Genomic DNA, 72,089 nt, shown 5'->3' with positions numbered 1-72,089 from the left:
TGTCCCCCTCCTAAATTTTATGCCGCCGATGTCCCCTTATAATACACATGCACACATATAAACTATAATCCCTAAAATTCAGATTTTAATCCACTTCCATTTTAAAGCTTTGCAGCTACAAACAAAGATGCATTTCCATCGATATTTTTCATTTACCTCGCCTTTTTTGCCATGACAATTGAGCTAATGTGTTACAGGAAGAATCTTACACGTATGCCCCAGTTTCAAACTAGTTCGGGTTGATCTATGTGCTACTTAATTTAATTGGTGTGAAAGGGCAGAATCCAATCGTGGCATACCCTTTCAAATCTATTCCCTTTATTGCATCTTTGTAATAGTAAAGCCTTCAATTCATCACTATCATGTTTTCGGGGTCATTCAGAAAGTTCTGCTTCAATCATCATATCATTTCGTTTACTACCCTTCTGATATTTGCCATGATTAAATGCACACATTTTAGCACATGTCTTCCTGGTATTGGGTATTGGTATTGATGAAGCAGCTATCTACTGCTGATATTGGTATTGATGAAGCAGCTATCTACTGCTGATATTGGTATTGATGAAGCATCTATCTACTGCTGATGTTGGTATTGATGAAGCAGCTATCTACTGCTGATATTGGTATTGATGAAGCAGCTATCTACTGCTGATGTTGGTATTGATGAAGCAGCTATCTACTGCTGATATTGGTATTGATGAAGCAGCTATTTACTGCTGATATTGGTATTGATGAAGCAGCTATCTACTGCTGATGTTGGTATTGATGAAGCAGCTATCTACTGCTGATATTGGTATTGATGAAGCAGCTATTTACTGCTGATGTTCATATTGATGAAGTATAGCTATCTACTGCTGATGTTGGTATTGATGAAGTAGCTATCTACTGCTGATGTTGGTATTGATGAAATAGCTACCGCTGATATTGGTATTGATGAATTGGCTATCTACTGCTAATATTGGTATTGATGAAGCAGCTATCTACTGCTGATATTGGAATTGATGAAGTAGTTACCTACCGCTGATATTGGTATTGATGAAGTAGTCAACTATATAATACTGCTGATATTAATATTGATGAAGTAGCTATCTACTGCTGATATTGGTATTGATGAAGTAGCTACCTACCGCTGATATTGGTATTGATGAAGCAGTCAACTATACTGCTAATATTGGTATTGATGAAGTAGCTATCTACCGCTGATATTGGTATTGATGAAGTAGCTATCTACCGCTGATATTGGTATTGATGAAGTAGCTATCTACTGCTGATATTGGTATTGATGAAGTAGATATCTACTGCTGATATTGGTATTGATGAAGCAGTCAACTGTACCGCTGATATTGGTATTGACGAAGTAGTTACATACCGCTGATATTGGTATTGATGAAGTAGCTACCTACCGCTGATATTGATATTGATGAAGTAGTTAAGTTATCTACCGCTGATATTGGTATTGATGAAGTAGATATCTACGGCTGATATTGGTATTGATGAAGTAGTTATCTACCGCTAATATTGGTATTGATGAAGTAGCTATCTACTGCTGATATTGGTATTGATGAAGTAGATATCTACTGCTGATATTGGTATTGATGAAGCAGTCAAATGTACCGCTGATATTGGTATTGACGAAGTAGCTACCTACCGCTGATACTGGTGTTGATGAAGCAGCTACCTACCGCTGATATTGATATTGATGAAGTAGCTATCTACTGCTGATATTGGTATTGATGAAGTAGTTATCTACGGCTGTTGGTATTGATGAAATAGATATCTACCGCTGATATTGGTATTGATGAAGTAGATATATGCGGCTGATATTGGTATTGATGAAGTAGATATATGCGGCTGATATTGGTATTGATGAAGTAGATATATGCGGCTGATATTGGTATTGATGAAGTAGTTATCTACCGCTGATACTGGTATTGATGAAGTAGATATCTACGGCTGATATTGGTATTGATGAAGTAGATATCTACGGCTGATATTGGTATTGATGAAGTAGATATCTACGGCTGATACTGGTATTGATAAAGCAGCTATCTACTGCTGATATTGGTATTGATGAAGAAGCTATATACTGCTGATATTGGTATTGATGAAGTAGCTACCTACCGCTGATACTGGTATTGATGAAGTAGCTATACCTACTGCTGATATTGGTATTGATGAGGTAGCTATCTACTGCTGATATTGGTATTGAGGAAGTAGCTACCTACTGTTGATATTGATGGAGCAGCTATCTACTGCTGATATTGGTTTTGATAAAGTGGTTATCTACTGCTGATATTGGTATTGATGAGGTAGCTATACCTACTGCTGATATTGGTATTGGTATTGATGAGATAGCTATCTACTGCTGATATTGAGGAAGTAGCTACCTACTGTTGATATTGATGGAGCAGCTATCTACTGCTGATATTGGTTTTGATGAAGTAGCTAACTACTGCTGATATTGGTATTGATGAAGAAGATATATACTGCTGATATTGGTATTGATGAAGTAGCTACCTACCGCTGATACTGGTATTGATGAAGTAGCTATACCTACTGCTGATATTGGTATTGATGAGGTAGCTATCTACTGCTGATATTGGTATTGAGGAAGTAGCTACCTACTGTTGATATTGATGGAACAGCTATCTACTGCTGATATTGGTTTTGATAAAGTGGTTATCTACTGCTGATATTGGTATTGATGAGGTAGCTATCTACTGCTGATATTGCTATTGATGAAGTAGCTATCTACTGCTGATATTGGTATTGATGAAGTAGTTATCTACCGCTGATATTGGTATTGATGAAGTGGCTATCTACTGCTGATATTGGTATTGATGAAGTAGCTAACTACTGCTGATATTGGTATTGATTAAGTAGCTACCTACCGCTGATACTGGTATTGATGAAGTAGCTACCTACTGCTGATATTGGTATTGATGAGGTAGCTATCTACTGCTGATATTGGTATTGGGGAAGTAGTTACTTATATTGCTGATATTGATATTGATGGAGCAGCTATCTACTGCTGATATTGGTTTTGATGAAGTATAGGGTGCACAACTTATAAGTTCCCCCCTATATATTTTTTAAAATAAATCGAAAACTATTTGACAAAATGCAAACCTGTAAAATGATACGGGTAGCCTTATTTGTTTTACAGATGTGGACCAAATTTTAGCGGCACACGTCATTGCGTTCAGTCACAATGGTTCATTATGTAAAAAAAGGAGACCGATTTAAACAGTGTTAAAAGTTGCATCTGAGTCCATAGGACTCAATTCTCAAACAATACAGAAGGCCAGGGATATTCAAGTGTTTGTAAAAGAAAACTTAATCTTTGGTATTCTTCTTCTTCTTGAAAAGCAAAGCAAGTGTTTTATTCTTTTTTTTTTAATGATAAATGTCTGAGATGGAAGGGATATGTACTGCAGTGAGAATAGACCACATCGCCAGTAGTTTATCACATGTGAAAAGTCACATTTTAATAATGCCGCGTTTGCCCGAATTTCTTCGCGGTAGAGCAATAGGTTTGCTGGATGAAAATGTACCGGTGAAAGAAATTGCTCGTCGTATGGGAGTTGCGCCTAATGCAATTCGAAAATTGAGAACAAAATTTCAGGTGATAGGAGAGGTGAAAAATCAGCCGAGAGCACCTCGTCGACGTGTCACGACTGTTCGTCAGGACATGTCTATAGTGAATCTGGCTGAAACCCGTCGAAAAATGTCTGGTAAGTTATTGCGTTTCAATAAATTATGTCGTGCTCGTTTCCCAAACAAATTTGACTTACACATTACGATTTTCATAAGTTGTATCTGAAATTGTCTTTCACCACGTTATCTCTTTACAAACACATGGACAGGCCTAACATCTGTATTGTTTGACAATTGACTCCTATGGACTCAGGTGCAACTTTTAAAAATCCCTCTTTTTTTACATAATGAACCATTGTAACCAAGGTTACTCATAACTTTTTACAATTTTACATTTCGTTAAATAATTTTTGATTTATTTCAAAAATCATTAGGGGGAACTTGTGCACTGTATAGCTATCTACTGCTGATATTGGTATTGATGAAGCAGTTATCTACCGCTGATATTGGTAGATACCTATCGCTGATACTGGTATTGATGAAGTATCTATCTACTGCTGTTGATGAAGTAGCTATCTACTGCTGATATTGGTATTGATGAAGTATCTATCTACTGCTGATATTGGTATTGATGAGGTAGCTATCTACTGTTGATATTGATATTGATGAAGTAGCTGAAGTAACTACCGCTGATTTTGGTGTTGATGACGTGGCTATCTACCGCTTATATTGGTGTTGATAAAGTAGCCAACTATCGCTGATATTGATGTTGATGAAGTGGCTATCTACCGCTGATATTGATGTTGATGAAGTACCCAGCAAACACAAAACGTTTTCGACATCATTCGCGAAAGGTTATAAAAGGTTGTCAGAAAACGTTTAAATGTCGGGTTATATAAAGGGTACATTAATGGTATAAAACGTTTTCATAACATTAAATAACATTTGTTGGTAATTTACTGCACAGCAAACACAAAAATGTTGGGTTATATAAAGGGTATAAAAACGTTTTAATAACATTCCAAAAACATTTTTGCTGAACCATGAAATGGTATCAGCCTATATGAGTAAATGTTACTAGCTTACTAGCTTACTTACTAGCTTACTGACTAACCATTTGGTCTGAAATGGACATATCTCTAAATGCCACAAAGGTATGACCCCATGAGTGGTGTCATATGAAAGAGGAACACATAAAGAATATAATAAAAATATTTCCAAACGTCAGAGGTCATCCAGGGGTCAGAGGGGTCAAAAAAGGTCATTTTAACCGAAAATGCTCCGATTGAGCTTAAATTTAAATGCAATGATCCTTATGATATTGTAAACATTTAAAGAATATTTTAAAATTCATTTAAGGTCATTAAGGGGTCATAAAGGGGTCAAAGGTCAAGTTTTTCAAAATGCTCCAATTGAGCTGAAATTTATATGCAATGATCCTTATGACATTCTAAACATTTTAAAAACATTTTAAAATTCATTTAAGGTCATTAAGGGGCAATAAAGGGGTCAAATGTCAAGTTTTCAAAATGCTTCAATTGAGCTGAAATTCAAATGCAATGATGACAGTGGTATAGGCCTACCACAATATACTGCCGAAGCCACATGGTTCAGCTATGGTGCGGTTATCGCTCTAGTTGAAAACTTGGTACAAATCATTCTAAACAGAATGTTATTTTGGGGTTGAAAAATATTTTACAAAAATGTTTGCCCAAAATATTTACAATAACGTTTTTAAAATGTTTTCACGACCTTTATATAACCCGACATTTAAATGTTATTAAAACGTTTTGTAAAAACCTTTTAAGAACATTTCTGTGTTTGCTGGGTGCAAATATGTTAACATAATGTTATTTAAGTGTTGACAAAATATTTGGCCAAAAATGTTTGCAAAAATAGTTTACAATGACATTTCGAAAACATTTTAAAAATATTGTTGTTGTGTGTTTTCATACAAAACGTTTTAAAACGATTTCAAGACCTTTATATAACCCGACATTTAACCCAAAATATAACTTATTTAAAACGTTTTAAAAACGTTTTTGTGTTTGCTGGGTAGCTATCTTATGCTGTTGTTTAATCTGATTTCAATACCCTTCTGCATTCATTTATTATATAGGCGTAATAATAGGAAAGTCAAGATTCGGTGTATCGTTAATGGAGAAATACACATTATTAAAAAGGCAGCAAAGCAATCATAGTTACTGTTACTTATAAAGGGTTATTCAAGAAAATAGATGCACACCCTCAAAAGGAGTTATATATTTCCGAAATTTTTGTTCGGTCGTGACTGTTGTAAATCCTTTTAACATGTTTTAATAGTTGAAAATAAGAAGACCTTACTTTGAGAGCTCCTTTTGGACATTTCCGTAATTTTCCTACATTTAATTGGATTTCCAAGCTTTTTCAAATGAATGACATTGGCAACTGGAATTCCAGTCGTTTTCAGAAAACAGACTTGGAAATCCGGACATTTCTTTGATTTAAAAGTTACTCTTCTATAGGGAGTTTGCACTTATTTTCTGGATAACCTTAATAGCTTTTGGGTAAATACATCCGTATGCCTATCCGTACGAAATTGTTTTTGTTTCTGAGGGCATTTTGAAAAATGGGCTATTCCAGTTGAAATCCACACACTCCCTATGGAATACATGGCCTTAATCTTCCACACAGGGAGTGTGAATTTAAATGGAGAGGGAATAGGTGACTCCATTTGAAATATATACACCCCCTGTCAGTAGGAGATTAAGGTCAAGTTTTCCATACGAAGTGTATGGATTTCATCTGGAATTATAGTCCAATGCGTCAACATAACCCGCTCTGAATATACGAAATGCCAATGCATAACCATGGCGAAGTTTCTAGGGGGTCTTATTTACAGAGTTATATAGGACTTGATGCATAACTTTTTGATTGACCCTCATTTAGGATCAGCAATGAACAGCATGAATTCCCTAAGCATGTTGATCGAATGGTTTCTAAATTTAGCTATTTTTAATAAAACTTCAAAGAAGGTTCAATGGGCTATTCCATATAAAATCCTCACTCCCCCTGCGGATGATTTTGGAAATATTTTCCACAGGGGGAGTATGAATTTTCAAATGGAATGAACACATTAGAAAGCTCGGTTTGAATTTCATACACCCTTTGAGGAAAGAACCAACCCGAAAATTCCATAAAGAGCGGGTGAGTTTCAAATAGAGTTGGTTAATGTGCGAATTCCATTTGCAATTCATACTCCCCTGTGGAAAATATTCCCAAAATCTTTCACAGGGGTAGTACGGATTTTAAATGGAATACACCAATATAGCTTTGTTATGACGCATATTCCTATATCTTAACATAGACTCAGCTCCGTATTACATGACCCTACCATTTCAATAACAAACACGTGTTTTGTATATAAACATGATAAATAACAACACGTTTAATATGTAGAGATTAAATAGGAAAATTCTAGACAAAACCAATATTTTGTTGTGGCCGTAAAGGTATCATGAGTTCAAATTTGACAAAACGTGTTCGCGATGTTAGGAGGTTAGCAAGCGCCTCGGGGACCCATACAAGAAACATTGCGGGCTCTTTTAGCATCTCCTTTTTCATCCCCTTATTTCGTTTTTGGTTTTCCTCTGAACCCTCGGGGCCCATGCTAGTCTCGGTCCCAGCCGATTTGTGCTCCTTCGTCACTAAACAAACCAGTCCCAGCCGATTTGTGCTCCTTCGTCACTAAACAAACCGTCTGGCGACAACCTCATAGTACGTCTTTTCTGATTGGCTGAACATCAACGCCATAAATACTGGCGTTAAATTGTGCTGTCAATCAACGCTGGGCTTCGGCGCATGCAGTGGTTGAATGGACAGCTATGTGGTTACATAAATCCACACAATGTACGTGAGTACGCGCTGCAAGTCATGAAAGGCGATATCGGACGATCGGCGCCTCAGTGGCTGCTATTAGCTAGCGTACATTTTTCGTTTGCGGTATCTACAAAGACTACAAATAGTGGAGCCTATGATGTTTAGTGTCACTTACACAAGTCACGTCTTATAGCCAATTGAAAACAGTTTTATTTGGAAATCCATTAACCAATCAGCGATTGTCATTTCAGGGTTGTCGCCAGACGGTTTGTTTAGTGACAGAGGAACACAAACCGGCTGGGACTGAGACAAGGCCCATGCATGGACTTCGTCGACCCTGTCTACATGTACCTTCTTGCTACGACCCTGCTTGGGGGTGGGGGAGGAGGTTGATTGCCCCTCTCCCACCCAGATGACTCTTCTTACTGGGCACAGTTTGATTTACAGGGCAGAAAAGCCAATCATAGTGCACTTACGTCCACGGCGAATTCACCGTGACCTTTCCAGCCATAAACCCGCTTATTGAACATGTTGAAGATTAAACCGATATATGCAGTACTAAACCATTATATAGTAATCTATTGTCCAATGCAAATTTATTACCACCTGATAATATTGATCCAATGAGCGACCGAATTGTCCGCTACGGACGACTAATCCAATCGATAATGACTCTATTGACATGTACGAACAGAGCCCCACTGACCGAGTTTTGGGATATTTTTCACTGGTTTGCAGCTGTTTGCTGTCATTTACTCATCAAGGCGGAGTACCGTTATTATAAGGACTATGCCAATTATTTAAAGATTGACATGTAGAGAATAAGCCATAATTGATTGACAGAAAGTACTAAATTTGTACCTATGACGGTTTTATGACGCCAATCTTCAAAATACGATCAAAAAATGGCTGCCCGGTGAAGTAAAATGTGCATTGGAATAACACGGCGAGTTTGGATAGATGGTAGGATTTCTTTTTAATAAAAATGTATGTTATTAAAGCTTGTACCGGATTGAAGATTCAGATATTTGGAAAAGAATAAGTAATTGAAACAGAGAGAAAGTACTAAAATCATAGCTTTTATACTTTTTGATATATGATACTAACTAGTTCATCCCCAATAGCTACGATACAGCGCTACCAGTAGGGTTCAATTGCCTATTGTGAGTGTCCCTGTGTTGTGTGCATACATGTAGTTAACAATAACTGCATGATGTAATTATTTGAATTATTATTTGATGTTATTAGAGAGTTGTGCAAAGAAACTGGGTCACTCAGTCAGACAGTCACACCCTAATCACCCACTTTAACTAAATTCCACCAGAATGTTCGGTATAACATAGGCCTATACGTCTAATAATTATGTTGATTGATTGATTGTTTGTATGATTGATTGATTGATTTTATTCGGAGGTGACCTATTTAAAAGAAAAACACTTTCATTTCAAATTCCGATATAGCATAATTCTAATAATGATTGATCTTATTTGGAGGACCTGTTTGAGAAGAAAAAAAAAAACATGCATGTCAAATTCTGATATAGCATAATAATTTGTTAGATTGATTGATTGATTTTATTTGCACATATAATATATAAAAATACAAAAATTACAATATTGTACCGAATTTATTATATACAAGGTAAATAGACAACGATCTATAAAGATACCACAAGCCCGGAGGCGGTTTTAAATTTAAATAATATTACAACTGCATGAAAAACAAAGAAAAGCATGTTGTTAAAACTAGGATCACCTAAAAATAAAAACTGATCGCAAATAAGAAATTGAATTGTAACTGAATGAATTAGGAAAATACTGGTAAAGACAATGCACTTTTGACTATCTATTGCTGATATTGGTATTGATGAAGCAGCTATCTATTGCTGATATTGGTATTGATGAAGCAGCTATCTACTGCTGATATTGGTATTGTTGAAGTAGCTATCTGCTGCTGATATTGGTATTGATGAAATAGCTATATCTTTGATATTGGTATTGATGAAGTAGCTATCTACTGCTGATATTAGTATTGATGAAGCAGCTTTCTACGGCTGATATTGGTATTGATGAAGTAGATATCTACTGCTGATATTGATGAAGTAGCTATCTATATACTTCTGATATTGGTATTGATGAAGCAGCTATCTACTGCTGATATTGGTATTGATGAAGCAGCTTTCTACGGCTGATATTGGTATTGATGAAGTAGCTATCTACGGCTGATCTACTGTTGATATTGGTATTGATGAAATAGCTACATCTGTTGTTGATATGGGTATTGATGAAGTAGTTATCTACTACTGATATTGGTGTTGATGAAGCAGCTATCTACTGCTGATATTGGTATTGATGAAGCAGCTATTTACTACTGATATTGGTGTTGATGAAGCAGCTATCTACTGCTGATATTGGTATTGATGAAGCAGCTATCTACTGCTGATATTGGTATTGATGAAGCAGCTATCTACTGCTGATATTGGTATTGATGAAATAGCTATATATCTTTGATATTGGTATTGATGAAGTAGATATCTACTGCTGATATTAGTTTTGATGAAGTGCTACATCTGTTGTTGATATTGGTATTGATGGAGTATCTATTATCAACTGCTGATATTGGTGTTGATGAAGTAGATATGTTGATCTAAAATGGTATTGATGAAGTAGCTTTAACTTTGATATTGGTATTGATGAAGTAGTTACATCTACTGCTGATATTGGCATTGATGAAATAGCTATATATTTGATATTGGTATTGATGAAGTAGCTATATTATACTTTTGCCATGAAATAACTGCATCAGTCCTCTATTTCATCCGTAAATGGTGCAGATTATCTTTCCAATAATATAAATTCAATTATGATGCATAATTGCGTGCATGCATGGGGTATATGGTAATATTTTGATGAAAAAAACGCATAGGCCTAACGTGGTCGCTGAACTTAATATTTAAATATTATTGATGTATTGTTTTGTCGACAAATGTAAATTCTACTCGACAGCAGCCATATACTTCATCAACACAAATATCAACAATAGATGTACCCAGTAAACACAAAAACGTTTTAAAAACGTTTTAAATAAGTTATATTTTGGCTTTTGGTTTAGGTAAAAACGTTTTAATAACATTAAAATGTCGGGTTATATAAAGGTCATGATAACGTTTTAAAACGTTTTGTATGAAAACACACTATAACAATATTTTTTCATGTTTTCAAAAAATGTTATTGTAATCTATTTTTGCAAACATTTTTGCCAAATATTTTGTCAATACTTAAATAACATTATGTTAAAATATTTGAATTCAGCAAGCAACGAAATGTTTTTAAAATGTTTTTTTCAAAACCTTTTTATAACATTTAAATGTCGGGTTATATAAAGGTCATTGAAACGTTTTTAAAACGTTATTGCAAATATTTTGGGCAAACATTTTTCGCAAAATATTTTTTCAACCCCAAAATAACATTCTGTTTGGAATGTTTTGTATCAAGTGTTCAAGAATGTTTTTGTAATGCTATTAAAACGTTTTTATACCCTTTGTATAACCCGACATTTAAACATTTTCTGTAAAACATTTTTGTTTGCTGAGCAGTAGATTATCAAAAATGTTTTTTAAGGTTATGAAAACGTTTTATACTCTTAATATACCCTTTATATAACCCGACATTTAAACGTTTTCTGACAACCTTTTATAACCTTTTGCGAATGATGTCGAAAACGTTTTGTGTTTGCTGGGTAGCTTCTTCATCAATACCAATATCAGCAGTAGATAACTACTTCAACAACACCAATATCAGTAGTAGATAGCAACTTCATCAACACCAATATCAGTAGTAGATAGCTACTTCTTCAATACCCATATCAGTATAGATAGCTACTTCATTCATACAAATATCAGATATCGGATGAAATAGAGGACTGATGCAGTAATGCAGTTTCATGGCAAATAATGGCGATGTTAAGCATATCTTAAGCATTTCTCAAACAAAATTTTAATGATTAGGTTTTGTCGACAATTGATCCATGCTTGTCGACAATCGGGAAAATTGCTTTGTCGACAATATTGTCGACAACCAGCCTGGCCGACACCAGCCCTAATGAAGTAGGTATAGTACTTCTGATATTGGTGTTGATGAAGTAGCTACACATCATGCAGTTATTGTTAACTACATGTATGCACACAACACAGGGGCACTCACATAGGTAATTGACTTGTAGTGCTGTACTGTGGGTATAGGAGATGAACTAGTTAGCGTCATATATCAAAAAGTATAAAAGCTCTGATTTTAGTACTTGCTCTATGTTTCAATTACTTATTCTTTTCAAAATATCTGAATTTTAATCCGGTACAAGCTTTAATAACGGGTGAGCATGCATTTGTATGAGAAAGGAAATCTACCATCTTATCCAAACTCCCGTGTTAATCCAATGCACATTTTACTTCACCGGGCCGCCCTGGCTTGGTCGCGTTTGGAAGAGGAGTGCCACCAAACCGCAATAGGTACAAATTTAGTACTTTCTGTCAATCAAGTATGGTTTATTTTCTACATGTCAATCTTTAAATTATTAGCATAGTCCTTATAATAACGGTGGAGCGCCTTGATGAGTAAATGATAGCAAACCAGTGAAAAATCCCCAAAACTCAGTCAGTGGAGCTCCACCCGTACATGTCAATAGCGTCATTATCGATTGGATTAGTCGACCGTAGCGGACAATTCGATCGCTCATTGGATTAATATTATCACGTGGTAAGAAATGTGCATTGGACAAATCGATTACTATAATGGTTTAGTACTGCATATTTCGGTTTAATCTTCACTAAGCGGGTTTATGGCTGACAAGGTCACGGTGAATTTGCCGTGGACAAAACTGCACTGGGATCTGTTGTTGATATGAGTAGGCCTATTGATGAAGTATTTATCTACTACGGATATGATATTGGTGATGTTGATGAAGCAGCTATAGATCTACTGCTGATATTGGTATTGATAAAGTAGCTATTTACTACTGATATTGGTGTTGATCTGATATTGGTATTGATGAAGTAGCGATATGTTGTTGATATTGGTACTGATGAAGTATACAAATACAACATGTTTTGAGGGGAAGTAGTCAAAACTACTGGTCCCTCGGTGTTGGATGATTTGACTACTTCCCAACGCGTCAGCGGAGGGAAGTAGTCAAATCATCCAACACCGAGGGACCAGTAGTTTTGAATACTTTCCCGAAATGGAACATGTTGTATTTGTTTTACTATACCTTATAAATATTTTCACTATCACGGTAAAATCGTAAGCAAAAGTCCACACACATAGGCCTATCAGTCAACGTGCCGGTCAGCATGGTAAATAAGCTTAATATTTTACTTACCTGATTTTATTGGAAGAGTTCTGTTCAATCAATTTACATTTTGACCTATACTATTCTAATTTTCTTTTTATCATTCCATAAATAGCATTTTGTTTGATAAAATGTCAAATTCGCGTGTTATTATCCATCGGTAATCTCAGCAAAATAACTGCAGCAGACGCCATTTTCACGATAAACGCGTCTTCAGAATCGCCGTTGTGTAGCATAATGCTACGTCTGAAGGAACGGTGACGCGCGGGGTCGAGACACCGTGTGGTAGTAGGGTGCGGAAGTTTTACTACTTCCCCGCGTGCGCGTAATTGCACAGGCGCGGGGAAGTAGTCAAAATACCGTACTCGGACGCTGGCGTTATTAACCAATAAGATGTCTGGATTAACTATAATAAATATTTATGAGGTATAGTAATAGCTATTATATCCCTCATTAATATATTCTCGTTCATTAATTGGTTAAACGAGTATCATGTGACCAAAAATAGTTTTACTATTTTGCAAACTTGTTAACAAGCCGATTGATGAGGGAACGGGATACTATTCAAAGTACTATCTCCCGGGGAAATAGTTTTACTATCTCCCTCTGAGCGCGTCCCGGAGCGCGTATGACCTCATAACCGCGTCGCAGTTACTAGTGGTCAATGCAACTCGCCACATACGCGGGATATCAGTACCGGCTCCGGGGTATTAATGTGTAGCAATTCGTTTTGTCTTGCGAAGCACACACTTAAGCAGCACAGACATGACAGAAGTGCAGCTAAAATACGGCGGTTTAATGGCATAATCTGAGTTACATCAGTATCTTAATATTGATGGTGAAATAACCATGATAACAGGGAACATTTTAACATGGTTACTCGTTTCACGGCGGTATTGTAGAGGTTGTCACACATTTTCACGGTAAGCTTTAGCCACTCAACTGTGTGCGTGCTTTGTGCATTCAATCAAAACAAAGCAAGGCCGGCGTAGCCTTGACTAGGCCTAGCCTACATTTATGCCTAGGCCTATGCCTTGTGTTTAATGAACAAAGAATATATTAATGAAGGATATAAAACAAATATTTACTGCTCTAAATTCGGGATCTGGTGGAATCTATTGGTCCCCTCGGTGAACTGGAGACCGTGAGCCTACTATTTTCCCTCGACCTGGCGGTCTCGGGAAAATAGTAGGCTCACGGTCTCCAGTTCACCTCGGGGACCAATAGATTCCACCAGATCCCGAATTTAGAGCAGCAAATATTTGTATAATACTGCTGTTGAAATTGGTATTGAAGAGATCAATCTGTGGCCAAATAATACTGCCCTCTGTTTGGTATAAAGCAACGCAAACAGACAAAAATATAGTCGAAAGAGGGGGCTATAACTTTATCAGCCGCATGCCAGGGCCAAACTGAATAGAAAGCTATAAAAACGGGAAATAATAATTATGTTTATAATTTCATGAGATTATAGTCTTTACCATGAGATATAGGCCTACTTTTATAAAAACCAAACTTAAAGATTTGAGCATGGGGTTCAACCTGGTTAAAGATATACGGGGATGAGCCACGGTTTTGGGGTACTTTTTTTTTATCGATTTTGGTTGGATTTCAGTGGATGCCAATGCACCCAATTGGGCACACTTGGGTAAAAATGCTCCGAAAAGCGCCAAATTAGGGCAAATTTTGATGCTTTTTGTGTTTTTTTGTATCCGAAAGTCTGCGTGGCACTGACAGGGGTGCAAATTGTGATTTCTTCCTCAGGAGCAGGCTCAAGATTTCCTCATTAATACCATGCATGAAATAGCTTTATTCTGCACTTTAAAAGATGAGAATGTTAACATAGTGTGTATTTTTTAGAGCGAATCTATAATGTTAAGTTTTCGAGCTTCTAAAAACTTTAAACTGGATAATGAGCGCGTGTAGCGCGCAAAAATTTGGTATTTTACACTAGTTTGGGGTCAATTTTGGTAGGACAGAGGCTTCTTTCCCCTTTTATTTTCCTTTACCCCCCATTTCCTCTTTCATTTTTTAGAGGGTGCACAACATCAGTGGCGTACATGTAGACTTCTTTTTGACATTGGGGGGATGAGGTTGGAAAAAAATTTCTCGAATTAAACTGAATGCAGCACCTTTTGGCTCCAGAATAAGTTTATGGAAAAAAATTTGCCATTTTGAAGCGAAACTGTCGAAATATGGTGTACAAGTGGAATAAATTCGCGCGAAGCGCGAACAAATTTGCACTTTTGGGGCTAAAATGGCCAAATATGAGGTTAATTTGGTCAGAAACCCACATACAGCCGTCAACATTGGGGGGGGGATGATTGTATGGACAATCCCCCTGGCAAAATATTGGAGGGGGGGGGGGTCTACGCCTATGCACAACATGCTCAGTGCTTTAAATTTCCTCAATATTTTCCAGTTTGTCCTCTTCTCAGTGGCATTATAGTATTGATACACTGAATTCCCATAAAATCCTCATTGCTGCCTCTCTATAAATTTCCTCAGATATGATTGCCGCATCTCTGTACATTTCCTCAGATATGTGCCCCGTTTCCACCTGCCTGTTGAATTACACTGAATACCTCCTATGGTGATGAACTGTAATTTTCCTCATATCCCATTTCCATATTCTAATACCTTTTGCTCTTATTTCTTGAACAATAATTTGAATTCCTCCAAATTTTGCACAACCAGTGTCTTAAAAGATTTCCGCTCTTCTATTCAGCAGCTTCACTGCCTCACTGCTCTCCCTATTATCTTTTACCTCACTCCTCTTTTTTTCTTTCCTCTTTTCCCCCTTCCTCTCCTCTTTTCTTTTCTTCTCTCTTTCTCCTTTTTCCTCTCTTTCTTTTTTCTTCCCATGGCATTATTTCCTCAATTTTGACTCTCATTTCCTAGGAGCGGTGCTCCCCGCTCCCGCACAATTTGCATCCCTGGCTGGCACATCCCCGTAAATTTGTCAAACTCCCCATATCCACGGCAAATTCACCGTGACCCTTTCAGCCATAAACCCGCTTATTGAAGATTAAACCGATATATGCAGTACTAAACCATTATATAGTAATCTATTGTCCAATGCAATTTATTACCACCTGATAATATTAATCCAATGAGCGACCGAATTGTCCGCTACGGACGACTAATCCAATCGATAATGATGCTATTGACATGTATATACGAGCGGAGCTCCACTGACCGAGTTTTGGGGTATTTTTCACTGAAAGGCAGCTGTTTGCTGTCATTTACTCATCAAGGCGGACCACCGTTATTATAAGGACTATGCCAATTATTTAAAGATTGACATGTAGAGAATAGGCCTAAGCCATACTTGATTGACAGAAAGACTAAATTTGTACCTGTGACGGTTTTATGACACCAATCTTCCAAATATGACCAAGCCAGGGCTGCCCGGTGAATCAAAATGTGCATTGTAATAACACGGCGAGTTTGGATAGATGGTAGGATTTCTTTTTACTAAAAATGTATGTTCCCCCGTTATTAAAGCTTGTACCGGGTTGAAGATTCAGATATTTGGAAAGAATAAGTAATTGAAACATAGAGCAAGTACTAAAATCATAGCTTTTATACTTTTTGATATATGATGCTATATAGTTCATCCCATATAGCTACAACACAGCGCTACTGACCAGTAGGGGTCAATTGCCTATTGTGAGTGCCCCTGTGTTGTGTGCATACATGTAGTTAACAATAACTGCATGATGCGCGCAGGCTTTCAAAACTTTCACAAACTTGAATTCAAGGAACAAGTATCCAAAGCAATTACCCGCGTACATGATGTAATGATGGAATAAATCAACGTCGACGGAATAAAACAATGGTAGTCCTATATGTTTATTCGATAGTGATCTATTTTATAATGCGTAACTCGTAAAAGTCAGAATCAACTGAAATTGTAGAATTACGCTTTTTTCGTAGATATCTATAAACACAGATCTTAAAATCTTAATGTTACACAGCAAACACAAAACGTTTTACAAAAAACATTGAAATGTCGGTGTAGGGTGTAAAACATTTTAATACCATTGAAAAAAACATATTTAAAAACTTGTTGCAAACTATTCTAACATAACAGGTGAAAGAAGAATCACGCATCGCACACTAGAAATTACAAATGGAAACATAACATGCATAGGCAGACATACCTGAACCCCGGTTCGAGCGCTCGTCACACAAGCGAGAGGTCTGGGGTTCAAGTCCCCGCACGTGCAGGCAGGTATGTCCGGAGTTTTTACTCTGGTATATCTGCCTATGCATGTTATGTTTCCATTTGTAATTTCATGTTTAAGGTTAGCAACTATTTTAAACTGTTGCGATTTGGTAGTTCACAGCATCTTGCGAATGGTAGTGAGCTTTGGCAAAGTTTACATTGATCATTTCATAGCGAGTGTGTAGAAGAATTAATATCACAGATACACGTTTGTAGGTTCTGTGGTTCTTCTCTCTTAAATTGGCCGATTGAAATATGTCAATCATTGAACGATTGATGATAGGAATCAATCTAAATAGATTGAAAATAGATTGAAATGTTTTCTTGTTTTCACTCTAACTCTCGTTGTAGACTGATTTAACTATCTAATCAAGTGTTACTCCTATTCACTGCCAAACGACATGTGTTGCATGTTTGGAATGAGATTTCAAACTGTTTTAGAGTGAACATTTAAAAAAAAATTCAACTGGAAAGGCAAAAGATTGAAAAACAATGAAAATCAATCCTTTTTACTGAACATTCAATCGAAAAAGATTTGCCCCTAGGTTTGTAAAAGATCCGTTTGATTGAAAAAAAAAAGTTTGAGAAATTCAAATCACCCGACTATATACAGTCGAAAACGATTTGTCCCTATATTTCGGGACGGCGAGATTGAAAATTCAATCTTTTTGATTGAATATTTAATCGAGCAATTTAAGAGAGTTGAGTTATGTTGTAAGAGGGCTGAAACAACATCACCTTTAAGTATAGGAGTGTAGAATGAACTTGTGCAAAACATCAAAATGTTATTTTTCAATAACATACTGATTTAGACCCCGTTTAGACTAGAGAAAAGTCGAATTCAAACTCGACATCAAATTCAATTAAGACAGAGGATTAACATAAATTAATTCGTGTTTGTGGTTTTTACTGGGTGTTTACACTATGCGCCCGAACGAATTCGACTCTGTTAAATTCGATTACGACTATTTACGCCCTCTGTCATCCAGTAATTTTTTTTATTAAACCTCAGATTATAATTCATTATATTCTATTTTCAATGCCTGTATACTTTTTAAACAAAATATCTACATGCAAAGTAGTGAAATTGAGATAAAAGTCAGAAACGTTTTGTGTACATCGCCATATTGAATTCATAACACATATTTCACTCATTCTGAGCATGTGCAGAACGTGTCACTGCTCAACTGTGACGTCATAGTTCATTTAAGATTCATCCGCGGGCGGCTCACAGAATTCAGGCCGCGATCTCAAAACTTTTTGTGGCGCCCTCTACGGAGGGGCCACATATAGGCATGTACTTTGTGAAAAGCTTCTAATTTCACTCTTGCTAGATTTACTCCTTAATTGTTTTGCTAAAATTATGCCCAGCTCAGAAATAAAACCACAATATGCTAGGATTTTATTTTATTATTGTTTTCTGATATTCACGGGATAAAATGATGTGTGTATATTCTTTGTTTAAAATACAAAATTAATGGACTTATAAAAACACCAAATAACCCGTGACCTTTGTATGGTTTAAACCAGTTTACCGCCTCTTAGAACCCGATAGACGGTGACATTTGACCATTCTAATTACGTATGTTTTGAACATGTTTGCACATGAACTGGTTGTTTACAGTGTGAAGAATCTACAACATGCTCATCTATCAGGGCACAGTTCTTCAACCCCAATACATTTGTGCATTCATTGAATGACCTTTGAAAATGTGAGTACAAAAACTCATACTTTGCAACTTAAGGTCAAATTTTGCACTATGATTGTTTAATTGAGGTTATTGATAAATATGCCACTGGGATGAGGCCATTGTGGTCCATAGTGATTGCACACGGTGCACCTAATCCTTAAACCAACACCAATTAATTATAGTTGACCAACACAACCACTGACGTGCTTGAATCGACTGCTAACTGATTATGACCAAAGATATTAGAATACAGCTCAGTATCTTTGTGGTGACCATCTCTGATAAAAAACATTAATTAACGAAAACCAATTCTGGTCAGCAGAGAAAGGAATAAATTCGGAAGACATGACTGTGTTGAAGGTCAGAAGTGTATTTGCAAAAATAATATTTATTGTAATATGCCTAACTGCTGGGAAGGGTTCCCAGCAAGGTAAAGTGAAAGAAACCCCAATGGCTATTTTGTCTGTTTAAAATAGAGTTCTATGGCCGACTTAAAGTCATAATTATGACGTAATTTTGTTATTTTTTAATTAATTTTTAGCAGAATTAATAACATAAAAATGGGCTGTGCCCGTTTCATGAAGAATAACGATCGATCTTACCCTTGATTTAACAGGCCTGTCAATTTCTTGGTATTGTTTGATATGAAAGGAGGGTATGATTATTTTGTATTAGTTTAAGTATTTCCTAGCCTCTCCTAGCCACATGGTTGGCTACTAAAGACACAGAGTACACCTTAGGATAAATTGGCATGAGTGTGCCGACCCCAAGTTTTCAACATTTCAGGATTGTTTCTGGACGGAGGTCGGGTGAAAAACAAAATTACGTTTACATGACTTTGTCGAAATTCGTCGTGTGACAAGAATGAGTGTATAGATGACTAGGGGGAAGCTTACTTATTTGTGTCTTCTAGTTGTCCATCATATATCCTAGGCCCTGCATAACGAAATTCAACAATATTCAATATCCAAAGCAATATCCTCACTAGGGGAGAGCGGGGAGTGTTCGCCCTATATTTTTCTGACCAGCCTAGCGATGTCAATTTTAAGGTTAGGGATGACCTGATTAGCCCATGTGAAAGGCCTATGTCTTAGCTATATACGGCCACAATCCCAGAACCATAGGCCTTACAATAGCAACAGGGTAGAGCAAACAAAAAAGTTTTGCAAAGTGGCGAACATGCCCCATATTGGGGCAGGTTCGCCCATATGGTGGGGTAAGTTCACCCTAATCACAAAAAAGGTTTAAACATTTGCATAACAATAACATATTAAATGCAAACATTTAGCAAGAGTATACATGGCATTCATTCTCATCTGGGGAGTCACTAAATTTGTTGCAGGGGTCGGGTCAGGGTCAGGGTGTGGGGGTCCAAAGTGAGCTTAAACGTATCATGTTTACAACTTCGGGGAGATTATGGATTATGACATTAACGGTGGTATGAGTAATACTGATACAAAATAACTTTAAAAAACATGCTTTTCAGTAGTTTTACCTTGTTTAATGGTATAAATATAAATATTTTGCATAATACGCTGATGGGGCAGGTTCGCCCTCCAACTTGGGGTAAGTCCGCCCGGGGAAGATATGGGGCGAACATACCCCATCCTCAAAAGGGCGAACGTGCCCCTTGGGTACATTTTTGTATTTTCTTCAGGGTGTGCAAAATACAAATCGAATAAGGAGTTTACAACTGCATTAAATCTTTGACAAATCCCATATGTTCCCAATAAAGATTTCCATTAAAACTATATGTATTTATGTATCAATGGTAATACAATATAATTAATGCAAGAAAAAATTACGTTTTGGTGCAATTTTTTTGTTTTGGCTGTAGTTTGATGAACACATCCCTGTATGTCGTGTAGCTAATATGAGAAGTTTATAATGACCTATGTCACCTAATTTTGCCATCACCAGATTCCCCGATAGCCGCAGTGCTGAGAAACAAGGGGTGGGCGAACCTACCCCTAGGGCGAACACTCCCCGCTCTCCCCTACAATAGGCCCCCAAAACAGAACTCCCACCCCACATAATCGCAAATTGAAACGAAAGCTTCATTCCATGAAGCATTTCTATCGTATTTGATCATCTTCTACTCTACCCTAAAAAATCATTATAATACCAAATCTAATCACCATGGAATTCACCATATCCCGTCCAGCTCACATTGGGCGCCACATTCCTTTTTTAAAGGAATTTTTATTGACCTTGCCTTATGAACTAAATCCATTTGCATCCCAGTTATGAGATAATACTTTGACCCATTTACCCTAAAAATTAAAAATCCATTGGGTCAAACTCTGTGTATCGAATGGAAAAGACGACATCTTGTGACAAGATTTTATAATTTCTGATGAACTTCTTATGCCGCGATAAAATCGGTAATTTTTTGTGGATTTACTTCGAGTTTTGAGTGAAAACTGAATGTAAGTCTACAGTACACTCACTGCAGTATGCTGCACATGTACGAAAATACACAAGAACAGCTGTTGTTTATCGATATCACAGTGCCGTTGCTTAGCGACAAATCACCAGGTCAGCGACACGCATGAAAAAGTCGATTTCAATTCGACTGACTGTTTAGACCAGGAAAAGTCGCACTTCAACCACGACAAAGTCGAATTGAATTCGACTTAATGAACCTCGGGAGCATTGTTGAACAACGACTTTTGAACTCGACTTCAGTCGTACTTGAACAACGACTGTACCTTTTTAGACCTGAATTTGACTGAACTCGACTTCAAAAAAGTCGTTGTTGAAGTACGACTTTTCCCATAATGAAAATCTATTTTTTGGCTGCTTCGACCAACAATAGGCCTACCTCGTGTACCCTTAATTGTGAGATGCGTGATTCTTCTTTCCCATTGATACCCCGGGGGGCACTCCAACTTTGGAGGTGACGCGTATGTAGGGCTGTTAAGACCCCTTTTTCAGCATCGCTGTCACCCAAAGACCCCATATTTTTTACGAACACATGCTCGCTCCGCGCTCTGTCACCCGAAGACCCCTATTTTTCCATTTGATCTGTCACCCAAAGACCCTTACAAGTTCAATTTGAACAGCAACTTTCATTTATCACTGATTTTGTTACTTATTTTGAAAAAATAAAGAAATTTGAAGCCATTTAGAACTAGAAATTCGATTTTCGAGGTTTTTGTGGCGCTGTTTTGGTTCTCACCCAAAGATTCCATTTAAAAAAAAGTCATGTTCTCACCCAATGACCCCATATTTTTTACATTTTGCTCTCACCGAATGCCAAAAATCATGCTCTCACCCAATGACCCCATATTTTTTACATGTTGCTCTCACCGAATGCCCCTTAGTGCGAAAGCGCCAGCCCTACACCTATATCCATTTCAAATTGAAGTGCCCCCCCCCCCGGGATTGATATTAGTCTGGCTGCCAGTGGGTTTGACATTGTTTTGGTGTGCATAGTTTTGTTTTTGATGGATGTTGCTTCTCAAGACCACCAACTTCAAAATTAAGTTTACTGGACATCTGTCAGCATTGAGCATTTTGAGATATGGCGGGAAGCTTATCTGCGGAAGTTATGGACGAACTCAATTCTCTCTCGCCAAAGAAAGCTAGTGGATTGGACGACATATGTGTAAAACTTCTCAAATATGGTAAAGAAGCTGTTGTTCCTATTCTTTGTAAGATATTCAATATGTCTCTTAAACAAGGTTGCTTCCCAGATGATTTAAAGATAGCTCGTGTCATTCCCATTTATAAAGGTAGTAATCAAGATGAGTTTTCCAACTACAGGCCCATTTCTATCTTACCTGTGTGCTCTAAGCTACTGGAAAAGATTGTTCATAGTCAGTTATATAATTATGTCACCGACAACAATATTTTGTACAAAGGTCAATCTGGTTTTCGTAAACAACACTCCACCTGTACAGCTCTCCTTAAAACGATTGATAAATGGAGTACAGATATAGATAATGGTAATTATGTTGGAGCAGTCTTTGTAGATTTAAGTAAAGCCTTTGACATGGTAAATCATAAACTGCTTGTTCAAAAGATGCACGCATTGGGTGTTAAAGATAATGAACGAAAATGGTTTGAAACATATCTCACCAAACGTACCCAATATGTCTCTATTAATAATTCCATTTCTATGCCTCATGTTATATCATCAGGAGTTCCTCAAGGCTCCATCCTTGGGCCACTCTTATTTCTTTTATTTATTAATGACATGCCAAATGATCTAAAACATTCAGTTGTTGACATGTATGCCGACGATACCTTAATTTATGTTTGTAGCAAAGAAAAGCAAATAGAGAATAACCTAAATGAAGATCTTAATACACTCTGTAAATGGTTTGATAATAATCTTATGAAAGCAAATGTGAAGAAAACAAAAGTTATGTTACTTGGTACACCTGTTAAAACTAGTAAAATTGATCACGTCAAAGTGTATATGAATAATGTTGAGATTGAAAATGTCACATGTTTCAAATATCTTGGTGTTCAAATTGATGTTAACTTGAAATGGAAAGAGCAGATCAACAATATTTGTCGTAAAGTGTGTACAAGTCTTGCAGTCATGAGAAGAATTAAGCCGTTTGTTCCAAGAAGTTCACTGATTACTATTTACAACACTATGGTTTTACCACATTTTGATTATGCAATTACTATTTGGAGTAGCTGCAGTGTAATAAACTTAAATAAGCTTCAAAAACTCCAAAACACGGCAATGCGAATTATACTAAGTGTACCATACAGAACTCATATAAACGACATGTTACGTGCCTTAGGCTTCATGAATATAAGAGACCGTATTATTTTCTTAACTGGATGTATGATGTTTAAAGTTAAAAATGAAATTGCACCCTCCTACCTCAATGATTTGTTTCGTCCAGTTAATATCATTCATTCTGTTAACACTAGAGGTAGTGTAAATGGCGATTTATATGTTCCAAAGTGCAATACAAATTATGGTAAAAGCTCTTTCCAATACAAAGGTAGCGTATTATGGAATGTTATTTCGAAAGATATTCGTCAAGTCAACTCACTATATAATGCAATTCAAAAAGAAACTCAAAGAAGACCTGAAATTGTAGCACAACTAATTTTGCAGCTCATACATGTCAAATGTTTTTAAATACTTCGTGTTTCTCTTTCAATTATTTTTAACTAGCGGGATACCCGCGCTTCGCGCGGGTCCCCGCTAGATGAGTAAATGGGAGCGATCACTAAAACAGGAGGAATTACTGAAAAGTAGAATCATTGAAAAAGTAAATTTTATTTTTCTAAACCTGTCCCTTCTGGCAGTTCCATTTAGCTTCTTTCTTTCTTTCTTTTCAGTTTCTATAACATGGGCCTAGTTTGTTCCCATTTAAAAAAAAATTGCTATTTAGTTTGTGATTTTCCGTTTCCATGTTATTTATTTATTTAGGCTTAACCGCATTCCCATTATGTTCCAAATCTGTCCTGTCTTACGTTTCCCTTTTAGCTTCTTTTTTATGCTGCTTAGCTTGTGATTTCCCGTTTCCATGTTATTTATTTAATTCTGTTCTCATTATTTTAGCTTCTTTTTTCTTATATTTCCTGATTAATTTTAATATAATTTTAGCTTTTTTTTCTTACGTTAGCTGATTACCCAGCAAACACAAAACGTTTTCGACATCATTCGCAAAAGTTTATAAAAGGTTGTCAGAAAACGTTTAAATGTCGGGTTATATAAAGGGTATATTAAGAGTATAAAACGTTTTCATAACCTTAAAAAACATTTTTGATAATCTACTGCTCAGCAAACAAAATGTTTTACAGAAAACGTTTAAATGTCGGGTTATGTAAAGGGTATAAAAACGTTTTAATAACATTCCAAAAACATTCTTGAAAACTTAATACAAAACATTGTAAACAGAATGTTATTTTGGGGTTGAAAAAATATTTTGCGAAAAATGTTTGCCCAAAATATTTTCAATAACGTTTTAAAAACGTTTTCATGACCTTTATATAACCCGACATTTAAATGTTATTAAAATGTTTTGAAAAAACATTTTAAGAACATTTCTGTGTTTGCTGGGTTCAAATATTTTAACATAATGTTATTTAAGTATTGACACAATATTTGGCAAAAATGTTTGCAAAAATAGTTTATAATAACATTTTTTAAATCATTTAACAATATTGTTGTAGTGTGTTTTCATACAAAACGTTTTAAAACGTTATCATGACCATTATATAACCCGACATTTTAATGTTATTAAAACGTTTTTACCTAAACCAAAAGCCAAAATATAACTTCTTTAAAACGTTTTTAAAACGTTTTTGTGTTTGCTGGGTAGTTTCTTTCTTTCCTTCTTTATTTTGCTCCCATTTCATTTAGTTACTGTAACCTTTTCAGTTTCTTCTACATAGATCTATTTTGTTCCAATAAATATATGCTGTTATTTTCCGTTTCCATGTTATTTATTTATTGATGTTATTTATTATCATTTATTATTATTTTATAAATCTACCCTTTCTTACGTTTGTCCTTTTAGCTTTGGCTTTTTTTCTACATATTTTGTTCCCAGTTTTCATATTTCCTGCTTAGCGCGTGATTTCCCATTTGCATTTAGGCCTAATTATGTTCTCATTATTTTAGCTTCCTTTTTTCATGAATTATTTTTCTCTGGCACGGAAAGTTGGCCTATGCATATGCGCCCCGTGCGTGCGCGTCACATCCCTTGTACGCCAACTGCCAGTTAGTTACGGTACGCGCTACCACTGAGTTTCGACCACAGAATTAAATTCTGTGGTTTCGATATAAAAAAGCCCGGGAAAAAAAACACCCGCTGTTAACCATATTTCTTGACCGTTTTCAACCAAATGCATTTCCCGTATATATTCCTCAATCTCCCGTTGGCTGTAAAACTAAACGACGTTTCATAGGCCTAGAATGAAATTGTACACTGACTGCCTCCACCTCGGGTCTCCTGATTCACGCGTCGTAGCCTTAATCTCTTGGCTGCCAACCTCGATGCAGTGGCGGAAAATGGGACGCGTAGCTCTGCGTAGGGGCGAAAAGCTCGTAAGATCATTAATAAATTATGCGTTGTTGCGCATCTAGATAGCCTGAATCATTTCTTGGTCACCTCGCAGTTGGCAGAAAACGGGGCAATGTTGCTCTGCGTATGGTTTTTGAATGTAAATATTTATACTACGCGATTCACACTGTCCTTATTACCCACAATGCCACTGCATGCGATTTTGCATAGCAACACAGCAGTTTTTATGTTATTCTCTTAGTTACCATCAATTTGTGCAAAAACGAATGTCCGATGAAATAACGGCAATATGTACCCGATCAATAAACCACTAAATCAAAGTCGAAAGTCAAGGCAATTCGGAGAACACTCGCGCACAAGATGAGCAATCTTCCTTTTATTTATATAGAGACTAGCGGGTACCCGCGCTTCGCGCGGGCCCCCGCTAGATGAGTAAATGGGAGCGGTTAGTAAACGGGATCGGTTAGTATAAACGATGGAAATGGTAATCATGTCAATTGGTATCGCTTTTAACAGCTCAATTATTACGCGGTTAGTGATGTGGTAGGCCTACCATTTGTTGCCTCTACTTTGCAAACGACGTTCTTTCTTTCTTACTTTCCCGTTCTTTCTTTCTTGCTTTCCCGTTCTTTCTTTCTTGCTTTCCCGTTCTTTCTTTCTTGCTTTCCCGTTCTTTCTTTCTTGCTTTCCCGTTCTTTCTTGCTTGCTTTCCCTCCCTTTCTCTCTTGCTTTCCCGTTCTTTCTTTCTTTCTTTCTTTCTTTCTTTCTTTCTTTCTTTCTTTCTTTCTTTCTTTCTTTCTTTCTTTCTTGCTTTCCCTCCCTTTCTTTCTTGCTTTCCTCCCTTTCTTTCTTGCTTTCCTCCCTTTCTTTCTTGCTTTCCCTCCTTTCTTTCTTGCTTTCCCTCACTTTCTTTCTTGCTTTCCTTTCTTTCTTTCTTTCTTTCTTTCTTTCTTTCTTTCTTTCTTTCTTTCTTTCTTTCTTTCTTTCTTTCTTTCTTTCTTTCTTTCTTTCTTTCTTTCTTTCTTTCTTTCTTTCTTTCCTTTCTTTCTATCTTTCTTTCTTTCTTTCCTCTTTCTTTCTGTCTTTCTTTCTTTCTTTCTTTCTTTCTTTCTTTTCTTTCTTTCTTTCTTTCTTTCTTTCTTTCTTTCTTTCTTTCTTTCTTTCCTCTTTCCTTCCCCTTTTTACTTATTTTTTCTTTGTCTTTCCCTTTTTTCTTTCAGTTTCTCTCTTTCCTGCGTTCCATATCTCTTTCTGTTTCTTGCTTGTTCACTTTCTTTCTCTCTCTCTCTCTCTCTCTCTTCTTTCTTTCTTTCTGTCTGTCTATTTCTTCTTTGTTTTTGTTTCTCTCTCTCTCTCTCTTTCTTGCTTTCCCGTTGTTTCTTTTTCTTTCTTTCTTTCTTTCGTTCTTTCCCTCTTTCCTTCCTTTTTTCCTTCCTTCCTTCTTCTTTCTTTACATAGGCATAAATCCCGGGATGAGTAATAAATTCCTCAATATTTCGATAAGGGCATGATCTACTGAATCACCTCCATGTTGACGCATGTATGTGGGTTCCTTTATTTCTTTCGTTCGTTCTTTTTTTTTATATGTGTTTCTGTTTCATCAAGTAGGCCTATAGCAACATTGGGTTTCAAGAAGGTTGAGTTACATAGCGTAAATTCCGGTGTTGGGGTGGGGTATACTCGCCCCCCCAATGTTTTGATAAAGTCAATGGTCCGTACAATCACCCCAAGTTCACACATGTATAATAGATGTGGGTTTCTGACAAAATTAACCTCATTTTTGGCCAAACTAAAAAGTGCCAATTTTTGCGGCCTTCGTGCGAATTTGTTCCACTTTTGCACAATATAATTCACCAGTAGGCCTAATTAGCTTGCCATAAATTATTCTGTCGCCAAGATGCTGGCTTCACTGTAGGCCTATTGCAAGAAATTGATTTAAACGGACCCATCCCCCATGCCATGTCAAGAGAAATCTACGCCATTGTTAATGTTGCCAAAAGATGCCGGATTCACTATTAATATGCCTACTTCAAGAAATGTTTTCATCCCTCCCATCTTACTATAAATAGGGGAATGTTGTATGTATCTATGTATGCCTTAAAGGCTCCGTCAGTTTCGATCCAAATGTCGCCAAATTCATACGGGAGATCGATGAATATACGGGAATGTGTTTAAACTTTATTTGGTTGAAAACGGTCAAGAATTGGCCTCAAAATCAGTGAAAATGTGGTACGTTGCTATGCTGGGTAAACAAAAAGGAGTCAGTTGTCAAGCTAGTTACGGGCGTATCTAATGCTAAGCCGCTCGCGTAGCGCAGCGATAGCGCGCGGGTAACGCAGCACTACGCCATGTCGCGCGTAAACGATGCAGAGTCGCGCAATGAATGATAATACGGGTGAACGACCGACCGTAGGCGTAATAAATACGGGGAAAAGATGTGTGTTAGAAAGTACAAACAACATGAAGAGGTAGGGCTACTGTAATTAAAAAAGAAAACAAAATGAGGACAAACAGGTAGGCCTACGAGTATGTGGGTTAGCCTATAGTTAGTCACAGTAAGAAAATGAAAACGGGAATAGAATAGGCTAAAGAAGGAAAGAATAATAAAATCTAATAAAATTAGATGATTTAAATAAAAACAGCTATTAAACTGAGGACAGAACTAAATAAATAACATGAAAACGGGAAATCACAAGCTAAGCAGCAAATAAAGAGTGAAGTCAACAGGGAAATGTAAGAAAGGACAGATTTAGAAAATAATGGGAACGGGATTGAGTAAATAAAAAACATGGTAACGGAAATTTGCAAGCTTAGCAGCAAAATGTTTTTAAAAAATGGAACAAAATTGGCCCATGTAGAAGAAACTAAAAAGAAAGAAAGAAGCTAAAATGGAAACTTAGGCTTAACGAGGGTCAGACTCAGATAAATGAAATATTTACCTTTTCAATGATGCTACCTGTTCAGTAATTCCTCCCGTTTTAGTGAACGCTCCCATTTACTCACCTAGCGGGGACCCGCGCGTAGCGCGGGTGTCCCGCTAGTAATGTCAAAAAGAAATCTACGCCACGGATATTTAGCGGTTGCGGTTTTATACCATGCTATAATCTGCTAATAATGTCCCACACTCCCCATCGAAATTCATCACAACATGACAAACGAATAAACTCAAATTACTTTCCAATACCGTATATATGCCTAGGCCTACCTTGAATTTAAAATCTTCGGAAAGTCATCACAAAAGAAGTTTCCGAAAGTCATAATTTGCATAAACGAATGCAGTTGATTTATTATTATAGCCGTTGCGGTTACCATGCCGCATAATGCCCACTCTCCGTCGAAAGTCACCACGAACGGATAAACTAATATCACTTTCAAAATTATTAGATCACTTGGACCATTTATTTTCAAAATACGTAACTTAAAACCACCTTTGTCTCAGCCATTAATTTGTTAGTTCCGTCTAAGAGATGTGATATTTTCCGTCTTAGATGAAACTGGAAGTTTTGTTACCATTAGCGCGTCGGGAAGTTGCCACGACCTGTGCGTAATCCGCGTATAGCAACGCAGCAACGGACCGTAAATAAGCGGGCCACCATTGGTTGATCTACCGAATAAATCTTACTATAAATAGGGAAATGTTGTATCTATCTATCTATCTATCTATCTATCTATCTATCTATCTATCTATCTATCTATCTATGTATCTATGTATCATGGAAAGGCTCCGTCAGTTTCTATCCAAATGTCGCCAAATTCATACGGGAGATCGATGAATATACGGGAACGTGTTTAAACTTTATTTGGTTGAAAACGGTCAAGAATTGGCCTCAAAATCAGTGAAAATGTGGTACGTTGCTATGCTGGGTAAACAAAAAGGATTCAGTTGTCAAGCTAGCCCGTGCGAGTCGTACGGGCGTATCTAATGCCAAGCCGCTCGCGTAGCGCAGCACTACGCCATGTCGCGCGTAAACGACGCAGAGTCGCGTAATGAATGATAATACGGGTGAACGACCGACCGTAGGCGTAATAAATACGGGGAAAAGATGTGTGTTAAAAAGTACAAACAACATGAAGAGGTAGGCCTACTGTAATTAAAAAAGAAAACAAAATGAGGACAAACAGGTAGGCCTACGAGTATGTGGGTTAGCCTATAGTTAGTCACAGTAAGAAAATGAAAACGGGAATAAAATAGGCTAAAGAAGGAAAGAATAATAAAATCTAATAAAATTAGATGATTTAAATTAAAAAAAAGCTATTAAACTGAGGACAGAACTAAATAAATAACATGAAAACGGGAAATCACAAGCTAAGCAGCAAATAAAAAATGAAGTCAACAGGGAAATTGGACAGATTTAGAAAATAATGGGAACGGGATTGAGTAAATAAAAAACATGGTAACGGAAATTTGCAAGCTTAGCAGCAAAATGTTTTTTAAAAATGGAACAAAATTGGCCCATGTAGAAGAAACTAAAAAGAAAGAAAGAAGCTAAAATGGAAACTTAGGCTTAACGAGGGTCAGGCTCAGATAAATGAAATTTACCTTTTCAATGATTCTACCTGTTCAGTAATTCCTCCCGTTTTAGTGAACGCTCCCATTTACTCACCTAGCGGGGACCCGCGCGTAGCGCGGGTGTCCCGCTAGTCTTACTATAAATAGGGGAATGTTGTATCTATCTATCTATCTATCTATGTATCTATGTATCATGGAAAGGCTCCGTCAGTTTCGATCCAAATGTCGCCAAATTCATACGGGAGATCGATGAATATACGGGAACGTGTTTAAACTTTATTTGGTTGAAAACGGTCAAGAATTGGCCTCAAAATCAGTGAAAATGTGGTACGTTGCTATGCTGGGTAAACAAAAAGGGAGTCAGTTGTCAAGCTAGCCCGTGCGCGTCGTACGGGCGTATCTAATGCCAAGCCGCTCGCGTAGCACAGCGATAGCGCGCGGGTAACGCAGCACTACGCCATGTCGCGCGTAAACGACGCAGAGTCGCGCAATGAATGATAATACGGGTGAACGACCGACCGTAGAGATGTGTGTTAAAAAGTACAAACAACATGCATGACATGAAGAGGTAGGCCTACTGTAATTAAAAAAGAAAACAAAATGAGGACAAACAGGTAGGCCTACGAGTATGTGGGTTAGCCTATAGTTAGTCACAGTAAGAAAATGAAAACGGGAACAAAATAGGCTAAAGAAGGAAAGAATAATAAAATCTAATAAAATTAGATGATTTAAATATAAAAAAAAGCTATTAAACTGAGGACAGAACTAAATAAATAACATGAAAACGGGAAATCACAAGCTAAGCAGCAAATAAAAAATGAAATCAACAGGGAAATGTAAGAAAGGACAGATTTAGAAAATAATGGGAACGGGATTGAGTAAATAAAAAACATGGTAACGGAAATTTGCAAGCTTAGCAGCAAAATGTTTTTAAAAATGGAACAAAATTGGCCCATGTAGAAGAAACTAAAAAGAAAGAAAGAAGCTAAAATGGAAACTTAGGCTTAACGAGGGTCAGACTCAGATAAATGAAATTTACCTTTTCAATACCTGTTCAGTAATTCCTCCCGTTTTAGTGAACGTATCTAATGCCAAGCCGCTCGCGTAGCGCAGCGATACCGCGCGGGTAACGCAGCACTACGCCATGGCACGCGTAAACGACGCAGAGTCACGTAATGAATGATATTACGGGTGAACGACCGTAGCGTAATAAATACGGGAAACAGATGTGTGTTAAAAAGTACAAACAACATGAAGAGGTAGGCCTACTATAAATAAAAAAGAAAACAAAATGAGGACAAACAGGCTGTACGAGTATGTGGGTTATACTTAGTCACAAAATGAAACCGGGAATAAAATAGGCTAAAGAAGGAAAGAAAGAAACTCTTCAGGAAATGTAAGGGGGAAAAAAGCTATAATAAAATCAGGAAGTTTAAATAAAAAAGCTATTAAACTGAGGACAGAATTAAATATATAACATGAAAACCACAAGCTATGCAGCAAATAAAATAGAAGCTAAAATGGAAATGTAAGAAAGGACAGATTTAGAAAATAACGGGAACGGGGTTGAATAAATAAAAAAACATGGTAACGGAAAATCGGAAGCTTAGCAGCAGAATTTTTTTTAAATGGAACAAAATTGGCCCATGTAGAAAAAACTAAAAAGAAAGAAAGAAGTTAAAATGGAAACGTAGGCTTAAAGAGGGTAAGGTTCAGATAAATAAAATTTACCTTTTCAATGATTCTACCTGTTCAGTAATTCCTCCTGTTTTAGTGAACGCTCCCATTTACTCATCTAGCGGGGATCCGCGCGTAGCGCTGGTGTCCCGTTAGTCCAAATAATTATTTGTATTTATTAATTTATCTATCTATCTATGCATTTACCATTCATCTGGACCGATGAATCGATCAGTTCCTCTTCAAAGTATCGATTATCGGCAAGTTCCTCTTTAATAGTATAGATTACAAAATCTTGATTTTCATGCTGTATAATATTTTTATAATGTATTTTAATGCTGTGTAATATTTATGTAAGCTCAATTTTTAATGGTTTTTAATAATGTATAATCTACGTGTATTCAATGCTTTTATATGTCTGTCTCAGGGCCCTACTGAAAATCAACATTGTAATATTTGTTGAGTAGGTTACCCTGTTTAAATATGGTTAATAAATAAATAAATAAATCATAGGGCCTACATTGAAAGAATGTGCAGCAGAAATTGCGTCCATCCTCACTGTTATATTCCAAAAATCAATTGAAACTGGTATCTTACCTAGTGACTGGAAGCAGGCTAATATATCACCTATTTATAAATAAAAATTCCCTTTAAAAGGGAAAGCCAGCCTCAATGTAGAAGAGGTCTTGTAATTAGTTTTGGTCAATGTGAAAGGCATTTTTAGGATCACGCTTACATCTACATGACAGTCCACCAAACCATCAACGATGAGAACATGCACACTGAAACAGCAGAAAACATTAATTCCTAATCTCATGTCAACTCTTTTAATTCATTACATGTACTCCAAATTGTTCTGGTCTGTTTGTTTTGTTGTTGTTGTTGTTGTTGTTGTTGTCGTTGGTTTTTTTGTCTTTTCAGCTTTTTACCCACGATATCTCAATTTCCAATTTTGTAATACCAGAACTTACGAACTCAATATCTTCGCTTAGGAATGTCCGATTTCACTGCTTTCGATATATACACTGCCGGTTTGAGTTAACTTACATGTACATTTTATTTTAAAATAACTTAATTAATTCGCAATGTATAGTTTAAGCCTACTATATTATAATAGATAGTGGCCAGCACATTTATAAAGGACTGGTTACTCACTACAATCTTCACTCTTAAACTGTGTTTTTCTGAATGTGCTGATCATGTTGATTGCTAGTCGGAAACTCCTGCGAAGCTATGGACATGGCATCTTACATACTCCATTCTATAACAGTCTGCCTAGTGCCTTGTGTGTTTTCTCTTCAATCATTTTGTTGAATGTAATTTTATGAATCAAATAGTTATGTGTCATTTTATTTATAATAAAGAAGTTATTAAATTAATAAAGTAAGACAATTTATTTATCTATAAGTGCATGTCAAATGGGGTACATTGTTCAATACTATATGCATAAATTATGCCCATATTATAGCTAGGCCCTAAAAACTTTATTTTGCATCGGATTTTTCCCGTTGAAAAGACAAAACTGATGTTTATGATAGCAACCATTTCATCAATAACATTTTGAGTCATTTTATCCATAAAACGACACAGGATATGATAGATAACTACTTTCACATCAATATGGTCCATATGATCACAGATTGTTGAGAATCTGTGATATGATCCGAGGATATGATGAAGATTTTGATTCTATAGATCTGTTATCAACATGATATCACGCTGTTCAGTGGTCAAGGAGTAAGGACCCCGGTCAAGGACACTGATATGACATCATAGGTGATGTCAGATTTTCTTCTGCTGACCATATGATGCTTTATATATTAACTATTATTGTTACATTTAGGCCTTTAAACTTTTAAAGTCATAATTAATTAGTTCAAACATAACTTTGGTAATACTCACTCGTTTTCGTTCGTTGAAACGGCAAAACATACTTACTTTTCCTAACGAATCGAATTAAAATATTTAAAAAAAATTTAACCACAAAAAGTAAAAAAAAAAATCATTCCAATACCACTAAAATATAATCTCTTGAGTAAACTGACCCCAAACCTGAAACAGGTACCAGCCCCGAATGGGCTGGCGAAAAGGTGATAAGTCCAAGGCAAGTAACTATAGACCCGTTTCACTTACCTCGGTCTGCTGTAAAGGTGCTAGAATATAATTGTATAGCCTACACTCCCATATCATGTCATACTTTGATAAGTACCACATTCTAACACAACAACAACATGGTTTCAGAAGTGGGCACTCGTGCGAAACACAACTTATACAGTCTATTCGTGATCTCACCTTTGCTCAAAATAACTGAACTCATACAGATGTCATAATTATGGATTTCTCGAAAGCCTTCGACATGGTACCTCATCAAAGATTACTTCTCAAATTATCTCAATATGGCATAAATGGCAACATCAAAACTTGGCTTGAAGCATTTCTTACAAACCGTTTACAACGCGTTGTAGTTGGAGGTGAACATTCAAATTGGGTCAGAGTGGAATCGGGAGTACCACAAGGGACGGTACTCGGCCCCCTGCTTTTCCTTACATATTTAAATGACGTGCCGGATAATTTACATTCCACCGTGCGCCTGTTCGCAGTCGACTGCGTGATATATAGAGAGATAAAAACCCAACAGGACTCTAAACTTCTTCAGGAAGATCATAGATACACTTTCTAAATGGGAACAAAAATGGCAAATGGCTTTTAACACGCAAAAGTGTTATGTTCTGAGAATTCCAGCTTCCAAATCAACCGAGTCTGTTAATTATACTCTTGGGGGCTGTGTCCTTCAAGAAACAGCATCCCACTCTTACTTGGGTGTTGAGATTACGCAAGATCTGAAGTGGACATCCCATATAAATAAAATAACAAATCAAGCTAGTAAGACCCTTGGATTTATCCGCAGAAACCTGGCATCATGTACCAAAGACACAAAAATCACTGCATACAAAGCCCTCGTCAGGCCTACCTTAGAGTACTGTTCAGGGGTATGGGACCCCCACACTAAAGAGCAGATACTAAAGGTGGGTAAGATTCAGCGCCGAGCGGCGAGACTAGTTTGTAACAACTACGACTGTAAGGCCAGTGTCTCTGAAATGATGTCAGACCTATATGGGAAATGCTGTCAACAAGAAGAAAAATAGCCAGACTTTCCATTCTTCAAAAAGCCATAGGGGGGCACCTGGCACTACCAGTCCAGACCTATCTGCAACCGACTCAAAGACGCACTCGTCGTTCAAACCAAAATACCTACATCCAGCCTCAAGCCCGGACAGAAAACTTCAAATACTCGTATGTTCCAAGAACTATCAAAGACTGGAACGACCTGCCACCGGATATATCATCTAAGCTCATCTATAGTAGAACCAGAGCAATTTAAACAAGCACTCCACACCCATTTCCACATTAAGGACTTGGGAATCAAAGACTAATTAAATCTTCTGCATGCACACTCATCCCTGCTCGTCAGCTTCCCCAAGGAGGATTGGGCAGTACTCAAGAAGAATTAAGAAGAGGTCAAAATTCAAATTGCTCAAATGCGGTTGAAAAGTTCTCCAAATTATTATTCTTGTCATGGCGATCCAGAAAAAGTATACTTTTACCGTCTATCTGTGACCGGGATCTGTGACATTCCATCCTGGAGTTATAAGCAGAAAGGTCAAAGGTCACCATTTTGTGACTGAAATTGTCAGAAATCCGTGCAACTGAATTGTTTTTTGGCCTGTTTCCCCTGAAATTGCAAAATTATTCAAATTTTACTTTTATTGCCAGTTAGAACTATTAAAGGATTGAGATTTAACTGTGTTTCATTTAGCAAAACAGTAGGCCTCTATAACGGTTTTTTTTAAAACAAAAAATAGTATAACATCATTCAGTTTAAAAACGAAATTAGTGCTTTATTTTTCTGGAGCCTGGGGTAGACCTAGAAATAGGCAGGGAGAATAGGAGTGACCATGGCTTGATAATTTAGGAAAGAAAATGAAGTTGTAAGTCCAAACACAACGTGCTTTCCTTTTCTAATATAAACTTCATAGGCCTAATTGCAGACCATGCTATTAAAAGTGGGAGCTGTAAACAGACTATATATTTAGTTCTATATCACTTAAGGGGGTACTACACCCCTATGGTAAATTCGTGACTATTTTTGCATTTTTCTCAAAAAATAATAATATAGGCCTAATAGTAACAAAAGTTATGTATGATTATTGGGGCAAGGAATCCAATTACTACACTGAAATTTCAGTGACTCAAGACAAGCGGTTCAGTATATATGATAGAAAATGAGGTACATTCGATTCTAGCGGTACCTCTTTTCTTATCATAAATAACGAACCATGTGCATGTGTCTTAATTGGCACTGAAATTCCAGTGTAATAATTGGACTCCTTGCCCCTATAATATACATAACTTTTGTTACCACTGTGTTATTAGTTTTTAAGAAAAATGCAAAAATAGACACAAATTTATCGAGGGTGTAGTACCCCTTAAACATACCGTCCGTGATTATATTTAAGTGAGAAACTCGTCAAGTAGCATGTCCCTAACACGCTTCCGTAACGATAATATTATGCTCGTGACTGGAAATAACCAGTCACACATCAATACGGCACACCTCCAGGAATCGTTCATTATGAGATAGGGGGGAGGTTGAGTGATTGGATCAATTCGGCGACAAATCCAGAAATTCTAGTAAATTCTACCCACTATATTATAGCATATTTATGACTTCATATTAGATAATATTACTCTAAGTTATTTAATTACAATATTTATCATTTGGAACAAATAAAATAATGATAATAAACAGGACGTTTAAAATAGACTCCCTATTAAATATGGAATTACCATAACAAACCAAACGTAAACACGATAGTATACCGCTACATGCCTGACATGCTATAGCAGGCTACTATGTGTTGAATCGTCGTGAACGGTTTGGTATTATATAATATATTGAATAAAGGAATACATAGGTAATAAATTGGCCAGTGCAATGGCGTACCGCGGAGTGTTTTGCAGATATAATTCGAAAGGTTTTAACCTGTCAATTTTCAAGCATAAAAATCCAATTCCACATCATTTGATCGATGTAAAAATACAGCCGTTATGTCGAACCATCGGTACGACGGATTCGCGTCACAAATCACCATATTTTTTCAGTTTTATGAATGCGTCACGATCCGAAACATCAGCACAACAAATTGCTTCAGTGTTTACTACAACAACTAGCGAGCTGCAGCAACAACAACTGGACACAGAACCGGCTTATGAATATTATCGGCAAGAACATGAAGAACAGGAGGTTGTGGATTTTGCTAAAACTGTGCCAGAAAGACAATTTTCTGAGTTGGATTTTTGTCAAACGGAGGCCGCATTTGAAAAGAAAACAACCCAAGAATTATTGCGTGCCTTGGTTGTGCTACAGTTGTCTAGTTACGGATTGATAGTGGATAACAGTCTAAAGGTACAGGGGGAGTTAAGACTTCCTGATTTCCTTTCCCCTGGGGTTTTGTGGGTGCAGGGGTATGATGCTGCTAGGTTTTTAAATGGATTCAAATGGCCGTGTTATTTTAAAAATAAGATTAAGCAGCAGTCAGCACTGAAAAGAGTGTCATTGAGGTTGAAAAAAATAGGGCCTAGTATAAAAAAAGATGAATTTTATATTTTTTAGGGGTGGTGCAATATTACTATACCCCTGGGGTGGTGAATTATAGGGGGGGGGGCAAAGATTTGTTGTCAGGCTTAGGGGGGGCACAAGTATGTTTTGCCGGTCAAAAGGGGTGAGGGAGTGGTTTTTTTTGCAGGTCAGAAGGGTGGGGGGAGGAAGTGATTTTTGGCACAGATGTTGTGGGTACCATTTAGATATTACATCCTAAAAAGCTGTAGGGAAAATGTTATTTTGTATAGATGAGTTGACTTCTGACGTCAATGCCTGGCAGTATGCGCACACATCACAATTTCCATTGTTTTGTGCCTGGCAGTATGCACGCAGCATCATTTTGTTCAGGGCTCATGTTTTTAAAACTCCCGCCACATCACAATAAGATTTGAACAGTGTAGTGGTTGCATGGGGTTCACTCAAGCATAAAGATATACCAGTCCCTTGCCTTTGTTGATAAACATTGAGGTCAACTCATCTGTAGGAACATATTCAAATAATGCAAAGTTTCATGTTCGCTGCTCTCACATTATATGATAAGACAAGTTGAGGTTGTAAATTTGAGTTCAGTGGTGGTACCACAGGGGGCATGGGGAAGGGCAAATGCTCCCCAGTCAGAACTTTTTCCCCCTGTTGCCCCCCCAACCAGTAAAAAAAACCACCCAAATTTCCACTTTTACTGCAATTTTGCACAAAATTGGTTGATTTTGCCCCCCTGAAATTCACTTTGCCCCTCAACCCTCCCCGAAAAAAATCCTGGTGCCACCACTGTTTGTGTTCACCATAATGTTGCATATGTAAAGGGGGAGGCAAATATTTTTTGGCATGTCAAAAGGTGGGGCAAAATGAAGATTTTCAGCATGGCTAAAGGGGGAGGGGACAAGCGATTTTTGGCAGACAATTTTGAGAATTCACCACCCGGGGGCACATTAGTTGATACACCCATAAAGATATAGGTTCCTAGATCCAAGGTGCGATAGGGGTCTTTGGGTGCCAGTGATACAAGAAAAGGGGTACCAATCCAACACAATACATCACCTTCAGTCCTCACTCACCCACAGACCCTTGGATCTGCAAGGTTCCTGCTATTAGAAAGAATGTTTCGGGGGAGGGGCTCTGCATGTAGATATATGTAGGAAAGCTTGGAGTTCTTGGGGTTTTAGGAAATTGCAAGAATCCCATAGCTCATTCTGGCCTTCAAACCATTTTCATATTTAAAATGGTTCTTTTTGGCCATGCAGAACCAATTTTATAAAAAAAGATACTATGCAGAACCTTTTTTTTTGAATAGCTTAAAAGCTATTGTAGAACTATTAAGGTTCTACATACACAGGTATATGTCAAGAACCTTGGAACTTTTTTTCTAAGAGTGTCTACTTCTATTGTTCTTTTCAGCTCATGAACCTGGGACAGTTCATACTTCGTAAGCGTTTATTTGACGCTCTGATGCAGGCAACATTCTTTGGCCAGTTTGCTGTCAGCGATGCGAAGAGTGATGATGATCTGAAAGAAACAGTGAGACGATTTGAGTCTGCCGGGATACATCCAATGATACTGATGACGGCAGAAGAAGATGTGGGAGTAAATCCTGGAGAGTAAGTGCTGTATTGGGCTATTCCAGATGAAATCCATACACCCCTGTGGAAGACACAACCAGTGGCGGCGCCAGGAATTTTCTTCGGGGGCATGGGGGGGGCAAAGTGAATTTCAGAGGGGAAAAAATTGCTGCAAAAGTGGAAATTTATGTGATTTGGGGGGTTTGCCTCAAAAGTGGGGGAAAAATATTTTTTTTTGGGGGGGGGGCATGCCCCCAGCAGCGCCGCCACTGGACACAACCTTAATCTCCCCCACAGGGAGTGTGCATTTCAAATGGGGTTAGCAGGGGTTCAAATTCGCAATAAATTGTGGGAAGGAACCTGTTTAGGTTCTTGCAAAGGGCTTTTGCGAGAATTTCGTGACACGTTGGGTCGATCCTTCATGTAATTATTTCGTGTAAGCTAATCCTAGCCCTAACCCTAATCCTAACCCTAATCCTAACCCTAAACTTACCCTAACCTTAACCCTAACTCTAACCCTAATTTCGTGTAAAATTACATGAAGGAATAACCCGAACGTTGTAGTGCAGGATGTTAATTCAAAAATTGTATTCATCTATTGCTATGGTTGTTAATTCTGTTACCTCATCACTTCGATCGATCTACAGCGAATACATACAAAGGAAACGCTTTCATTTACGCTAGCAAGGTCACATCTATTATTATGGGATGGTTGAGTAATATAAACATTGAAAGTACATGCACGCATGGGTCCCTTGCATTTTTAGTAATTTTAATGACATTGTACTCTTCTTTGATGTCCCCATTTTATCCTCGAAAAATTTCTATGGGGTGGGGGATTATCCCCCTGGGGCTCCCCTTGCTATGCCACTGAGTAAAATGAATGTATAAAGTTATTTGGTCAAGAATATGAATAAAAAATAAATTATAGCAAAACAAAAATTAAACCAAGTAGCTACAACTAGTCAACAACAGTGGAATGATTATGACTTGTTGTACAAAGCATAAAGGATAAAATAAGGTTCCAGTTCATTAATCATGTACATAGAACGATAAACACAGAAATGAAGGGGCTGACAAATGGTACAATACAGCAAAGATACAAATATGTGATCCATTAAAATTGACCTCGGTAAGGCCTGTGAAAGTTGATTCATTAGTTACCGTAATTTTGCTGTTCGCACCAATTTTTCATTTTTGCCTATATTTTCATTATTTTAATGTACATGAAGGAAAATTGACCATATTATATTGATAAATATGTTTCCTGCTCAATAATTTTAACAGTTTCATTGGGCTATTTGCAACTGAAATTTATATTTATGACCTTAGGAGCTGTGCAATAACCACTATACTTGGGGGGGACCACTCACATAAATGGTCTGTATTTTTTTAAAAGGCAAGGCAAATTACGCACGTGATGCATTTAGGGTCTAAAAAACACTGATTTTCAAGAATAGGGGTAGTTTTCTGAAACTGAACAACTTGTTTAGGGTACCTTTTCAAATATCTGGTAAATTGCGAATCCAAAAAGGGTGAATTTGTTACAATTTTACTAGCCAAAAACTAATTTTATTTTAAATTACCTTATTAAGGGGCTAAATTTGCTGGTATGGTAAAACTCGTTTAGGGGGTGTTTGAAAAAAAATTGGTCACACATGCGTACACTGTCATATTTGAGTGGCCCCCGGGCTACTATAGTTGCCTACGGGTGGGCAATAAAAAAGGGGAGGAGGGCAAAAATTAGGGGGAGCCAGGGAGGTATAACATGTTAATGCCCACCCAGTAAATTATTTTGCCCACCCAGTAAATTCAACTTGCCCATTGCCCAAAAGTGCCCACCCAGTAAATTATTTTGCCCACTAAAAAGTGGGCACCATATAATAATTACCATCTAATTTTACTGCTTTTTTTCCTACGTAGGAGTAATGCTGAGTGATAATTAGAGTAAGATTTCTAAATACCCAAAGTGAAATATAATATGGTATACAATTTTTTTTAAAAGTTGCAACATGAATATGCTAAATAATTGCAGAAGATGCATTTAGGGGGAGTGTAATGTTCACTTTTTACATCAAAGCCAAATTTTACGCATAAACAGGTCTACATTTCCGAATATCCAAACGCCTGGATGCCATTAATTATCGATGCCCACCCAGTAAATTATTTTCCATTATTTGAGGGCAAAAATAAATTAAATTGCCCACCCAGTAAATTATCCTTATTTACCTCCCTGGGAGAGCAATATTTGAACACCCCAATACCCCCCCCCAACAACCTGGGCTTTGTCCCCAGTCAGAAACTAATGTTGAGTTGCCCATTGCCTGTCAATGGCACCTTTTGTGTCAGAAACTTATTTTGCAGAAATTATTCATTATTTTGACCTTTTATTCAAAATTTGGTATAGAGAGTCTTTTTTCTAAATTCCATTCTACTAATCAGTTTGTAAACGGCCATGCGTTTTGAGTTGGGCCGGTAATGCGTTACATGTTTTCGCGAGATGAAAATTGCATGTTTTTTGTTTAGATATGAATATCTTCCACATATTATATCCAACATATATAAACGTAAACATTTTCTGGCTGCAAATGAACCAAGGAATCCAAAAATGCACTTTTAAATGACATAGGGTGTAATAATAAGGAGTTATGAAACTGAAAATACCAAATATTTTAGGGAAAAAATGTAAAATTTGACAAATTAAAAAAAAAAGTTAGCTTCACCCCACATATTTAAAAGTTCCATATTTGAATTCCTCTCAGTCAGAGCTTTAAATACATATATAACATCATAGGGTTCAATAAAATTAAAATGATTTTGCGCCAGCCTCTTTCAAGGCATATTTTCCCATTGACTTCAATGTGTAACCCGAACGGAAAATAAAATATGCAAAATTGCTTCTCAAAGCAAATTACATTACCTGGAATATGATTGTATGGTGTTATAGTATGCAGTTTAAAGTGAATTGTAAAAATGTGAAAAAAGAAATGGACCTCTTGCATCATATGACCCCTGGGGGTCACTTTTATTAAATTTGCTCCTCCTGATCCTCCTCCTCCTGATCCTCCTCCACCCCACACATTATGCTAATTAGATGCAAATTATTCAAATGTTAATAACTTTTTACAACTTTTTTAAGGTTTACTGTATTGGTCTAATCACAAGCTTTAATTTGACACCAAATTTAACTACATAGGCTGCATAGTAACTGAAAAAATAAAAAGATGGACCCTAAAATGCTGCGCGCATGTAACATCTCCACCTATTTACTGGCCCAACTCAAAACGCATGGCCAAACAAAATTTGCGAAAAATTTCCAAAAATTGCTATAATTCTGTGTCTTCAAAAATCATCAAATTTGGTTTAAAGTCGGGTAGTTTTTCAGAGTCCCAGTGGCACATTCCCCACCCACACCAAAGTTAAGCCCCCCTCCCCTCCCCGAAGAATGAAGAATTCCCATTAAAGGTCACTGTGAAAGTAGAATTGTTTTGTGCTGCATTCATTTTTGCACTTTCCAAATTGCTAACTGCAAATTTAATAATGTGTGCATCACGGCCCTGCACTTCTTAGATCGCCTTGATAAGAGTTCGAAGCCCTGTCGTCAACAGAGGGCAGTAAACTCGAGATAAAGAATATCCCATATCGCGCTAATGAGCTGGGCCAGTAACCGTAGAAAAAGCTCGTTTCTGGCGAAAATTGACAAGTAACTTGCACAAATTTCTAGATACAGTTACTATAAGGTCGTAGATGCGATGTATTCAAACCATTTGTTAACCATTTCTTTTTTAGGGAGCAATAATTATTTATCATGAATATTGTTGTCATGTTCATGACATCATACTTACTCGCATTTCGTTCCTCTTTAAATTTCTATACATTTTACCCTCAAAAGTCACACAAAATCAATCACATATATTTTCCTTTATTTCACCAGAGTGTCCTTGCCAAGATTCTAGCATCAGACCATGCGCTTTCTCAAGATACAGCCTTCATAAGTGTTAGGTCACTTCTGTACAATTCTTATAATTTGTTTCTTGCATACACAAATAGCGATGCACGTTTTTGTTGTGTTTTTGATAGGTTTTCATGTCCGATTTTAACGATAAAACATTATTCCCTATAGAAAAACAATATGGCAAAAGATACAACAGTTTGTAACATTCTCCATGAACTTAATCATCTATGTTTGGACTGTGATGCAATTAACGTGTGTAATGAGATTGTCTCTTTCTGAATCTGACTTGTAAAATATTATTTTTCATCACAATTTCTCATCAAATTCATACATTTCTGGGTCAAAAGTCAGGTAAAACACTTTGTGGTTTTGAAATTTGGTTTAGAAATAACGCTAATAAAATCATTTGGGTTGATCAAGCAGTTGCTTTTTATGATTTTCAAGGCAATATGCATAAATGATGAATCTGCATGTACATAATTTTTCACTTCAGTAAGCTCGTCTTTTGACCAACGTTCATTATTGATCACGGGTTATATTGTATGCGATTGACATCAAAGACCCACATGTGTATGAGCTTGTGCATTGAATTGAATTACACAATGGTTATTCAGGTTATTGATCGCTAGATGGAAGCGAACATGATACATATTACGAGGATTCCATGCCTGTGCGGGATTTGAACCCTAGCGACCAGAACTATGAACACTTTGAAGTGTTAGCACCTTGCAGGGCCGTGCGCATATAGGGACTGTTCACAAACACTTGTCAGGGGGGGCCTGATGCAAAAATGTTTTATTGCAAAAAAATTTCAGGCCCCCCTTTTTCAGATCTCAACAATTTCAGGGCCCCCCTTTTTTTTACTTTAAAATTATGGGTCAACACCATAGAAAAGCATATAAACTCAATTTTCCCAGGAAAATTTGTGGTCATTTTTTTCAGGGCCCCTCTTAGGAGGGTCAAAAATTTTAAGGGCCCCCTTTTTGCATCAGCCCCCCCCCCCCTAACAATTGTTTGTGAATGGTCCCATATTCCTTTTGTGCATAGGTCTATGTCAGGAAACATAGAATTACAAATTTAAAAACAAGGCAAACAGTTCAAAATTGTCAAAGTGCAAAAAAAAAAAAAAAAATAATTGCGCGAAAATGTTCACTTTTCCAGTAATTTCTTTGGATTGCTTTATTGTTTGTTGCAGATTTAACGAAGCTATGTACAACCGTAATCTGGACACCATGATGAGATGCTTGGATCTACAGGCTTCATTGTGTGATGCAACCTCTTACCCACTCATGTCTCAACTGAAGGTCACATCATATATCAAGGCAGACCTGCTGGTAAGTGATGTGTAAGAGACTGAAACTAATGTTGTCCCATGAAATTGATGTGTGGAAGCAGAGACGATATCATAGGCTTCCCACAATGCATTTCTTCCATTTAAAATTCTGAACTGATTTATGCTATCTAGTCACAGATATTGGATGTGTTCCAATATCTGTGATCTAGTTCAACATTGGTCGATCATGACGAAAAGTGCCTCAATGACCATGCAGAAGTTTTTTTGGGGGGGGGGGGTGTGCATTTTGAAAAAAGTGAACCTTTTTTCAGGAGGAGTTGTGAAAAGTGGACTTTCTTCCCAAAATATGGACTTTTTATGACCCCAAAAAAACGCTGTTTTTTTTTGTCCTCGCTATGCTCGCAAATACACTTTTTGGGACTTTTCTTACTTTTACATTTTTTTTACATCATCTTCAGTGTCCGAATTAAGAAAATAAAAGGGGTTGTCCCATCTCGAAAGGGGGGGGGCCCAACATTTTTTTGTGATTAACTTTTTTTTGCATCGGGCTCCCCTAACAAGTGTTTGTGATTATTTGATTACATGAGGTGGTGTAACATGTTGCAAAGGATTCTGGGAAGGGTATGATATTGTCAATGTTGTGGGAGCAAGAGGAATGCTGAACATATGGTGTTATTGAGATGTTGTTATTATAGGTTGCACATACCAATGATATACTGTGAATGAATATCCAGGGTTAAGAGGGGGCGTGTAGGGGTGTGTGTGTGTGTGGGGGGGAGGGGTTCTCCAAGGGGCCACTTGTATTTCAAGTTGTATATCACCCATGTACAAGGAGGCAAGCAGGCCTACTATGTGTTGTTTTTCTACCCTAAGCAAGTATTTTACTGTTATAATTTGCAATGTACACACATACGACTATCGTTATCAGCAACAAAACCAATGGAAAAGCTTACAGTTTAAGGAATTTTATAGTGCAATTTTACTGCTGAATTTTGTTGTCATTCTTCGGATCTACATATACTTCATATGCCAACCACCAGTAACCAAACAAAATCTACAACACAAGCAATATCATCCATTCCATCTAATGACATTCATATTTAGCCATGGATATTAATGATGCACGTACACTTATTTAAATGATTATGTCTACGTAATAACTACTGTGTTAAAATGGTGCTTTTATGTTATCTCAATCTACATAATTATATGAGATTCTTTTTTCAGTATTCATTAAAACTATAAAACTACATTACATGCGTACAGAGTACTTATTCGTGTCTTCTATCCTATCAATCGTATACCCCTGCTTAACGAAGTTCAACAGTATTCAATATCCAATGCAATATCCTCACTACAATAGGCCCCCAAAACAGCTCCCCCACCCCCAGAATAATCACAAATTCACATTCAACCTTCCGTCAAGTTCAATTTCTTTCATCCAAAACAATCCTGTCCTATACACCATCCCCACTCAAACACATGCACATTCCACTTGCATTTAATCGTCTTCGCCTCTTCCCTAGAAACATTCATTACTATTAAATCTCAACACCATACAAATAACCCTTTCACATCCAGGCTCACATTGGGCGCCCCATCCCTTTTTTAAAGGAATTTTTATAGTAACATCTGTGCGATTAAGGTAGGCTACTTCTCCTGCCATTTTGCTGCTTTTGATGCCCTAAATGAGATACTCATCAGGTATTGTGCCCGGTGGTTGAAATGCAAAAAAACTTGCCCTGGAAATAGATCACATTTGTTTAAATGGTCGCTCCGTGTGTAGACACGCTTGGGTCCTGATGGGACCAGACTCAAACAAAATGCTCAAGCCAGGCTAAAAAGGCTATATAAGCATGCTGGCCTGTATGGAAAGAGAAGTGAGAAACAGATTTGAAGACAAAGAACAAGGAAAAGAAGGCCACTCCCAACAATCAAGTTAACAATTTTACTGTCAGCCTTTGGTTCAAGAGAAAGGAAGTGCTTAATCCAATCTCAACTGATTGAAATGAGACCCAAAATTATAATTATTTACATGAAAGTGGCTGAAATATACAAATGTTCATAATAGACATACTTTTAGCCCGAGCTTTTAGCATAAACCTAGGAGGTGGGTAGACTTCTCCGTAGTCCACTTGCCCATTTTGCATACTCTGGCTATTACATTTAAGCATAAAACTCTGATTTATATTGATTTGTGTGCAACTGATAGATTTTCACATCTGTATCTGATCTTTTCAGTCACCGCACTCCCTCTGTTTGTTAGATTTTTAACACGGGACTCTATGGAGAGTTAGGCCAATTTCTGGCCTAACTAAAATTGGCCATCATGTAATGCATCTTTAAATGGATCTGCCTTGTGATTGGTCGCCCATATCTCGCTATGGTTTAAGTCTTCCGGGCCCGCGCCATTACCATTAACTACACCGTACACAACTATCTGTGGTATTTGCGGCACTTTTGTGTTGACGCGAAAGTTAATCTCTCATCAAACATCTAGCGCGTCTTGTACTATACCATGCTTAGTACTTGTGGTTAATGGACTGATAAACAAGTATGCTTGACAGTGTGTTTTTAGAGAGCAAAGGCCCGGGGCAAAGTTCTGCTTAAAATTCAAAGTCCATAGTCGATCGATCGGATTTTCGTGGTTCGCTATCAATAAACTGGTAGATTCCAAAATCAGAATTGTTCAGTATTAAAGTGAGCCATTATAATTATGCAGGATAATGTTGCATTCAATTACTTTTATTGATACTAATCATCTGATATTTTTAACTCTTTATGACCATTTTACTATTGAATACTTTAATTTTAATAAACATCAGTATAATTTTGAGTTCAACTAAATGGGTTCATCATGACTAATAATAACATATTTTTAATAAAATTCGACTATGGCATAGTCTAGGAGGTGGGTTGGGGTGGGGGGCTCAAGTCCATTGGCAGTGTTACAAGGTAGGGCAAGTGGGGGCATTTACCCTCTAATATTTTTCTTACCCCCCTCCCCCAGTTTTCCCCCCTCCACTTTTCCCCCCTCCACTTTTGAGGCAAAAACCCCCAAATCACACAAATATCCACTTTTGGGGGGCAATTTTGTGCCAACTTGGTTGATTTTGCCCCCTGAAATTCAGTTTGCCCCCTGAATGCCCCCCCCCCCAAATCCTGGTGTGCTCAAGCCACAACCACTGGGCAATCACCTTACCTGTAGTGCTATAGTAGATACTGAGGTGATTGATGACCTAAATCAGAGCATTTTCCATTTAATTTTTTCAGGCCAAATTGACCAGCCTGCTCAAAGAAAAACAACTCAACTTTAGCAACCAAACACCTATGAGTTATGAGAACTGTCTGGCTGGCATGGATGGAGCTATGGAGGTGAGTAAAGTACGGTATGGTACGGTACAATATAGTACAGTACAGTACAGAACAGTACAGTACATACAGTACAGTACATACAGTACAGTACATACAGTACTACAGTACCTACAGTACAGTGCAGTACAGTCATACAGTACAGTGCAGTACATACAGTACAGTACAGTACATACAGTACAGTACAGTACATACAGTACAGTACAGTACAGTACAGTACAGTACCTACAGTACAGTGCAGTACATACAGTACAGTACAGTACCTACAGTACAGTGCAGTACATACAGTACAGTACAGTACAGTACAGTGCAGTACATACAGTACAGTACAGTACAGTGCAGTACATACAGTACAGTACAGTACATACAGTACAGTACAGTACCTACAGTACAGTGCAGTACATACAGTACAGTACAGTACCTACAGTACAGTGCAGTACATACAGTACAGTACCTACAGTACAGTGCAGTACATACAGTACTGAACAGTACAGCAAAGTAAAGTACAGTAAATTACAGTACAGAACAGCACTGTAGAGTACAGTACAGTACAGCACAGCACTGCAAAAGTGATATCACTAGAGTTTCAACTGCCATTTTACTTTTCAAATCCCATTGAACTATGTGCAAAAGATGATGTTTTAGAATTGTGTGTGTGTCATTATTACTTGGTCGATTTCAGAACAATACTGATGTGTGTATAAAGGATAATTCACACCTTCTGTAGATAACATTAAATGTGAAATCGACCAGCAAATGAACAGCGTTTTTATTGTAAATATAGCAGTACAAATTCAAATTTTACCATGCACATCTATGCAGTATAGCAGAGCAGCGGTGTCATGTTACTCATACAGCTTTGCTCACTGCACATTCACAGTGGGGTGTTGGGTAGTGCTTAAATCATCCTCTGGCACAGCACAGTACAGTACAGTTCAGTTCTAGCATAGTAGGCCTACAATACAGTACAGTGCATTTACAAAAAGGTGACTGTCAGATCTATATATTATGTGGATGGCAGCTAGACCCTCCCTCGGGTCCATGGAGAACGACTGGTAATGTAGATTATATAACATTAAATAAACCCGATACATGGACCCTCCCAATCTGTAGACAATTTGCCTTCCACTTTCCAGCATTTTGTGGGAGTTCACTTTTACCGATCCTGGGTCAGACAAGTAGATATATCACGTCTGTGGTCTCACTGTCTTGCCGTTTGTGTAAGCGGGTACTTAGTCTGACCAATCAATGTAGATCTCAGCAAACAAGGCGATGTTTGAAATGGGTTTTCATTGATAGTCTATTGATCATAATCAATGCGCGTGCAAAATGACAATAGAACTGGTTCATGCATGTTATATGCCTACCATATTTGAATTGACAATGGGGTGGGGCTATCATAATTGTCACAACAGTCACGTTACATAGCTTGATAATTATTTGGAAGGGAGTTTACCATCAAAACGGAACAGTCTCGGATTAGGAGAGCTATTATAAAAAAATAAATAAGTTGGTCTGTAGATTGATTGAGTTTTCGTCGACACACAGTGCTCCAGGAGCACTATAACTTTGTTGCTGGTAGTTAGGGCTTAGTGGTGTGTTGGTATTAATATTTGGAGTGAAGGAGAAGGTGGTTTTAGCTCTAATTATTTACCCAGTGATGGAACCGAGACTGTGGGACAGTCTAGATGGCAGCAGACAGATTGCAACTGACTGACCTGCACTGTTTATTACACAGACAGACTGGGTCGACGTACGCGTACAAAGCAGGGGATGCGACTGTTACACAGGTCGTGTCCTCAGAATCGGTATAGGCAATTTGTACAGAGTACCGCTAGCCTGGTTCAGATGGAATGAGTGAGTTCCAAAGTGCAGGTGCGGTGAGAGAAAAAAATCTGCCTGTCATTCCACTGTGGTGTGTGACTGTGTGCTCATTATATTTCCTGTGTTATTTCTATGTAACTACAATTGCGCTCATTCAAATGATAAGGAAATGACCTTTGGTAATATATGTGACGTGATCAAGAGGAATGAGTTGGATGTTGCTAATGTTGTTTTTGAGATATTGGCAAAAACAGTGTTCAAATTCTTTTGTTTTATGTTGTTTTCGGCCATTTTTGAGATATTGGCAAAAACAGTGTTCAAATTCTTTTGTTTTATGTTGTTTTCGGCCATCAGCTCATGACTCGGTAATCAGATGTCCGATTTTGATGGGGTTTGCATCAAAATGTAGCATTTGTAAACTGCCAGAAAAACCTTCAAATTGAAAATTGCCGACATGTGACTCATTCCCCTTGATCATGTCACATATACCCATACACCCCTACACACACCCATACAAGGCATTTAGGGTGCCATTTCATCGACCAAGCCAAGATGGAAAACAAAACAAAGCCGCCAGATTATTGTGAGAACAGGAAGGTTTTGAGACCTTAGTGGCAGAGAAACAGCAGAACAGAGTTCAGATGGAAGCGAGTTCCAAAGTGCAGGTGCGGTGAGAGGAAAATCTGCCGGTCATGTGGTTTGTGCTCATGATATTTCCTGTGTTATTTACTGTACTACAATTGCACTGAATTCAAATGTTATAAGGAAATGACCTTTGGTTAGAGTACAATTGTAATATAGATTACATGTAAGATTACAATGTGGGTTGTACAACAATAACATAGTTTTGGCACAGGACCTAAAAAGGAGGCCTACATATACATGTTGGGTTCTCAGGGTTGGGTTATGAAAGAAAAAATTATTGTTTGGAGTAATGACATCAAATTGGTATTGTCTTATAAATCAAGAAGCATATGTGACATGATCAAGGGGAATGAGTCACATGTCGGCAATTTTCAATCAGAAGTTTTTTAAAACCTTTTCTGGCAGTTTTACGAATTCTATATTTTGATACAAACCCCATCAAAATCTGACATTTGATTACCAAGTTATGAGCAATTTATCAATGGCTGAGAACAATATAAATCTCTCTATATAGTTAATACCACTTTTTGGCTTCTACCTTTAAAAGCATGTTAGCTACATTGATACCGATGCCACCAATAGAACGAGAAGATTTGCCCCTTCATTTCGCGTACCACTTTGTCCATTTTTTTCTCTCATTTCTTCACAAAATGCAAAAGAAATACAATGGGTGTAGTACCCCCTTAAAAATGGGTGGAAAATGTATTTGCTTGAAAATATAAAATCTGTGGTGTTAATGTGTTTGCCCTGCAATTTAGTACAGTAGTATGTGCACTAGGAACTCTTTTCAATTAAAATAGAGGTTCCTTTAGGACCCCTAAGCTGTGAAGAACCTTATTTTCACTGCGAGAACCATTGAGACTTCTAGCGACCTTTGAATGTTCTTCAAGCGCACACTAATCCTTATCCTAACCTAAAATGCCCTAAACCCTGACTTTAAACCCTTTTAGGACTAATGATCCTTCGGTCTGTTCCCGATTAAGATAACCAGGTCGGGTCGGCTGGTACTAAGATTGTTTTTCGACGGGGGTGTGCGGTCCGATCTTTCGAACCCCTACCCATAAGGATTTTTAGTGGAAAACCTACCCATTGGGCGGCACATCCCCATATAGCGAGTACCCCAACCAGGTACTAGGTATTTACTGGGAATTTATGTTATCATAAATATCTTACATTTTAAATTGTTACACATTTTCCAGGTTATTCCAGAATTGACCAGAGAGGAAATGGCTCATCTACACACATCCATGAAACGACTGAATGTACTCATTAAGGTAATGAATGAATGAACGAATGAATTTTTTTTGGTTACTTCGACCAACAGTACCGAGTCTTTCCCTTTAAGTCAATATATAATTTTGATAAATCCGAGTCGGTCAATAAATTGTTTTGCCTTTAATCAAGCATCATTCAAGCAATAAATCAAATAATTTTAAAATAAAACATCAATAAATGCTCTTTGATCAGTTTAAATCCATTTATGTTACATCCAATTTTGTATAATTATTAACCACTAGGCGGTTACCCATATTTGGCGGTTCTCGGCTGGGCGCGATTACCTGGCTGATGGTGACTGTACCCACCAAGTTTCATGCCCATATGACAGTTTTTACTAATTTGACCTCTGATGACCCCAAAATGACCTTCCAAAAATTTGGCTCTAAATGTTGACTGTACCCACCAAGTTTCATGCCCATACAACAGTTTTTACTAATTTGACCTCGGATGACCCGTGGATGACCTCGGATGACCCCAAAATGACCTTCCAAAAATTTGGCTCTCAATGTTGTCTATACCCATCAAGTTTCATGCCCCTACAACAGTTTTTACTAATTTGACCTCAAATGACCTGTGGGTGACCTTGGATGACCCCAAAATGACCTTTCAAAATTTTGGCTCTAAATGTTGTCTGTACCCACCAAGTGTCATGCCGTATGACAGTTTTAGTAATTTGACCTCAGATGACCCCTGGGTGACCTTGGGTGACCTCTAAATGACCTTCCAAAATTTTAGCTCTGAATGTTGACTGTACCTACCAAGTTTCATGCCCATACGACACTTTTTAGTAATTTGACCTCAGATGACCCCTGGGAGGGGGCCCTGGGGTCAGATGACTTAACGAACCTAAACTTCTTCTTGCCAGGACAGAACTAAACCCACCCACTGAGTTTGGGCCCCGTACGACCTACTACAGCCTCACACAACAGTTTTAGTAATTTGACCTCAAATGACCCCTGGGGGGGGACCCCGGGTCAGATGACTTAACAAACATAAACTTCTTCTTGCCAGGACAGAACTACACCCACCCACCGAGTTTGGGCCCCGTACGACCTATGACGGCCTCACATTAGCAGTCACAGACAGACAGACAAACAGATCTACAGACCAACAGATCTACAGAGAATAGCATATTATTATATAGATGTTAACCATTTTATTTGTATTTCCACCTTTAATGGTTGATTTCTATATGTGACATGATCAAGGGGAATGAGTCACATGTCGACCCTGGTCAAAAATGAGTTTTACATATGTTTCTAAAGAGGATATTTAGGCTTTCATAAACTGAAAACCCCATGTTGATACAACTTTTCTTTGCTGAGTTACACCAATTTATCAATCGCTAAAAACAATATAAAACAAAGGAATTTGAACACTTTCTTTCCCAATATCTTTAAATCAATATTAGCAACATCCGACTCATTTCCCTTGATCGTGTCACATATTTGTTTTTAGCATTCTGTTAACAGAGGTGTCAAGATTCTGGTTGATGCAGAGAGAACCAACATCAACCCTGGTATGACAATGTTGACGCTGGCACTGATGGCTAAATATAACAGACAATATCCACATATATGGAATACATATCAGTGTTATCTCAAGGTAGGAAGATTACTGGGTAAAGGGGACAGACAAACAAACAAAGAAAGAAAGAAACAAACATACCAAGATTCTGGTTGATGCAGAGAGAACCAACATCAACCCTGGTATGACAATGTTGACGCTGGCACTGATGGCTAAATATAACAGACAATATCCACATATATGGAATACATATCAGTGTTATCTTAAGGTAGGAAGATTACTGATTAAAGGGATAAACAAACAAACAAACAAACAAATACACCATAATTCTGCTGAGGATGATGCAGAGAGAACCAACATCAACCATCAATCGATTTTGGGAGATTTTAGATTTTGTTATTTTGGTCCAGTTTTTGTGACAATACTTTGCACCCAAAATAAGTGGATAAAATATATATCCTAAGCCAAGCCTTCCCCTCCCATGCCCCCTGGTACTGCCACTGAAAAATTTTTCACCCAATAATAGTAAGGCACCTTACATAACTGTAAAATTAAAAAGAGAAATTCAGAAAAAAATCTAATACGGGAACTTACTTTTTGCATCTTTGCATCGGAACCATCAGACTTCATCTGGCAACTGACCCATTGGACATATTCACTTATTTCATGAAATGTCACAAAAAATGGACCAATATAGCGAAATCTAAAATTCCCCCAGACAGTGGCGGTCGCCAGGAATTTTTTTCCTGGGGGATGGGTTTTTACTGGGGGAAACAGGGGGGCAAGAGTTCTGACTGGGGGACACAGCCTCTATAGGGGGTGTATTGATTTCAACTGGAATAGTCCATTTTCACCATATTTGTTTGTCCATTTCAGTCTGCCTATGACAATGTACTACAAAGTATGGCAATATGTGAGCAAGGAGGCTTTGGGTTTGGGGCTAAGATAGTCAGAGGGGCATATATGGATCACGAACGGAATGATGCTAAGAAACAAAACACAGAAGGTATGTAGGGTGTGGATGTATGTTTGAGGAGGGGTGTGGTGGGTGAGGATGGGGGTTATATGTGTGAAATTAAGGCTTTGGGTTTGGTGCCAAGGTTGTCAGAGGAGCATACATAGATCAGGAATGGAATGATGCTAAGAAACAAAACATACAAGGTATATATGGGTTTGGGGGTGGGTGTGGCAATATGTGAGTAAGGAGGCTTTGGTTTTCAGGTGCTAAGATTGTCAGAGGAGCACACATGGATCAGGAATGAAATGTCATGCTGAGAAACAAAACACAAGATATGTAGGGGTGTTTGGGGGATGGGTGTGTGTGGGTGACGGTTGGGGTTTGTGTGTGATATTGAGATTGAGAAATATTGTGCTCACAAGTTTTTATTAATGCAAATTAGCATATTTTGTGACAAAAACCTAATGGAATTTGAAGACCCCTCAATTGCCACCCATCTAACAAATCACATCACTATACGCTTTACCAGTTCCAAAGATTACACCCACAGGATCAGATGGACTGACAGATTGGCACAAATGATGGACGGATGGATGGATGGATAACCAGGAAACATAATACCTCCGGTGGAGGCATAAAAATAAAGATGATTCTAATACTGGGTGAAATTCAAGCCCTGAATTTTGCCATTTCTAATTTTGCCATTTCAGATCCCATCAATCCCTCGTGGGAGGCAACCAATGACATGTATGACAAAGTCACCAACTATTTATTGGAATATCTACATGAACATGGCGCCTCCAAATGCAACGTAATCATCGCTTCTCATAATGAAGAGTCAGTCTTAAAGGCCACTCAAAGGTAAGATTGGTTATACAGGCTGTGACAAAGTGATTGGTACCAATGAGTTTCGAGAAATTTGAAAGACTATCATGACTATGGACAACATCAAAATGCAACATAAAATTTTGGATCAATTTGGAGCCATATCCAACCTCACCCGCAATCTCATAGTACGTCTAGCATCTTTTCTGATTGGCCAATCGTCGTCATCATAAAATGACTGAGAATTGGCTGTCAATCAGCGCTGGGCATCAGTGCATGCAGCGGTTGATGGACAGTTATGCGGTTACATAAATCCACACAACGTAAGTGAGTACACGCTGCGAGCCGCTGACATGAAAGGCGATATCAGATGATTGGCGCTTTAGTGGCTGCTAAGCTAGCGTTTATTTTACGTTTTCGGTATCTACAAATAGTGGAAGGCTTGTGATGTTTAGTGTCAGTTACATAAGTCACATCCTATAGCCAATTGAAAACAGTTTGATTTGGAAATTCATTAACCAATCAGCGATCGTTATTTCGGGTTGTCACCAGACGGTTTGTTTAGTGATGAAGGAACACAAACTGGCTGGGACCGAGACAATCCCCCCCCGACAAAACCAAATTTTGTTGATGACCTGTACCCGAGGGGGATTTCATCCCCATATTTGGGCAATTTCAATGTATAAATACAAGAATCCTGGGGTGTGTGATCCTAAGATTACACCGGAATTTAGTAGAAAATGTTTCTTCTCTCTAACAGCCTAAAATACGATGCAATTTCCCAATTGACAAAAACCTATGGGGACATGCAAACTGATGATTTCAAACAGGAAGTCACCGTACCCACAATGCTCTGGTGATCTGCGACCCCCATAATCAGATAATGCTAAAATCTTAATTTTGTTCCCCATGTGGATGAAGAAAAAGCTTGGCATAACTGGAGGGCAAAGGGGAAGCTGCCCTTATGAGATGTCTTGGCCCCTCCTCCTGTGGGATTGCTGACCATGCACCCTGAAAAAATTGTCAGTGCCCAGCTGTGTTCGAAATATGCACTCTTGTCCAAAAATCACTGGGGACAACCATATTGAGCTATATGTACTTATCCCCTAGACAACCACTATTTGGTTTCTTTGCACTCAAAAACATGACTTATATATTTTTGGGACATGCTTTAGTTGTCCTCGGGACAACCTCCATACTTTCCTTGTTTCGGACACTGGTGCCCAGTGGCGTGTCCAGGGGGGCTTTGGGTGCTGAAGCCCTCTGCACTTTGTTGAAAATCATGTAAAATCAGCCATTTTTTGGCGATTTTAGCCATTAATTGTCCATGCCAGAGAGATCCAGGCAATATGACAAAATCTGGGAACATGAAGGTTGGCCAAATCGGTTCATACTTTGTAAGATTGATGTACTGGATGACATATTTTCACATGCCAGACTAGACCCACCTGACCCCCTGGGTAGGGAGATATGGGTACCCCCTAATTTGGGGCTTTTGACACAGGTAAATTGCTGTGAAAACAGTTGAAAAATGGCAAAGTTTATGAAGTTATTTTTCTATCAGCAACTTTTCGATTGGATTTTATTTTGAAATATTTGTCAAGAGCATAGTTTATTTGTAATATAGAACTTAAAATTGCAATGATTGGGGTCTTGGGTTTTCAGGAGGGGGGTCATCAATGTTACCCCTCTTTAACAATAATAAAAAATGTAAAAAAAGGGTAATTTTTAAAGCCCTTTTATGAAAATATACATCTTAAATATTGATTTTTTTTCATGTCAACATTTTGAGGCTATATTGGTCTACTCCAAACAATAAATGGTAGATTCAGGTGTGTAACGTATTTGCATAAAATTGGGGTTTCTAGACAGTATTTTCGCCTAATAAATTTCTTGAAAATGATATTGCAAGTCTAAAAATTGGAGGAAACTGAATGTGACAATTCTATTTTTAGTCTTAAAATGCTTAAAATGTTTTCATATGGTGACATTGTTTTAGATTTTTCTAAACAGAATCATGTCAAGTCTGCAGAAGTGTTTCTAAATACAAAACAATTCATATTTAGCTCTCTTAGTAAAAATACTAAAATACAAAACAGAAATACTGAATACAAGACTACCTTGTGATAAACCATGATGAACAAAATTGCAATATAAATGTAGGTCCATTATGTAGGCCTATTGTGTATGCATTTTTAATTAAATATCATTATATTGTTTTTCTATATTAATAAAAAGTATGCCTAAAAGCCCTCAAAGTTGTGAGTAAGAAACTATGATATTAGTTGGCTACTGTGATAATAGCTGATAACTAACATAAATCACAAGAGTTTATAAAGGAGTAAGTTAATCATTTCTAATAAATTGGATCACAGTTTACATTCACAAATAATTATTCTAGAAACACTATACTGCAAGTGCCCAAAATTTTAGCCATAGGATGTAGTTCTAGTAGGCCTAGCTAGTAGCGGGGCAGATATGGTCTTTTATGATCTTCAATTTCATGCTATACTGCTTGAACTGCAACTGCCTTATAAATACTGAAGTATTCACTAAATCAAACCAGGATTTTATTCAATTACAATCGCAAAACGATTGTACTGTTTTTGGACAGTTCTTCTTTCTTTCTTTCTTCTGTCAAACTTGTAATGAGCCATCGTAGCCATATGCTATAGGCCAATGTAACCATATTTGGTCACAAGGACCAATGGGTGGGGCACAAATGTTACATAACCAACTCGGGGTCAAAGGTCATCCAAAGGTCATTATGGCCAAAATGGGATTTTCACTCAAAATGCTTCTTCTTCCACAAATTACATAGCACAATGACGTCACGTGAATACCAGCATCGGCTTTAGCTAATGTCTAAAAGTTGAACAAAGAATTGAGGTCAAAGGTCATTAAGGGGGTAAAATCTTATAATTGCATTATCTCAACATCCGTAAGGGGTATGGGGCTCAAACTCGGTGACAACAAATCTCATTTTACAGGGGTCAGGGCAAAGGTGATGCAGAGGTCAAATTTTAAAAATGCATTTTCTATACATCTGTAAGGGGTACGGGACTCAAACTCTGTGACAACAAACATAATGACTAGGGGAATATTTTGGAACACTTTGCAGGGGTCAGATCAAAGGTTATCCGGGGTCAAATCTTATCATTTCTTTTTCTGGACATCTGTGAGGGGTATGGGGCTCAAACTCAGTGACAACAAACCTCATGACCAGAAAAACATTTTGCACGGGTCAGGTCAAAGGTCATGCAGAGGTCAAATTTTAGAAATGTATTTTTTGGACATCTGTCTGGAATGTAATTCATAGACCTACATTTACATGTGAGATATACAGGTTGTATTAAAACGATTGGTACCAATCCATATTTTGTTTATTTAAAAGCAAACTTCTTGGAACATCATGATATCAGACATGTTATGTTATTTGTTCCTGCGAATAAAATAACCTAGATAACTTGCACAGTCATAAAATGACCTTTGAATGCTTCTGCATGCATCTTTGAGCTGGAAATAATATAACTGCAAGACATCATAAATACTTGAGAAGTAAAACATGTTTGATGTATATGATTTAATCAAAGTATCTATTCTGGCTGGAATACTTAGATTGTGCTTGAAATATTTGAGGTATAAAATTGTATACTTTTCAATAAAATACTGGGTAAGTTGGGATGAGTTGTTCTATATTATCATGATTATCAGGATCAAAAATATCAATGGACGATTGAGAGTAAATTCCAAGAATCTTGTCTTTTTTTTTTTTTTTTTTAAAAAGTAACAGATTTCCATTTGAGATACCCAAAATTAATATTATGAGTATCCTGCTTTGTTTTTTTCTTTTGTGGTTACTTTGTAACTTGTTAATAGACATTTTCAACAATGCCACGATAATTGTATTTCAAACACCAGTATGAGGTAACATTTTGTTTTCTTACATTATATTATTTATAGGCTGATTGTGATATTTGTAAACAAAGCAAATAAGTGCACAGCCAATCTACGTTGTGACAATTTGTAGATGGCTTAGAGGAATGTAACTTTGCACTTTCAGCTCCAAACAAGATCTTTAGATGTCAAGTCAACTCGAAAATAATGTTGACACTTGTTGCTGAAGCAAATGAACCTCAAGATCTACATAAGAATATTTATTCTTATGATACTATTCTTGCATAAGATTCTGGCATAAATCATGTTCATTCGATTTTAGTATACGTGCAACATGGCATAATGCATGAAAGACATACGATATCTTTCAGCTCTATGATTGTTAAATCAAATGAGATATAGAAACATCTACATTTTAAAGGTTTAGCAATGTTTAATTTTCCATTTATTATCAGCTTGGTAACTTTAGTCAACTTTATAATGAAGAAATACCTTAAAAGACATGTGCTTCCTTAACGGAGATTTTCAGTTTTGTGATCTTGCTAAAATATTATAGAAACACTGAATTTTCTATTAAACCAAGCAACACCATCCAAAGATAATCTGATTTGTTTCCCACATACTAGGCCTACAGCCTAAGGTTGGTTCATTTGGAGGAAGATCAAAACAAAATAAAATTTGGATGTATATTCTATTATAGAATGCTTGTGAATTCATTTAATAAAAATTTTAAAGAAGTTCTGAGGGAGGCCAAATGATAGGGGTTGCTTGAATTATTATTTGTTAACTATAATATTCACTAGAATGTATAAGGTATAATGAGGTAATAATTGTATTACAATTATATTGTATATTACAATCGTTAAAAACAAAGCAAATAAGTCATGGTCTACGTTGTGACAATTTGAGAAGGCTCCGATCGTTATCAACATTTCCAAAAGCAGCGTGAAAACAACAATACATGGATCTTAATGTAGCGATTCCTCAAAGCAACATTGCACTTTCAGTTCCATACAACTTCTTATGTGTAAGCTATAGAATATCATTTTGACACTTGCCTGTCCTCAGCTACATGTAGTACAATTAGGCGTCGAAAAGAACGGTAACATGCAAAGTATCATCATGATTATGCACTAATAAAAAACTGAATTGCTAGGTCTATAATAACTCATATTTATATGTTGATGCTAAGTAATGTTGTATGATCATGATTTAAATCCTAAGGGAGTGCTGCTTACCAAATAATTGTTTATTTCTTACTTTTGTTTGAATCTGTTCATAAACGGTTTGTTCAATCAAACTGTTCTTTAAAATTCCTGAGTGTTTGACCAAGTATTTTAGGTTTTTCTCATTTTAGATCAAATAAAATCTAGAAACACTTAACTTTTAGTAACATTTTGCTTTTGTTATCCATGATATTAAAGTTTTAAACCTTACACAACATAATAACCAGCTCTAAATAAAGTATGTAGTTGAAATAATCACATATTTCATTAATATTACAATATTTTCAGTTTGTAATATTGCTAAAATACCACATAGAAACACTGTATTTTCTAAAAAAAGCAACACCGCCCCAAGATATTCTAATTTGTTTCTCACAGCCACATGTTGGGTCACTCTAATGACACCAACAAAAATTCAAAAATTTGATGTATATTTTTTATATTTGCATTTGAATTCATCAACTAAAAATTCAATTTTTTAAGACATTTTGAGGGGGGTATGTTTAGACACCCCCTAGAGCCAAATGATAGGGGTTGGTTGAATGTGAATTGTTCCCTGTAATGCCCGGGGTAGATGTTTCCTACAAATACTTAATTTACTTAAATAACTTCAACCAAAAAAAAAAAATGAGAATACAAAATTGGCTTAAATTCAGGAAAAATTCATCCATTTTAAGGGTGTAGATTGTACCAAAACAAATAAGGGCTATAAACCCTTAACAAGGGGGGTCAGAATCCTGAAAAAGTTTCAGTGAGAATGTTTCATCAAACACCCCTACTACACCAAATATGGGCAAATTCGGACAACCTTGATGTTCCTGCCACTGCCTGGCTTTCTCCGGCATGATCAATTAAGCCCCCTGCATAAAGAGGGGCTGAGCCCCCCGCAGGAAAAGATCATGGACACGCCGGTGGTGCCTCCTTGAAAGTTACCTCCTCCCTGTTGCCCCTCCCCAGGAAAAAAAGTCCTGGCTAAGTCACTATTTTGACATGGCTTTGCTCACCCAGACTCGTTTATTTCCATATTTCAGGATGAAGGATCTAGGCATTCCAGTGACATCAACAGCAGCCGTGTTTGGGCAAATCTACGGCATGTGTGATCATGTGTCTTATATACTAGGTGAGTACTCGGCATACAAAATTTTTTAGTTTTTGTTTCGGCCAAAATGTTTTTATAACATTTTGTTGGGTTATATAAAGGTCATGAAAACATTTTTAAATTGTTTTATATGAAAAATACTACAACTGCATTTTTATTGTAAAATATTTGTTGGCAAACATGAATACAAAATATAACATGTTAAAATGTTTTGTGTTAAGTTTTCTGAATGTTGGCTATCAAAAGTTTTTGCTAGCCATTTTAACATGGCTAAGCTTTGAAGGTAAACCAAATCATTCATTCTTACAAGTTGACAATGGTATAGGTAGTGGGTGTGTTGCTGATGGGGTTAATAGCTGTTAATTGCCGCAAAGCACTGTTCGTTGCACTTGTGCAACACAGGGGGTATGAGGGGGATGTGCCCTCATAAAGCGTAATTTGCCATTTTTCCATTATTCCATGCTGGAACCCCCCTGGCCACAGGCCTATTACATAAACAATCAATTTCTGTTTGCTATACAGGTAAGGCTGGCTACCACATGTACAAATCCATCCCGTTTGGTGGAGTGAATGATGTTTTGCCATATCTGTCTCGCCGTGCGCAAGAAAACAAAACCGTCTTTCACCGATTGACAAAAGAAAAGCACATGATACAAGAAGAACTTGGAAATAGATTCCGCAAAGGAAGAACCAAGTAGAAACACTGATGTGATGGGGAAGAAGAAACTAGAAACACTGAGGTGATGGAAAAGAAGAAACTAGAAACACTGAGGTGATGGGGGAAGAAGTAACTAGAAATACTTATCACCTTTGTAATAAAACCTGAATGCCTTCGCAATTGTATTACTGATGACGTATTATTGATGTGTGCATCTCTTGTGCGCAATCCAACCAGATTCAACGTATGCATCTACGAATCTGGTTAAAGGAGTATTTCGTGATCCTAGCATCCTCTTGTTATGACATTTTTCAGTAGATATCCACGAAAAAAGCTTATTTCCAAAATTTCAGTTGATTCCGATTTTGCATTTGCGAGTTATGCATGATTATGACGTGTGTTACACTGCTCCATAGGCCACTGTTGTAATTTCGTTCTGATATACCAGAACGTAATTCAAATTTGACGATATATTTTCTAAACAAATTAATCTGCAAGAAATATTTTGTACATAAACATTATTTAGCCAAAGGATTCCAGTGGTATAAAAATCTCAACTTCAACTTTTTTGGAGAAAAATGAGGCTGTGGATCACGAAATGCCCTTTTAAAGATATGAGCATTAATTATATGTCAACTGGCATCCTTGTGTTTGCTGCATGTATTGGACATCTGCTGTTGTGTTCAATCGCCGCCGGTACTTACCCAGCAAACACAGATATTTTTTTTGAAATGTTATGGACGTGGTGTAAATACTTTGTGGTTTTGGTCAAAACATTTTAATAACATTTAAATGTCTGATTATATAACATGAAAACATGAAAACATGAAAACATGAGAACATTGCAATGTTTAATATGTCATTGCAAAATATATGTTGTGCAAAATATTTTGCCAACAATTAATAACATCATGTTAGAATATTTTGCAAGTTTTCTAAAATGTTTTCTGAAGGTTATTAAAATGTTTTATATCCTTTATATAACCCAACATTTAAACATTTTCTGTAAAACGTTTTGTGTTTGCTGGGTATGTATCCAAAAAGTGGGTTAACCAGGCTGGATTTAGGGACCGTTCATTATTTCTACTGGGGCACGGGGCAGGAGAAGATAGAAAGTAACTGTCGAAAACTATATGACCCCCCCCCCTTCTGCGATAAATAAGCCCGGGTTTGAAGCTCCAGGGTTTTTGAGATGCAAAATCATATGACCCCCCTTTCAATAACTAAACAATCATCTGATCCCCCTTTTTCGCCTGCCTGACAAAAAAAATCATCTGACCCTCTTTTTGCCTGCCTGACAAAAAATCATCTGAGCCCCCATGTATTCTCCCGGCCCCTCCGCTCCGGTAGAAATAATGAACGGTCCCTTAGCATCATAGATGCATTGGAAACGCAATGCATGGTAAGTTATAGTAGGTTAGATTTCATAAGAGTAAATTATGATAAGTATTCATAGTACATTTACATTGGGCTCTTCCAGATGAAATCTATACACCCCCTGGTGAAGACATGACTTTAATCTTCTATACAGGGGGTGTAGATTTCAAATGGAGTCACCCATTCAGGTAACTCCATTTGAAATTCACACTCCCTGTGTGGAAGATCAAAGTCATGTCTTCACCAGGGGGTGTATAGTTTTCATCTGGAAGAGCCCATAATTTATCAGTCTGGTCCATGACAAATTGAGAGTTTAGGACCAGAAGGCCCTCTCTGCAATAGCTGCCTCATAGACATTTGGATAATTCCAGCATTCTATAGTGTACACCAGGTGTCATATCTTTACATGTCATGTAAAGATATGACACCTGGCAGCTATTGCAGGTAGGGATTTCTTTCCCTAAACCCTCAAAGTATAAGTTGGTAGCTAACATTGACAAAGTCATCAGTGATAGTCTCCATGTTGTATTCTGAGATATCAACATTTTCAACAACTCTTCCTATACCTTTGTACAGGAGCCAACCGTTGTTAAACCGTGATGAACCCACACTTTTACTCTAGCGTATACGCTGTGAAGCGAGACTTACGTGTTACGCGAGAGCGTAAAATTCGTCATGCCTGGAACCTTTGTGCGTATGCCAGCTTACAAGTTGAATTCAGTATTTTTCAGGTAGCGGCTAAACATTGCTGATATCAAAAGAGAAATCATCAAAGTTTTTGTAAGGCTGAGTGGCAATGATGAACTGACATTCCTCGTAAAATAATCGTGAATTATACGATATTTAGCTTCTTGTCGTTGTTGAAAGGATTCAATCATGTTTCACCGTTGTTCATCACCGTTTAACAGCAGCGTTTGCGAGTTTACTTAGCTCGGGCAGCTAAAGCTGCCCTCGCTGGAAAATAAACCACACAGACAACGCTGCCGCATCGTTGTTAAACGGTGATGAACAACGGTGAAACATGATTGAATCCCTAAATGTTTCACTACCTGAAGAGAATTGATAAAAAATTTAATTGCCTCCAGATCACCTGGCTTTTATTAAAGCTAGAGGCAGTATATGACACACGTGGGTCAACGAGTTACATAAAAATGACCCTGTGTTGTATTTAGTTCCCAGGAAGTGAGATTTGCCTGAGGCAATTGTGGTTAAATATTGATCCCTCACTATAAGAGTTATTACCGTCGATTTGGTTGAAAAAGGAGGTGAGACATTTTCAATTTTGTTAAGGCAGTGAAACCCAATGAAGCTCGGATCACACAATTAAAACATATTTCAAGATAATTTTATAAACAATGTAAATGAAACCCCATCTATTCTATGTAAGTAGGGTTAGTTAGTCAGGATTATTTTTTATTTATAATTTTTTTCTAAAGATGCCAAATGACCTTTACAAATCACAGAAAGCTTTAAAAATCTGAAATTATTTGAAAAAATATAACTATTATATATATTCTCTGCAGCTGTTTTTTCTCTATATGAAGCTGTTTCCAAACATTTGTAAGTACCTAGAGTTAATAGTTTGTCAGTTTTTTTTTTATATAATTGTTTTTCAGGAGAGGCTAAATGACCTTACAAATCACAGATCTGAATTCTCCATTATGAAGTTACGTTGTTACCATGCATTTGCAGGCTACCACAAAAACCCCACTATTCTATATGTGGATAGCAGTGGCGGGCCAGAATTTTTAAGGGCAGGGGACATGGGGTGGGGGGCAAAGTGAATTTCGGGGGCAAAATCAACAAATTTTGTTCAAAATTACGTGGGACAGACAGACTTGCCAAGTATGGTTGGTTGGTTAGCATTTTTGTTCCTACTCGCTAAACAAAGTTTGGAAAGGGGACAATAAAATGAGCTCTTGATGTATGTCTGTATATAATATTAACCACCCTACAAATCACTTAAAGCTTGAAAAATTGAAATATTTTGTAAAACATTCATATTATAAAAAATTATATTCATATATATATTTTCTGCAGCAGCTGTTTTAGTATAGTATAAGTGTATATTATGAGGTTGTTTCGTTGGGGCGTAGCCAGCTTTGTTGGTGAGGGTGGGGTGGGGTGGGGGATGGGTGGCTAAATAAAAGTTTCTTCCCAGTTTTTGGTGGGATGGGGGTATTATCTGTGGGCTATATACCTTTACCATCACCTGAGGTTAATTTTTTGATTGAAATCCTCTCAGGTGAACAGGGTGGGGTAAAGGTGATGGGATAAGGTATAGGGTGGATGAGGGGTGGGGTGTAGTAGGGTTAAGAGTAAGTTTAATTTTTCACTTTGTGTATTATTTTGATGAAATACAATCATTTAATGTGTGAAAGGGGTTCATTAAAAGAATTGAAGGCATGCATGATCAATTGTTGTGTATGCCATCAAATTGATTAAGGATCCCCAAATGATATAGTTATATTAAGCATGTCACAAAAATATATATTTTGTTGCAGCTGAAGAAGTGTTAACCTTTTTGTGTTTTTTTTTTTCGCAATGTAAAATTCATAATTTTGTTATAAAATTGTAAATTCATACGTAGTGGTATAATTTAAATTAGAAGAATTTTTTGACTTCAACACTACTTAAAATTTGATCGCTTACCGGGAGCGCTTTCACAGTACCAACTGCCACACAGTACCAAATGGTTGAGAGTCTCGGAGTTTATCGCCCATGCGCAGAAGCGAGAACATGACCTGGTAAAGGATCGCCAAATTCGGAAGTTTGGACGTTTAAAAACAGAGAAAGAGAACGCCGATAATTTGGGTAAAGACGGTTTTACAGCGGATAAGAGGAGTAAAGACAAGTGGGTGGTGAATTTGTCATCTAGGAAGCTTACGCAGCCGGAAGTTAATGTGTTAGAACGCGGTCTTAACTTCGCGGTAAGTCCAGAAAGTTTGCCCATCAATGACATTGTAGTTGCCACTGAAAGTGCATGTAAACAAATTGCAAAGCGATAAAGCGGCTGAATTACGTGCTCGTGTTGTGAACATTGCAAAAAATGCTAAACCCCCGGTAAACAATATCAATAAGGCTGAGCGATCGGCGGTTGAATCTTTAAAGAAAGACACAAGCATCCAAATCTTGCCAGCTGATAAGGGAAGAGCAACTGTTGTGATAGACAATTCAGTGTATGAAGAGAAAGCTTTAGCTCTACTGCAAGATGAAAGTGTCTATGAGACTCTGAAAAAAGACCCCACTCAGAAATTTCAAAGCAGACTTATCAAGTTGCTAAAAGAACTCAAAGAAACAGGTGCGATAACTAGCAAGACATTGGGACTTATATCCTACCGTAGCTGATGTTCCCAGATTTTATGGTCTCATAAAGATACATAAAGCCGAGGCACCGTTAAGACCCATAGTGTCAAGCATCGGTGCTGTGACCTATAATCTTGCGAGGTTTGTTGCGGACATTATATCACCTTTGATAGGAAAAACGGAACATCACATCGTTAATTCTCAGGCCTTTGTTAACCAGATCAAAGACTTAAAAGTAGAGCCTGATGAGTCCATAGTGTCCTTTGACGTGTCGGCATTGTTCACTTCTATCCCGGTGAAAGAAGCTCTCGTTGTCGTTCGCAGTTTGTTGGAAAATGACGAAACCTGGAAAGTAGGGACAGCGGAAGATCTAGAGGTGGACGACATCATCAATCTCTTGAACTTTTGCTTAAGCACGACATATTTTGTGTTCAGAGAGAAATACTACCAACAGAAGGATGGATGCGCAATGGGCAGTCCTTGCAGTCCCCTGGTGGCCAACACGTATATGGAGTATTTTGAAAAGCGAGCTTTGTCATCCGCTCCTCATCCACCACGCATGTGGGTTCGCTATGTCGACGACACATTCTGCGTTATAAACACTTCGCACGTGGATGAATTTACAGATCACATAAATTCGCAAGATAATAACATTAAGTTCACCAGAGAGGAAGAGGAAGACAGGCAACTTCCTTTCCTAGACACTCTGATCGTGCGGGCTAGCGATGGCAGTGTGAAGGTCAAGATCTTTAGAAAACCAACTCACACTGACCAGTATTTAAGTTTCGCTTCCCACCACCCACTGGAGCACAAATTAAGTGTGATCAAGACATTGCTTTATAGGAGTGAAATTGTTACGGATCCGGAGGATAGAGCTGAGGAAATTGAACACGTAAAAGGAGCGCTCTGAAACTGCGGTTATCGCGACTGGACCTTTTTCAGAGCCCAGGAGAAGTGTGAAAAATCAGCTTCACAGGACGAACCGGATAGTGAAACTTCCAGGGGTTCACAATAACTTTACCCTACTTGGAAGGAACTTGAGCAGCTTCGCCGAGCATTCAAAACAGCAGGTGTTCCCACAGCCTTTAAACCATACCGCACACTCCGGCAAACACTTGTGTCACCGAAAGATAAAGTAGACAAATTAAAACAGTCAGGGACCGTCTCACGAAATCTCCTGTTCAGACTGTGATGCTATGTACATTGGTGAAACAGGTAGAAAGTTGGAAAAACGGCTATCTGAACATAAATCAAAGGCTGCCGGTTCCAAATCTGCTGTACATGAGCATATTTCCAGGAGCAAAAACACCCATCAAATAGACTGGGAAAACGTAAATGTGCTGGAAAAAGAACCCAAAGAATTTTCCAGAAGGGTCCTAGAAGCCATACACATCAGGAAAAAAGGACCCAACTTGAACAGAGACACTGGACTGGATTTAGATCCAGTTTGGGACAACCTACTCATACCCAAGACCACCAGGGGGACGAGGACAACACCTTTGACGTCATCTTCTAATAGTGTGACGTCATCGAAGGTTGTCAACAAGCCATAAACCATCAGAGCCATAACATCCGGACTGGTCCAGTTGAAATCTGACATACCCCTAAGATTTAAGTAAAGCCTTCTACAGAGGGAGTATGTATTTCAACTGGAATTGGCTTGGGTTAATTATGTTGAAATACCTACTCCCCCTGTATATGGCTCTATCTCCCACAAATGAAATTAGCCAATTGTCTATTCTATGTAAAACCCATACTCACTCTGTTGAAGAGATTAGAACCTTCTACAGGGGTAGTATTGATTTGCCATGGAGTTAATTACCCCAATGGACAACAAAAGGGAAAATGCCTTTGGTGGCTATTCGCCACAAACGGTAGTGATTAATTATCATAGCGATAGGGGAATACATTTTTTGAATATATTGTCCTGGAGTAGACGTACACTGTAACTCTGAATCGCACCATTATCAAAAAATAGGCAAAAGATCATAATTCTATAGAAATTTCACATTATGCTGACATAACTCACACCTGTATGATTGGTGTCTTTGAAAAGAGCGGTATTGTATATATTTAATCTATGATTACACACATACAGACATGACAGGTGATGAGTATAGCCTACTAGTGCAGGGCAATACAGTCAAAATTTGTATTCGCCTATTGCTATGGTAATTAATCCTGTTACATCACTACCTCTATGGCGAATATATAGCAAGAACTTCATTCCAACATGCTCTGTAACCCCTCTTATACTCTGTTCGGCTTATAATTGGCGCAGCGCTCATAACATCATGGCTTGATAACACTAGCATGGTGTGCACTCAGTTGCACTTTGTATAATACATCACTGGCGCATGCTCATGTGAATTTATGCGAGCATAGGTTGGGACTTGATTGCAGGCCCGTACGCAGGGGGGGTGCGGACGTGCGTCGGTTTTTTACTGGTTTTTCTTCAAAAAATGTCCAAATTTTGGAAAGAAAGTCCACTTTTCACAAAATTTCCCCCCTCCCCTTGGGAAAAAGGTCCACTTTTTCAAAATTCGCACCCCCCCAAACAAAATCCTGCGTACGGGCCTGCTTGATTGATGTAAAAAAAAACAAAAACCGGATCATTTTCATGAATTTTTAGCTGAACAAAGTATAGGACAGGAAACAACAATTATTTTTCTCGTTTTTTTTTTGTTATGTTATGCTAATTATGTATATATATAAAAGAAACTTATACTTTACTATAAAACTACCTTTATACAAATTATGAAGCAATAAAATATATTTATCTTGCAGAATAATTGGATTCAAAGTTGTTATCATTGTAATAATGTCTTGTGGAATGATTATTTGGACATAATAAGTAAGGAGGCCATATTAATTTACTTAAAGGAGTATTTCGTGATCCTAGCATTCTCTTTTTATGACATTTTTTAGTAGATATCCACGAAAAAAGCTTATCCCCAAAATATCAGTTGATTCCGATTTTGCGCTTGCGAGTTATGCATGATTTATGTGTATTACACTGCTCCATAGACCACTGTTGTAATTTCGTTCTGGTATACCAGAACGAAATTCAAATTTGACGATATTTTTGAATAATTTGAAGAAATTTTTTTGTACATAAACATTATGTAGCCAGAGGTTTCTTTTTTGTTGTTGAGAAAAGTGGGGGGGGGGGGGTGAGGCTGTGGATCACGAAATGCCCTTTTAATTGTCTCAAAGCTCTTCAGAAAGTTTCAAAAATGTTGATGCAAAAAACCTTTTTTATTTTGCTTTATTTTATTCTTAATAAATAGAATGTTCACTATACAATGTGTGGCTCAACCGGTTTAACCAAACACATGCTGTATATTGGAGATTGAAAGGAGAAAAGCTACTGTTATGTGAATTAAAACACTCGGAAACAAAGTGCTGGGGGGGAGTAAACATGCATTCACAGCTAGTTTTCCCATTTTAATGGGCATTTAATAGAAAATATCATTTAAAAATGTGAAATAAAACTGAATTTTCAAGGCGTATGATTTATGTGTGCAGGAGTTTGGAGAAATTTTTTAAAATAATATTTACCAATGGCGTCCACAGGCCTTTAACTGTTCCAAAATATTCCGGCATTTACCCCGACTGACTAATAAAAGTGTAGGTGGGTGTGTGGGGGGGGAGGGGGTGCTTGTTTACCATCTCAGGTTTACTCTACATTCGGTGGTGAAGTTGATAGTAACTTGGTCAAAGTAAGTTGGTTTTCAACTAATTTTACATGACGAACAATTTAAGATTAGTTTTGCTGAAATTGGGACATTTTTCTGTTTTTTTACCCTATAGACCCTTTGTGCTCATAATTTCACCCTCCCATATTTCTTGGCATGTCTGTTCAACCATCAAGATAAAAATATTATTTTGATGGTTCAACAGGTTGCTTTCAAATTGACAAAATAGCCCAAACGGGTGGAAAATCAACTACTGACCTGTTGCTATTCTGTTTAGGACCTATTTTTCAGGAATCGAACCCACAACCTCGGGTTTACAATTATTTTGAATGTGATGTGTCAGACTCAACCATTATCAATTAAACCTGATGTACCAATCATTTTGATACAGCTTGTATGTTCTGAAGATAGCAGTCTTGAAAGCTATCTTCTGAAGATATCAGTCACTCTTAAAATCTGTCTCTGGAAGATAGATTTAGGGCCTAGGGCTTTTATATCTTCAGTAGATAGCTTTGAAAACTGCTATCTTCAGGAGGTTGTTTCTTAGGATTCTGTATCTTCAGTAGATAGCTTTCAAGAATTTGCTATCTTCAGTATATAGCTTTGAAGACTGCTATCTGCTGGAGGTTATTCTGCTATCTTCAGTAGATAGCTTTTAAGACTATGCTATCTTCAGTATATAGCTTTGAAGACATTCCTATATTTATTAGATTGCTTCATATGACTTTCCTATCCTAGATAGCTTTGAAGACTGCTATCTGCAGGAGGTTGTTTCTTAGGATTCTGCTATCTTCAGTAGATAGCTTTCAAGACTATGCTATCTTCAGTATATAGCTTTGAAGACATTGCTATCTTTATTAGATTGCTTCATATAACTTTACTATCTTCAGTAGATAGCTTTAAAGACTGCTATCTTCAGGAGGTTATTCCTAAGGATTCTGCTATCTTCAGTAGAGAGCTTTTAAGACTGTGCTATCTTCAGTATATAGCTTTGAAGACGTTGCCATCTTTATTAGATTGCTTCATATAACTTTATTATCTTCAGTAGTAAGACTGCTATCTTCAGGAGGTTGTTTCTTAGGATTCTGCTATCTTCAGTAGATAGCTTTCAAGACTCTGCTATCTTCAGTATATAGCTTTGAAGATGTTGCTTTCTTTGCAAGATTGCTCCATATGACTTTCCTATCTTCAGTAGATAGCTTTGAAGACTGCTATCTTCAGGAGGTTGTTTCTTAGGATTCTGCTATCTTCAGTAGATAGCTTTCAAGACTCTGCTATCTTCAGTATATAGCTTTGAAGACGTTGCTTTCTTTATAAGATTGCTCCATATGACTTTCCTATCTTCAGTAGATAGCTTTGAAGACTGCTATCTTCAGGATGTTATTCCTAAGGATTCTGCTATCTTCAGCAGATAGCTTTCAGGACTATATATAGCTTTAAAGACGTTGCTATCTTTATAAGATTGCTCCATATAACTTTTCTATCTTCAGTAGATAGCTTTGAAGACTGCTATCTTTAGGAGGTTGTTCCTAAGGATTCTGCTATCTTCAGTAGATAGCTTTCAGGACTATGCTATCTTTAGTATATAGCTTTGAAGACGTTGCTATCTTTATTAGATTGCTTCATATAACTTTACTATCTTCAGTAGATAGCTTTGAAGACTGCTATCTTCAGAAGGTTGTTCCTAAGGATTCTGCTGTCTTCAGTAGATAGCTTTCAGGACTACGCTATCTTCAGTATAATTATAGCTTTGAAGACTGCTATCTTCAGGAGGTCGTTTCTAATCATTCTGCTATCTTCAGTAAACTTTCAAGACTATGCTATCTTCAGTATATAGCTTTGAAGACATTGCTACTTTTATTAGATTGCTTCATATGACTTTGCTATCTTCAGTAGATAGCTTTAAAGAAGACTGTTATCTGCATATTGTTTTAGTACTACTATTTTTAAATATATATAGCACTAAAACTTTCTTTTGAATGTTAGAATTTTAAGCAAGCAGAGCTCTCACTAAAATATTT

General features: G+C 37.3%; 2 protein-coding genes across 2 annotated transcripts; both read left to right on the top strand.

The window, feature by feature from the left end:
* Positions 1-36,821: 36,821 nt before the first annotated feature.
* On the top strand, positions 36,822-63,689 carry LOC140168531 (hydroxyproline dehydrogenase-like). Its single transcript, XM_072191931.1, has 10 exons — positions 36,822-37,378; positions 38,969-39,168; positions 44,280-44,418; positions 47,652-47,753; positions 51,419-51,493; positions 52,956-53,102; positions 53,901-54,030; positions 54,693-54,843; positions 60,962-61,050; positions 61,552-63,689. Exons 1-10 carry the CDS (start codon positions 36,908-36,910, stop codon positions 61,725-61,727), a joined length of 1,680 nt encoding a protein of 559 aa, XP_072048032.1. The 5' UTR covers positions 36,822-36,907; the 3' UTR covers positions 61,728-63,689.
* On the top strand, positions 63,067-67,280 carry LOC140167770 (uncharacterized). The gene is made up of 3 exons (XM_072191061.1): positions 63,067-63,089; positions 65,751-65,994; positions 66,441-67,280. The coding sequence occupies exons 1-3, from the start codon at positions 63,067-63,069 to the stop codon at positions 67,278-67,280; spliced, it is 1,107 nt and encodes a 368-aa protein (XP_072047162.1).
* The last annotated feature ends 4,809 nt before the right edge of the window (positions 67,281-72,089 follow it).

The sequence above is a fragment of the Amphiura filiformis genome, chromosome 13, assembly GCF_039555335.1.
Source record: "Amphiura filiformis chromosome 13, Afil_fr2py, whole genome shotgun sequence".
Classification (NCBI taxonomy): Eukaryota; Metazoa; Echinodermata; class Ophiuroidea; order Amphilepidida; family Amphiuridae; genus Amphiura; species Amphiura filiformis.
This window is presented reverse-complemented; position numbering and strand designations above follow the sequence as displayed.

Bases quoted from the DNA above. Each gene is read 5' to 3' on its own strand.
- LOC140168531 (XM_072191931.1), top strand. From the start codon at position 36,908: ATGGCGTACCGCGGAGTGTTTTGCAGATATAATTCGAAAGGTTTTAAC. The intron at 39,169-44,279 runs GTAAGTGCTGTA...TGTTTGTTGCAG, and splicing joins GTGGGAGTAAATCCTGGAGA to ATTTAACGAAGCTATGTACA. The intron at 51,494-52,955 runs GTAATGAATGAA...ATTTGTTTTTAG, and splicing joins GACTGAATGTACTCATTAAG to CATTCTGTTAACAGAGGTGT.
- LOC140167770 (XM_072191061.1), top strand. From the start codon at position 63,067: ATGCATTGGAAACGCAATGCATG. The intron at 63,090-65,750 runs GTAAGTTATAGT...ACTGCCACACAG, and splicing joins CATTGGAAACGCAATGCATG to TACCAAATGGTTGAGAGTCT. The intron at 65,995-66,440 runs GTAAGTCCAGAA...GGTCTCATAAAG, and splicing joins AACGCGGTCTTAACTTCGCG to ATACATAAAGCCGAGGCACC.